A 55,202-nucleotide genomic window follows, 5' to 3' on the forward strand; every position below is an offset into this window, starting at 1 on the left:
GTAGGCCGAGGGAGACCGCGATCCTACAGACCGACCAACCGAGAAAAGGAATCCCCGAGAAACATCAAAGATATTCTCTATAAATGTCCGCTGAAGATGTACGACACACGGATAACGCGACTACGGAACTGGAAGATCGCAAATCCTCAAGGAATTGATGATCAGACCAGCTCTTCCCTTGGATGAAGCACTCGAGCGCGTTTGTACAAGTTGCACAGGGCGAGGCAACACTGCATCTGCACATCTGCTCATGTACGCCACCAGGCTGACCGAACAGATAGCGGACGATCAGGTGTTCTAGCTCGCCAATGTCAGAGATTACTGTAGCTATCTCGTTTTGGATATCCGTGTCGTTTCCCCGCACGCGGCGCTGGCCATTGTCTTGCAAGGTCCTGGTCCTGGCCCTGGCCTTGAATCTCCGCATGGTTTGCCAGCCGGGGATGGGCGGATCTGGCTAAGACTCGTCTACTCCACCCCCACAACAGGCTAAATGGCCGATGGCAACTCCTGCGGGACTGGACCTACACAGCTACAGTTGGTGGACTCATTCTTCTGACCTACAGGGTCATGATTGGATTCGGGTGGTCGCTGGCCTGCCTCTCCTCGGCGGATTGATACAAAACCAGCGTCCATCTCACCGATGCCAAGAGTCTAAAGAGTTGCCATGCAAGCATGTGCCATTCCCCCATTCCCTGAGGACTCTTGTAGGATTGGACCGACCAGCAACCGCTGTCGAGATCAACAGCTCTGCCTGTCTGGCACGCGTCGATATTGCGCTCTAGGACCTCTGGCACATGGCTACCGCCAAGAACCCTAGGCTTTGGGTAGACGCCCGCCATTCCGCTTGGTGGGAAAATTGCCACCCGTCTTGGACAGCTGGGTTATCTCAGAAAGTGAGTAATGTGCGATTGGGTACAGCTGGGGAAGGACAGTACAAGGGACCCTGTGGTCAGCGGCCCGGAGTGTAGGGGATCGAAGCAAATGAGCCTGCTGGACTGCGTTTAGCCCGGCAGAGTGGTCACTGCAAGAATGGGCATCGGGGTGGTTCCATGCGACTTGGCATGCTTTGCGATAGCCTTTAATATCCAACGTCCCTCGTGTTGTTTCTCGCAGCTGTCAATTGGAAGTTGTTTTTCTCTCGGAGACGCACTCGCAGTGAGCGACGTGAAGCTCGTGTGTCCTCGACAATATCGACATTCTATTCTCAAAAGGACTCTCGCCAGCACGAGAGGCTTCAGTCGGCAAGATGCCGTCCGCCACGGTCAAGATCTTGCAAAAGATCGTTCACAATGATTCTATGCACACTGATCCCCCCGAGATCTATGGCTGGAGAGTCTACCTCCTGGCCGCCTCCGCCTGCTTTGGCGCCATGTCCTTTGGCTGGGACTCTTCAGTCATCGGAGGAGTTATTGTGCTCCCCCCATTCGTTCAGGATTATGGTCTAGGCGACCCTAAATCGAAGGCTTCCGCCAACTTGTCTGCCAACATTGTCTCGACTCTCCAGGCTGGTTGCTTCGTTGGTGCTCTCGCGGCTTCTCCACTGACAGACCGCTACGGGCGAAAGTGGTGCCTTGTCGGCGTTGCAATGGTCATTCTCGCTGGTATCATCATGCAATCCGCCGCATCTGGCCATCTGGCTGCCATGTACGTCGGACGGTTCGTCTCGGGCCTCGGAGTAGGAGCCGCCAGTTCCATCAACCCCCTTTACGTCTCCGAGAACGCACCGCGAGCCATCCGTGGACTGCTGACCGGAATGTACCAATTGTTCATCGTGACCGGAGGCATGATTGCCTTCTGGATCAATTACTCGGTTTCGATTCACATGTCCGGCAAGGTCATGTACATCTTCCCCCTTGCTATCCAAGCCCTCCCTGCGCTGTTGCTTGCAGGATGCATGACGCTCTGCAACGAGTCGCCCCGTTGGTTGGCACGTCAGGATCGATGGGAGGAGGCCAAGAATGTCCTCGCCCGCCTCCGCAACTTGTCAACGACTCATCCCTACATTGAGGAAGAGTTCCAGGAGATCGTCGACCAGCTCGAGCACGAGCGCGAGCTCATTGGTGATGCCACTTTCTACAACTTGCAAAAGGAGATGTGGACCATCAAGGGTAACCGTAACCGCGCCCTCATCAGCATCGGCCTCATGATTTGCCAACAGATGACGGGCACCAACGCGATCAATGTGTATGCTCCGACCATCTTCCAGAACCTAGGCATCAGCAAGACGTCGTCCTCGCTGTTCAGCACGGGCGTCTACGGCATTGTCAAGGTCGTGTCCTGTATCTGCTTCTTGCTGTTCATGGCGGACTCGTTTGGACGAAGGCGGTCCCTCCTTCTGTCCTCGATTGCGCAGGGGCTGGCCATGTTCTACATTGGCTTGTATGTCCGGATCAAGCCCCCTATCTCGGGAGACTCTGTGCCGCCTGCCGGTTATGTTGCGCTGGTCTGCATCTTCCTCTTCGCCGCGTAAGATGCCCCTTTCCACAGAACTTGACTCTGCACTCAGAAACGGTTGGCTGACACTCGAGCACAGATTCTTCCAGTTTGGTTGGGGCCCTGCTTGCTGGATCTACGCCAGTGAGATCCCAACAGCCCGCCTGCGATCCATGAACGTCTCGTATGCCGCAGCCACGCAATGGCTATTTAACTTTGTTGTGGCTCGTGCGGTGCCGACTATGCTTGTCACAGTCGGATCTCACGGCTATGGGTGAGTGCCTTGCATCCTGCCTGCTCTCTTTAAACGATGCTCAAGTGCTGACACCTTTCCTTGTAGAACGTATCTCATCTTTGGCAGCTTCTGCTTCTCCATGTTCTTCTTTGTGTGGTTCCTGGTGCCGGAGACCAAGGGCATGTCGCTCGAGGCCATGGACAAGCTCTTTGGCGTGACGGATGCGACTCCTCTGAAGTCGGTCGACGGCGGCCCGGAGGCCATTGGCGACGAGAAGCAGTCGACCGTTCAAGTTGAGAGGCCGGTGCAGCCCGTCCCGATCGGCATGGGCCAGGCCACCACGGTCGAGGCGTCCAACCTGGGCCGGATGACCTAGATCAATAAAAACCTTCCAAAACGGACAGCATAGTAGTTGATTTTAATGGGATGGATTAGGGGCCTGGTCGCCTGGTCGCATAGTGGCTTTCACCAGCCGTGACCGAGAAGCAGTAGATTGGAGCTTTCTCTATTGAAGTGTCTTGCTTGAAGAGATTCTGTAAAGGATTATATAATCAAGAATGACCTGAAGCGTCGCGTGCCAGCAGTATGAGTTGTTGCTCGAAAGGCCATTGGAAGTGGGTTCTGTTTCTGTGACTGTGAGATAGAGATATATAGGGTTGAACCGCTGCGACTGCGATGCGATTGCCTGCCATTATCCAGGCATTCTGCCATGCTCGGACTAGGACTAGAATGCAGAATCCGAGGCTTGTAAACCGACATGATTGACCTACCGGTACTTGTGCAGTCTATGAGAGCGAGGCAATGACACCATCCGGTCTTCTGAAGTACCTTGCATGACATGATACATCTCGGGCCTCACTACTCACCACCCATTCAATGGATGTGAATGAGGTGTCATTGGCTGGAGGTGTCCCTATCCTATCCGACCGACAATATCTCAAGTGAAGCCAATATCTTTATCTTAGAACTCATGATAAGACCTGCGTTTACCCTCTTCATTACACAGCTGTATGATATGATACCGAAAGCACAACGAAGCCCGTACGGCAAGTTGTTTTTTAATGTTGATGAATCCGCAGCGACAACATTCCCTTCTACACTCTGTTTACCTCATGAAAGCCCCCGAGGGACCTGAGCAGCCCCCGAGGGTATGTCTGCTCACTTTCCAGGGTTCACCTTGCTGGCCTTGCACAGGTCAGTCATGCCATGCCATGTAGTACATGTACATGGCCCAATACGCTGATACATGCCGAAAGACGGCGTTTTTCGTACTTTACCTAACAGACAAGACTGTCTTTGCCGACTTACTCGAGGGTGAGCAGGAATGGTGAGTCCTGATTCAGGCACGTCAAGAGCGAGACCTCCTGAAGTGCCGCAAGTACTACTGCGTAGTATGCAGTACCTTGGTAAGGTTTGCTAGCAGCATCTAGGGCGACCCCTCTACGCCCTGTGCAGTAAGGCCCGGGCGCCTAAGGGGGTTTCTAAGAGGGGCCTAAGAGGGGCCTAAGAGGTGCCTAAGAGGGGCCTAAGAGGTGCCTAAGGGGTGCCTAAGGGGTCTTAGGGGTCTTTTGGGGGTCTACCGCACGCCCACGACCATGGCCACGGCGCCGGCAACTTCCACCAACTGCCGCTCGCTCCCTGCCACTCACACACTCACCCCCCTTAACGTTAACTTATACTATGCCCCCAATGAAAGGCCCCCTGACGTTAAGTGAACTCTCGCCTGCCACAAGCATCAACCTCCCTGAGCTCAGCTGTCTGCTCTGCCCTACGCGGCAAACCCCGTCCCCGGCCCTCCTCGTCGTCATCGTCATCGTCCTCGTCCGTCTCCATCCGTCCATCCGCCATCGTCGCCGTCAACAATCACCACGATCCCCGGCTTTAGCCTCCAAGCTGCCCTATTCTCGCGCGCTATTCGACTCTCCGGCGACGCCAGCGTCACCTGCAGCTGTAAGGGCGCGCGCGCTTGTCGCCTGCCGCCTGCCGCCTGCCGCCTGCCGCCTGCCGCCTGCCGCCTGCCGCCTGTCGCCTGCTCTAGCCGCCGATTTGCGATACGAAGTTATCTATCTGTCTATAGACTTATACACACGTCCCAGACCTACCAGACCTACCAGACCTACCTAACAGACCTACCGTACCGGTGAGGTATCTCGATAGCATCGCCGGTGCTCTCAAGTGCTGTGCATTGTCGATCTGCTCCGCGCGCAGGGCAGGGCAGACCGTGGCGACTCACCGTCCCTCCTCCTCCCAGGCGCCATTGGTGCTCTGGCTGCGTGTGAGGGCGTGAGGACATAAGGGGCATAGAGGCGTCAGTGTACATGCATCTGCTGGGGCCTTCTTGTTCAGGCATTCGCCGCCGTTGCCGACGATGTCGCCCCAGTCACCGAAGATGTCCTCCGATCGCCCACTCAAACGATCCAACGATGCGCTCCTCGATTCCCCGAACGGCGACAGCCCCTCGTCCGCTACTTCCAAGGTGAAGCTTCCGAGACTGGATCGCGGGCCAGAGGACTTCTCCTCCGTGGTCAAGAGCAAGCTGCAGTCCTATACCCGCACCGGCCAGGCCTGCGATCGCTGCAAGGTGCGTTGCTGTCGTCTGTCACAGATGTAGAGATATGCTTCCAAAGACCGGGCTTCTTAGCCCCTTCCTCCTTCTGCTTTTCTCCTCACTCACAAAGACCTCCTGTACGGGGCAGCTTTGAAGGACTCCTCTGCTGCGAGAATTCGCACATGTCTCGTTTTGGGCCAATGGACTAACCCTGTCTCTCCTCTGTCCCACAGGTTCGCAAGATACGCTGCGATGCCCTCCCCGAAGGCTGCTCTCACTGCGCCAACCAGAGTCTCGCCTGCTACGTTACCGATCGCGTTACCGGCCGCACCGAGCGCCGCGGCTATTTACAGGAACTCGAGCGCGAGAAGAATGACATGCTGTCGCATATCCGCGACATGGAGAAGCTGCTCGAGAGCAATGGCATCGAGGTGCGCCCCTGGCATTGGTCCGCATTCGGTCCTGCCTACAGCAGCTCTGCCGTCGCCTTTGATGCAATGGGCAATCCGGTCAACGATCCGGCTTCTTCCAAGGACCAATGGAGCCAGGTCGGCTCGTTATGGGTGAAGAACTACCAGCAGAAGCCCCAATCTCTTTCCACGGGTTACTTTCTTCCCGCCGCCTTGGAACCAAGACCAGCAGACAGCCACCTTGGCGTCATGACTGATAGCGCGCCCCTGAGCTCCATCAAGGGGACTCAGCTCTCTATCCTCGGAACCACGATCGACATCACCTCCTTCGATGCGCCGGATATGGACGGGCCTCCTCCTGGCGCTCAGATCACCTCTCCTCTCTTCAACAAGTCCGTCCAAGCCTTCCTCAACTCAACGATGAGAGTCAATCCTCCACTGGATCATGTTGGCCTGCCGTCCCGCGAGGACGCCTTCACATACTCGGAGTGGTATTTCCTCATGATCTACCCCTTCATACCTCTCCTCCATAAACCATCCTACATGAAACTGGTAAGCCATACAGTCTGTTCGCAAGTATTCTCGAAGCGAATCTAATTCGAGTGTGTTATTAGCTAGCAAGCATATATGACGACCCATCCTTCAAACCTTCGACCGCGGAGCTTGTGTTGGTCCACATGGTCTTCGCAACCATATACTTCCAGTACGGAGTGCGCAATCATGAAGATCCGGCCAGGCGAGAGCAGCTCAACGATCTGTCCAACAAGCACTACCATTGGTGCCTGAGCAAATTCTACGACCTGGCTTCTGCCGCGACTCTCACTGCAGTCCAGGCACTCGCCATGATTGCTTGCCATACTCGCTCTTTTCCGAAGCCGGGGTCCGGCACCCTTGTTGCTGTTTTTGTGTTTAATAAAGCCATTGAGATGAATCTGCACCGCTCCAGCAAGCGGGCGAACGAGGCCACAGATCTGGAGAACGAGATGAGGAAGCGCGCATGGTGGGGCATCCTCACCGTCGTCGTCACTCTCCACGGCCGTCTCGGTCGTCCCATGCCCATTGGCCTCGATGAATTCGATGTTGAACTGCCGTTGGCGATTCCTGATGAGGTGCTGACGGAGAACGGCGTAACTGATCCCTCGAGGATCGGCCAGTGTGGCTACCTTGTCGGCCTTGCGGCTTTCAGGATCTTGCCCCTGTACATTGAGATGTGGAGCAGTGTGTACATCGTCCGTCGAAATCCTCGAAGATATGTTGAAACGGTTCAAAGCCTCGAAGAGCAATATCGACTATGGCACGACCAGCTACCTGATGAGCTCAAGGTAGAGAAGTGTAAGCCTGGCAACCAAGTACTGGCGCTTTACACGCAGGCTTTCAGTCTGGAGTTCAGACTGTGCCTGCGACATCCGTCTGTTTGCATGACTTCGGATGCCAAGATATGCGCAGAGAACACGCGTATATGTCAGGAGACAGCAAGGAAACTTCTGAAGGTAGTCGATAGTCTCCTCAGACTCAAGTCTCTTGACACAACATGGTACCAGATGTCGGTGTACGTGGCGGCTATCTTCACAATGCTAGTCGCCGACTGGGAAAGACGATTTACGATAACAACGACCGAGATTATCACTTTGAGGGATGAGATGAACATGTGGATCAATATTCTTGTGGGCATCGAGAGCCTTCTTGGTAGGCATCAGAGCCAACAAAACGACACAAATCCTGAGGGCAATCACAGCTAATATGATCATAGGGTGCGGTCCCCGCCTAAGCAACGAGGTTAGCCTCATCATCCAACGAACCATTACTCTGATTGAGCATGATATGGGCCACAAGAATGGTACTACGTCCACATCACAGCATACGCAGACCCCTATAATGTCGAATCATATCAAACAAGAGGCGTACGACTCGGTTCCATCACATCATCAGCAAGTCACGAGTACGCCAAACGGTATCGAGACGACTCCAATCGATGCTTCTACTGGTACAAGGGTCACACCAGCAGACAACCCAACATTCTACGACCCATCCATCGCCACAGCCACCACCCCTTATCATCACCTTGCTTATGCCGACCAGGGCTCTGTACCAGCTCAGAATGGCAATCCAATGCAGAGCTACGATCCGACAGACTCTACACAATATCTTTATGCTGCTACGGCGGCGGCGGCAGCCGCTGCGGCAGCAACAACGGCTGGGAGCGCTCACCAAGCAGCAAATAATCCATTAGTCGCTTTTGCCAGTCAAGCGACGCAGCACGTCTCGCATCAAGCAGGAGACGAGTGGGCCCGGGCCATGGCGGGACAAAACACTTGGCACGACTGGACAGCCGCGATGGCAGACAGTCAAGACCGGTACAGCGCGAATGCTCTGTTGACACTCGGCAACGGGCAACGGAGCGACGGCCCCGGAGACATGAGCGTCGGGGGCGATGCAGCCGTTGCAGCATCTAATCATGGCGGACAGTGGCCAATGCTGATCTTTCATGACGGCACAGGCTCTGTGAGTGGCGGGTAGAGTCGCGTAGAGGGGAAATGGTGTTCATATCCGTTTTGGCACGCGAAGCTCCTGTTAGGGATGGCTAAACAATATATATCTCACATATCATGATGGATGGTATTGACGACGAAGAGCGTGCATTCTGTACTTTATAAACTACGGCGTTTGGGATATAATATATGCCAGGACGAGATGTGCCATGGCATGGTATTGGGCTTCAGGGGTTGAGGCTCTACTTGTTCTGTGAACGACTCCAAGCATCTTGGCTTGATGAGATAAGTTCTGGGTACCCCCGGCGTTCTGCTTGTGCAACTTCGAAAAGGAGTTTGTTTTCCGGCGCATCAAAATGTATATCAATTTGATCACAAGTTCTGAATTATCTTTATAGACACGATTGGAGCGAAGTCGCCTTGACAGAGCGAGAGAATGTTGAGCTCCCCCTGAAAAGGACAATGCTGTAGCGTACTGCTACAGTACTTGAAGCACCGGGCGGGTAGGCGGTGGGCGGTGGACGGATGCGCCGTGCAGTGCATCTGCCGGTGCTGAACAGCGGGGTTCCGGGTGACTCACTTCGGCTCATCTCTCCACCTTCGGGGGATCTAACGATTGGCGAAGTAACGTCGCCGTAGCTATAGAAGACGGTCTCCCGCCTGCCCGGCATCCCTTAGAAGCGTATAAGTGGACGATATATTTGAATACTAATCAGCTCCCTCGGATTCGACCTGCTTGGGTTTCCTTGCCTGGTAGAAGCTCGGTAGGATTTGCAGAGGAGTCTCACGCACCTCAAGCAACGAAGGCGAGCATACGGCATAGCTTAACTCCTTTCCGTTTCTGTTTATATTTATCCTCACAAGAACTAGATCATATGGTCTTGTAAAAGGGCAACATCTTTTGGTTACTATCACTTTCAACCTAACAAGGACGAAATGATCACGGACAGCCTAGTCAAAGTGTTCCGCTCGGAACGTCTCATCTACCGAGCCTTTCAGAACGACGAGAAGGACAAGGCATTCTGCTATGAGCAGATCACAAGCGACCCCGTGAACTATGCCCTCAGTGACCCAGGGCTCCTCGCGCCTCGCAGCCGCCAGGCGGAGGACGCCATGACGGATGACTTGGCCAAGAGTCTTCTCGCTGTTGTACTCTGCCTCCCAGCAGACGAATCGTCCACGGAGGATCAGTCGTCAACCGATGAGAAAGCCTTTAAAGATCCGCAGAAGGCTGAACCAATCCCGATTGGATTCATGTGTCTCAACTGGGGCGGCTTTGGTCCCAAATATCTGCACCATCACCGCAGCACAGAGCTCGGCATCACCATTGCAGCCCCTTATCAGGGCAAGGGGTATGGATCAGAAGCCTTGAAATGGGTTCTCGACTGGTCGTTTCGGTTCGCAAACATGCACAGTGTAACACTGGGGTGCGTCGAGTATAACACGAGAGGGCAGAAGGTGTACGAGAAAGCTGGCTTTGTGTTGGAGGGACGGTGAGTGACAGAGTGGTTGCTCGGCCTTCACAACATGCTCACTTCCAAAAAAAACCGTGTCTTTGCTACTCGAACATTCGCTCTCGGTCCTTTTGTTGAAGTCTGTTCAGTCACTTGAAGCTAATCAATATGACTTTAGACGGCGACAAGTCCACTTCTATGATCGCAAATGGTGGGATGTGTTGCTTTACTCGGTCCTAGAGAGTGAGTGGGAGCAGAGGCAGGTAGAACAAGATGAGAAGCAGTGATGGAAGAAACCAGGGGACGGTTTGCGTTGCTGATGAGCAGGATTCTTTTCTGTCAAGATTGATGGCAGCATCCTCACTCGCTCACCGGGAGTCTCCCATGGTGTGCTTCTTCGTGCCCTGGTCAGCAACACACGGCTCTCGCTCAACAGGAACGTTTGATCAAATCGAGATCTATTGTGTGTAAGGCACCTTACTACAGAAGGTAGTGAAACTATCCTCATGGCAATATGAGTCGTTAGGTTTGACTGGCGGTGCTTTACGCTCAATTCACCTACAGGAAGGCGGTCCAGGAGGCTCATGCAAGGAATCTTGTTCAATAACGATAGTTACCATAGCTTACTCAACACTAGAATCAAGAACCAACCTCGACAAGGGATGCGACACTCAGGAATCCAGAAAGACTTCGAAAAAGTCTGAGAAGGGAAGGTCACATCGTCCCAGTTCGCATATTGGTTCCGTGGCGATGGGACACCCAAGGCTACTATCGGATCTGGCATCCTTCTCCTCGCTACTCTCGAGCCGCAACAGACCGAAATAAGGCATCACACGCTAGCCCGGTACCATGCTCTCAAGCTAGGTTGTGCTGCAGGTCGGCGTGCCAGGGTTGTTGTAGCGCATCGGGGGCCCCTTCTTCTCCATCCGTCTGTCCCTTCGCCTCCGGATCAGGGTGTGGTCATTACCATCGATCGTCGTGCCTAGCCAGCTGATCAGCAAGGCAAAATCGCAGGAACTCTTCCCTCGAATGCGGATCATTTTGTCATTTGATTCTAGACCAGGTCGCGGACTCCTCCCGATAGGCGAGCAGGTGAAGATCCCTGGCCTCGAGATACGTGCCAGACGAGACAAGAACATCTCAGATCATGATTAAACCCGATGATAGTGTGTATTGCGGACGACTAGATCGATCGATGTATGCCTCACTGACACAAATCACCATAGCTACGATGGGCGACTACGACAAGTTTCCTTGGGTCAGACGTCAGAGGTAATGCTTGGTCAGAGTATACGGCTCAACCACAATCCTTATCGGATCGGATCGTTCTTAACCTTTTTCAAAGCGTATACTAGCTCGCTGATACTAACCTCGTGATTCTTATCTTAGAAGCAGTACTAGATGTGATAAGAAAAGCAGGCGTCAGCTTACTCAAGACGCTATAGGCCTGAATTCAACACAAGATAGGAGCTCCCGGACATTCGCAAAGACCCCGGGGAATTTCCGTCACTTGCAGAAACGCAACGCGACTTCTTCTGTCCCTATCAGAGGGCCGTTCAAGTGCCATAACGGAGAAAAGGGCTTGAGTGTAAAGGATGCATCAGACGGCTCAAATTCACTCCAGATGGTGGTGATTCTGCATGGCATTGTATAGCATTTCATCTAGCCAGTTCAGTCGACTGTATTCACAATATAGTGCTATATGCAACATCCGTGAGATATACCCAGTGTCAATTACGCTCCCCACAACATCCCCGACCTTGGAAATGGGGCCGCCTGCTGGCCAAGGCACCTATTTTTATTATCCAGGCCCTGGTTGCATTGCCATACAGTAAGAGCAGCAGGGGACGTGCCGGTGGCCGAGTTATGTGCCAGTGTGCCTACAGCAGACGACAATGATTCACTGGCTCGACTGGGTTGATGCAGGATAGGTGCGTCGGCGTACCAAATCAGGTCCGCAATCCGAGGAGAGCGAAAGGTCAAGAACCATCCATAATCCATCCATATGCTTGTCTCGGCCGATAGCAGTTGTATGCACCTGCCTTGTCCGGCCAACATTTGGCTTGTCAAGGGCGCAAAACAAACGAACTTTGTCGAATCCATCATCAGGCCTATTCCTTCAATCTCGATTAATTCATCCGAGTCTGGCAAGCCTGACCCCGTATCCTGAAGCTCTAGGCGTGTAGGAAATAGAACTAGCCCATCCAGAATCCAGATGCCTGATTACCCTGGCTTATCGTTACATGCAGCTTCCCTTCTCAGCCTGGTGACAGTGGTAAGTGCGCTGGAGGATGGGGATCCCCAGCGCCACAGCAGCTTGCACGGCTCCACGGCTCGATCACAGCTAGTGGATCCATCGACAGTCGTGAACTGTGTCGCAAGCTGGTAGCCAATGGTCCGGAGAATGAGCACTCCGTTAGTGAGATGCATCCAGGCTCTTTAGCGTGTGTGCTTTGTAGCGTCTCTGGGTTAGGTCTTTCTCTGGTCTGCGGCACGAAACGCAGTAAGCTGCTGTGGCGTGACGCTGATGAGATCTATGACAAGATCCGTTTACAAGATACGCAACTGGGCCAATAGACGCGACCTACGGGGCACTGGCGCCTGATAGGGCGATCTATCTGGTGTACGAGAGAAGGGCCGTGGTTCGTGGCACACTTGAATCAGGAAAAGCACGAGCAGATGGGGCGAGATCGAGCAGTCAAGTCAAGTCGAGAGAGGATGATCTGTCATTCAACTTGCCATTCACCCATACTACGGTAGAAGAACCCATCGGGGTCGTTCCGTTAGAGTCGAGGACAAGCATCGAGGATCTCCGCTGCCCAGACCAGCCGCCTCCCTCGGCCATCCACCCTGCTGTCATGTTTGCGGGGAGCTACCGTTCTGAGCATGTGCAATGAGCCAGGTGGCTGGCGCCAGCCGGCGCGGCAACCTCTCTACAGAAGCTGCTTGGTGGACAGCCCAGTTCGAATTAGAGGCTTCGGGGATGGAGGTGGCCGTTTGGATGGCTTGCCGGGGTGATATGACCTGCCCGATCGATACTAGTGAGCTGAGGCTAGAACACGTCTAGAAGGGGGAGCTCACGCCGTAGAAGTCGAATCAGATCCCACAGAGGCGCACTGAGTGGACTCGTGGCCAATATGCCAAGACCGCCCTTGGATTCTGGGGGGAAGGTCAGTAGAAATAGACCGGACCGTAAGCAATTGGACTGGTAGGCCAGCAGCGGGCCCTATACGGGCGGCGGGACGTGGCTTGACCAAGCTCAGGCCATCCAGAGCAATGGGCGATGCGATTGTATTGTGTTATTGGATCGAGGATAGCGAGCAGATTGGCATCTCACAGCGCCCCGCCGGCCTTCCTCGGCCTCTTTCTGCGCGCCCTACGAGATATCTGGTCTGACATTTGATGGAGATCGCACCAGCATGGTTACTATGATAGTGGGAGACGGCCGGCAACGTCCACCTGGAAAAGGAAGATACAACGAGACAGGTTTGACACGGACATGTACTGTAGACGATGTAGGGCCTCTGCCAGCTAGCAGCCTGCCATCTGCGCCGAGTTCACTGCTGGAGGCTCTTCCTCAGGATCGTAACTAAGAAGACTCACAAGCATTGGATATCTTGCCTGCAAAGAGGCTTTCGCCATCATACATTGAACACTTCAGATCGTCGAAAATGCGCCAATTAGTGCGCCATGTCCGACACCTTTCGTTTCATCCCAGCGCACTGATGAGCGCATTCATGCCGGCGAGACTGAGGCGATATTCACACCGGCAAACAGGCCACCTGAAGACAAGTGCTGAAAGACTTCACCTTAGCTGCAATCCTGAGTCGGGTGGCGCTCTTAGTAGGGTGCGGCACACGCTGTTGCACTAACCAGCGACGGTAAATGCACAACAGCCGGACAGGTGTGTGGGCCAAGACAGACGCCTAAGAACGGCGGACTATCTCGATCGAGCGCTATGCGACTCAAGCGATGGCAGATCGAATCGGTGGTGTGAATGTCTGATTGCTAGTCGGACGTTGTGGGTGCATGTAAAAAAAATGATGATCAACCAAACCAAAGAGACACAACTTGATACTCTTGTATAGCACAACGCAGGCAAGTCAGTCTAGCTGTTGCTGGAGTTGCAAGTTGCAGGTCTGTCTCTCTGCGGCTGCTTTCCGAGTTCCGAGGCCAAGAAGTCTTGGGAGGGCGATCAATGCATCCTCATCGTCGACCTTGCAGCGCCGAGCTGCGCCGAGTCAAGATTCAGGGTGCTGCCGCGCCGGCCCCAGAGAAGCTTCTTCTATCGCAATTCTCCGGGTGGCCTGTCGTGGCTGTCGTGGCTGGCATTGGCAGGTTGGAGGGACGGGGGAAGGCTGGTCACTCTTCAACTCATCTGCACACGAGTCGTAGTTACCGTACGAACCAACTCACTAACCATCCGAGTTCCACGCCAGCGTTGTTCTAGAAAACCGCGGCTGCTTCTCTTTGCAGATAATAGCTCCGCTGGCTCTAGTTGAGTCCTCGGTTCAGTCAAGTCGCGATCTGCCTGGCTGAAGAGCCTCGAGAATGCAACGTCCTTGACCTGCCTAATGCGGTCCAGCCGGTTCCACCTCTTGAATTGAGCTATCGGCGGCGGGATACCATGCAGCAGTAATCAGTAATGACACGGGGTTGAACTGTCCCTGTCCTCCTGTGGCACGCACACGCGAGGCGAGTGGTGACCATCGCACTGATCGCTGCCTTTTCAATGCATTCATTTGCATTTGCCCTTGATTGACCACCCCCCAGCCAACCACAGGCAGTGGAATGGCCCCCAGCTCTGCCGTCTCATTCGACCCTCTCTTATCTCGGATCCTAATCCCTGCTAGTTGCCTGTGCTCCAGAAGAGGCGGGTGGCAAGGGGACCAGCAGGCCACTTGGGAACATGGAATCATGGGTGGATGGACTTGGATGCTGAATATCCGTGCATGCATCTGCGGGTTTGCCCTATAGAGAACCTGAGAACCAAGAGACTCGAGTACATGTCCATGTACGAATGAACAGGGGTAGCCGGCCGGCGACAGGGGGGGACGGTTGCTCCAGGGTGGTACACCATCCCATCAGGTCTACCATCCGTGACGCCTAGTCTAGCCCGCGGCTCGACTCTCCTGGACCGCCTGCATCCTGCCCGTACTCGAGTAGCTTGCACGGAGCATCCGTTGTCAGTCACAGAATGAGTACGGTAGGACAGTCCTTGGGAGAGCTTAAATTGGTGATCGACGGGGGGGTGCCCTCTTGTGGCCTGCCCGTTGCAGTGATGGCTCAGGTCCACCCCCAAGTCCATAAATACCACGCGATTCCCATCGTCCCGTCTGTCTGGCAATCCCCTCTCTTTCCCATCTAGCCCATATCACCATACCCAGAGGTGTCGAATTGCCTGTTCATATTCGTACACCATGGCGGACGTTAGAGAAGCAACCTACCCGCCCGTCCATGCTTTCGCCGAGGGCAACCCCCCGGTTGAGACCATGGGGGATGTCAAGGAGGAAGTCAAGGTCGAGGTTGACGAGGAGGAGGAAGAGCTCGACCTCTACAGACCTCTTCCCATGGACCCCAACCTGCGCAAGGAAGAGCACATTCTGACTTTCCGTGCCATCGCCGTTGGTGTCGTCCTCGGTTCCCTAGTCAATGCCTCGAATCTGTATCTCGGTGAGTTGCCCTGCCCCGGCACCATGCCACACTTTCTAACGTGCAATGCACAGGTCTCAAGACCGGTTTCACCTTCTTGGCTAGCATGTTCGGTGCTATCTTTGGTTACGGTATCGTTGGCTTCATTGCCAAGGCCGCTGGTGACCTCCCCTTCCTCGGCGGTCCATTTGGACCCCAGGAGAACTCCATTGTCCAGGCCGCTGCTACCGGAGCCGGTGGTATCGCTGGTATCTTCGTCGCCGGTATCCCTGCCATGTACCAGCTCGAACTGATGGACGGCCGTTCTCCCAAGGAGGACATTGGCAAGATCTTCACCATCACCATTGTCTGCTCCTTCTTCGGTCTGTTCTTCGTCACACCCCTCCGAAAGTTCTTTGTCATCCAGGTCGCTCGTGAGCTGAAGATGCTTTTCCCGACCCCAACTGCCACTGCCATGACTATCCGCTCTATGCATGCCGGTGCCGCTGGTAGTCTTGAGGCCATGAAGAAGCTGAAGGCTTTGATGATCACCTTCAGCCTGGCTATCTGCCACCGTGTTGGCTCATACTATGCCATCGGCATTCTGTACGACTGGCACTTCTTCACGTGGTTTCACATCTGGTCTGGCTACCACAGCTGGGCACTGAATATTGAGTCTTGGGGCTGGTACATGGAATGGACACCCGCCTTCATTGGCTCCGGCATGCTAATTGGTCTCAACTCGGCCATCTCCATGTTCATCGGTTCCTTCCTTGCCTGGGGTCTGATTGGACCCGTTCTCGTTCACTACGGCGAGTGCATTGGAAAGCAGGCCTCTGATGACCCGCACTGGGACAGCCTGTATAGCTTCATCAGCCTGAAGAACCTCGGTAAAGAGACACCGTCCCCTCGATACTGGCTCCTGTGGCCCGGTGTTATGATCATGGTGTGCTGCTCGATGGCCGAGCTGTTTGTTCAGTACAAGGTTATCTGGATTGGCATGAAGGCTGTTTGGCACCAGAGCTGCGTCGGCATAAACGGCATGCTCCAGAAGCGCGGGAAGAACGTTGACTTCTTCGCCAAGCACGCCATTGTCGACGAGAAGCGCGAGAATATCGTCGAGGACCCCGCACGCCCTGAGGATCAAGTCAAGACATGGGTTTGGATCGTCGGTCTCATTGCCACCATCGTCCTCGCCATCCTCATTTTCCACTTCCAGTGGGATATGCACCCGGGTCTGACTATCCTGTCCTGCATTCTCGGCTTCCTCTTCTCCTTCCTCGCCATCCAGATCGGTGCCGTCACCGACCAGACCCCTCTCACCGCCGCCTCCAAGGCCTCACAGCTCGTCATCGGTGCCGCCACCTCGGGCTCCCACTTCTCTATCAAGCATGCCCAGAAGATCAACTTGGTTGCCGGTGGTCTCGCCTCAGGTGGTGCTGATGTTGCCACTTCTCTGACTGGTGACTTCCGAACTGGCTTCCTTCTAGGAACCCCTCCATTCAAGCAGTGGATTGCTCAGGCTATCGGTACCTTCGTCTCTGTCTGGCTTGCACCAGGCATGTTCGTGCTGTTCACCACTGCATACCCCTGCATTATCGACACCTCGTACGAGCACTGCCCCTTCGCAGTTCCCTCCGTGTCTGCTTGGGCTGCTGTGGCTCAAGCCGTTACCGATCCCGCCGTCCACATCCCTCTGTCTTCGGGTATTTTCGCCATCGTCATGGGTGTTGTCTCCATCATTCAGGTCGTTGTCCGTCACTACTATCTCGTCGGCAGCCGTGAGAAGTACCGTGAGTGGCTTCCCAACTGGGGTGCCATTGCCCTGTCCTTCGTCATTCCCCTCCCTGTCTTCACCAACGCTGCTCTCTTCGGCGCCATCATTGCTGCCGTCTGGCGCAAGTGGAAGCCCAAGAACTGGGAGATTTATGGCTATGCCGTCGCAGCTGGTGCCATCGCTGGAGAGGGTCTGGGTGGTTTCATCGGTGCTATCTTGACCATCGCCGGAGTCGACGGAGGTGTCTATGGCACAAACATCGGATGCCCTGACTTGTCTTGCTAGACGCACTGCATAATGGTGTATGATCAAAAAAATGGTTGAGTTAGTTAGCGGATGTTTCCATAGGTTGTTATCGTGATACCACGGATAGAGTCAAGTAGAGAAGGCATTTGCATATTAATACCAACTATCCACTTTCAAACAATCATTTGTTCTTCCTGATTATGTGACGTGATCTTTCAAAGTAAGACAACTGATCCAGAAGGAACGCCAGGACCAAAGTCGACTCAAAATCTCGAAGGAAGCTAAAATCTCACTTGTAGACGTTACTGATGACAGGATATTCCTATGTCATCCCGCAATGTATGTCACATAGCTGGATGAATCTTGGTGCCCATGACTACCCTTAGAAATTGTTGCGATTCAGTCAATCAGCCGTCTGGAAGGCTCTTGTCAATTCCCGCGCGATATCACATCCACAGAAGCAGCAGTGACAACTCCTCCGGAGTTTCACTGCCATAGACTAAATATGATCTATCTACATATATCAGTATAAAAGCTCTTCAAACCCAGGACATTCGTTCTGTATTGGATTTTTGATTGTATAGTGAAAAGCTAAGTTCAATTACCATTTGAGGCCAAGAGCAGTTGCCATGACTTCTTTGAAGGTGTATCATGTAACTATATGATGATTGCGCCCTTGTAACATGAGAGACATATTTGCAGACTATACTACAACTGTATTAAACAGAACTGTGTTATGTTGATCGAAAAATTAGCGCTTCTGAGGTAACATCCGAAGAATCTATGGGGTATTTGAATAACCTCGACCTTTGTCGACTCACTGTTCATCAATCAACGTATCTTGTACTGCAATATGTGAGATTGGCAGACCATTCACAGTGACCGACGGTAAGCGCTGTAATGAATCATTGGCAATGTGGCACAATCACAAACACTGCACTACTAGTAAACAGTCACGATATACGCTTGGAACTAATCATTGTCAGAAATGAGGTGATAGAGTCTTATGGCGTCAGGCCCAGTTTGTCAAGGAGCAATGTTAATATAGCATCTTACGTTGAATTGAAGGTCATGTTCCTGTTGATCACGATCAAGGGAAGTGCTGGCTCCTTCAAAAGTAAGGAGCATATGATATGAAATGTATTCTCTTAACTAAATATCTCAGTCTATAACAGCGCATAGGTATTCTACATAGTGAATAATAACCACACAACAGAGTACGCTTACCTACAATGGTAGTGGGACCATGTATCAGTTACAGGTAAATCTTGGTTTGGAACAGGAGCAATCACGATTCGCCTCTAGTGTTACCCGTTCTGCGAATCAGTCAGTGAGATGCTGTCTCCTCCTTGTCGTGTTTGCTGATTAGACTGATTCGACAGCTTCACGTGCATGTCAATAAAAGGGAATTCGTAGATCGTCCCGCCATTCCGGAAGCGACATCCTCGATGTCGAAAATGCCACAGATGCTTTGTTTTACATCAACCAACACCTGAAAGGCATCTGCTTCGTACTGTTTACGCAGTGGAAGGCTGGGATGTGAAGCAAGCCTCCGGGTTGAAAGCCACCGAGAAAAGAGCCGGATCAATCATCATTGAGGGTGAATGCAGGGGTGAATACAGAGAATCACCCGTCGGGTTTAAGCCAACAGTTAGCTTGAGAATCGACGGACACTATATGGCCGCTACCAAGGAACTCCACCGGCAGTTCGTTCCCCATCACCCGCTTGATATCAGAGCTAGAACGACCCAACACTCATGTCGAGTCTCCTAGTTGATGAAACGATGAATGTCAGAGTTCCAAGTCGCGCGTATCTACTGGGCAGGGCTATGCATCATGACTTCTAAGGGCAAGGCATGTATCCCAAAAGCTTATGGTACAGCCTTGGTTGAGAATGTATCGATAGGGTACAGCCATTGCCATGTTCTCCTCGAAGACTCACATCTTCGCAACGAGGGCACCGGAAGCAAGTGCATTTTATCCTAGCTTATTCCCCTCGAGATACTTAGTGATCCTCTAAGTGTACCCACTTCCCCAACATCCCCCACAATCACCCCGTCTGAATTGAAGTCTTGTTTCCCCAAATCGCCAATCTTCCACCAATAAACTTACGCTGTAGGTTGGTTGGATGCTCTCCAACCTGCCCTGGGCCCCATGCATTGCGATTCTTGACGCAGCTTCTAACGGTAATGGCGGACCGGCGGCCCAGCTCTTGAAGAGCTCCAGGAAGGTGAGTTGGGGAAGTCTCGATTAATAAGAGTTGTGCAATGTCCGGTAATATGAGGAGAATGATCTGCTTTGTCTTCATTGTCTTCACCCACCCTCACTGGGACTCAATTCTCGACGACTCTAGCAGCAGGATTACCCTCAGCGTGAGGTACCCCTCGTCGTCATGGACATCACTCAAAGCCACGAGGTCCGCGAGGACCATGCAGACGAGAAGGTTGACCGCGCCGATTACACAAATCTAACTCATGCCAGCCTTCATGACAAGGTCCTCAATGAGGAAGCCAGACAGGCAACCGCTACAGAACATAGTCTTAGCTTCGTTCAAGCGATCAAAACTTACAAGAAAGCAGCTTTATGGTCTATTTGTGAGTCTCGCTGATCGCAATTAGCTACCGTTGTTCTCAGGTGTTATGTGACGCTGACAATGGCTGCTGAGAAGTGATCTCTACAACTGTTATCATGGAAGGCTACGATGTCACCCTGTTGGGCTCCTTTATGGGATATCCGGCATTTCGCAAGAAGTATGGCGTTTGGCATAACGACGAATCCGGCTATCAGATCTCTTTCTCATGGCAAGCGGGCCTAAACGATATCTCTGCTGTTGGCAACATCATTGGCGCTTTACTTAATGGCTATTTGACTGCCAAGTATGGTCATCGTAAGGTCATTATGGGCTGCATGACTCTCCTGACTGCGTTCATCTTCATCGTCTTCTTTGCACCTAACATTGAGGTGCTGCTTGTTGGCGAGTTCTTCTGCAACATACCATGGGGAGTGTTTGCAACCACAGGACCGGCATATGCTGCCGAAGTTGCGCCTCTCGCTTTACGAGGATATCTCACCGCATACGTCAACTTATGCTGGGCAATCGGTCAGCTCATTTCTGCAGGTGTGTTGAAAGGTCTGGTGAACAATGAAACGCAATGGGGCTATCGTATTCCCTTCGCGGTCCAGTGGGTGTGGCCTGTGCCTCTCTTCATCGCTGCACTGCTAGCCCCTGAATCTCCTTGGTTCCTCGTTCGCACTGGAAAGTTGGAGTCAGCAAAGAAGTCTCTCATGCGGCTCTCTGATGCAAACCAAAATGTCGACTACGACGCTACGATAGCTCTCATGGTCCACACCGACAAGCTTGAGAAGGAAGAGCGCGCAGGTGTTACCTACTGGGATGCTTTCCGCGGTACCAATCTACGTCGAACAGAAATTGCTTGCATGGCCTTCTTGTCGCAGATTACAGACGGCGGAGCTCTTTGCTACAGCGGCACATTCTTCTTCGAGCAAACAGGTATCTCCGCCAATGCTTCCTACGCCATTGGACTCGCCGGCACGGGTATTGCCTTCTTGGGCACAATCATCTCTTGGTTCTACCTTACTAGATGGGGTCGTCGAACAATCTGGCTCTATGGATTCTATGTGCTGGTAGCTGTTCTGTTCACCATTGGCATTCTGGCTTGCGTGCCTCATCAAACCAAGGCTCTGGCCTGGGCGCAGTCATGCCTTTGCTTGGTGTGGCTTGGAGCCTACTCCATGTCTGTTGGTCCAATTGTATACACAATCGTATCTGAGATCGGCTCAACACGTCTGAGAACCCAAACAGTTGTGCTGGGTCGTAGTACATACTATGTTGGCAACATCATTGGTGGCGTTCTTCAGCCAAAATTCATGTCGCCCACGGCTTGGAATGCACAAGGAAAGACGGTATGTGAATGGTCATCATGAGTCTCATGCCATGTTTACTGACAACTTACATGATAGGCCTTCTTCTGGGGAAGTTTGTCCTTCTTGACAACTATCTGGGGCTACTTCCGCCTTCCAGAGACCAAGGACCGCACGTTTGGCGAAATGGACATCATGTTCCAGAGGGGCATTCCTGCGAGAAAGTTCGCCTCCTATAACATCAATGCTGATGACGACTATTTGACTCGTTAGATGATCAAGGGGTTGTATCTGTATAGGAAACCACAAGCTCATGTGGCAGTGGCAGTCAGATCAGGGTGGTACCACTTGAGCAATATTTGCGAATATGGGCTTGTACCCAGCAACTCTAGATAGAGTAGACAACCCCACAGCAGTATTGCGGTGCCACGTAGTCAAATACAATATTGCTATATATGTACATCCGTATGTTTAAGTCTGTTGGCGGCACCTGCCTTCAAAGTGAGGTGCCTGGGTAGATCGCATCGCAAATGACACGGTAGAATGGCCCGAGCATTTCGACTCGGTAGCACAGCAAACAGAGTGTAAGGTACGTAGTAGTGACAATCTACTCTAGTTACAGCAAAAGGCTACATAGCACGGTCATGCAAGAGATAAAGATTGTCAGCCATAAGATCATCTGTTGATCTCACGACAACTCTGTTGACTCTAGCTGACGAGTCATTCGTGGGCTGCGTATGCGGTCCCTCGAGGCACATCCTGGTTGTTATCATATTAGCATGACTAAAGACCACGATTTAAGGCGTATGCATACCTTCTTATACCATGTGTTGGGCTAGTAGAGTAGTTGACCACCGCAGCTCCCAGCCTGCGGCACATAAGCCACCCAATGTGTCCACTGTCACCACACGCAGGCATAAAAGCCAAAATCTGGCCCTGTATCCAGACGCCGCAATGTCGCTGCCGTCATTGGTCTACCGAGCAGGGACCCTAGCCATTCAAGCAGTCTCAAAACACGCTCATAGCTCCAAACCATCCACATCTCCATCAGCGGCCATCTCCTCCTCTTCTTCCTCGTCGAGATTTGGCCAGTCTACAATAAACTCGGGCGAGCTATCGGTACTCTCGTTTTCGTCTTGGATGAGAAAGGCGACAATGGTGCCGCTCTTGATGCCCTTGCTCACTGGGGTTTCCGTGCCGCGGATATTGAGGTCTTTCCAGCCTTCGGTGTAGTCGTGTGGATTCACCAGCAGCGCATAGGAGATGTGCACATCCTGGCCGGAGGTCGGGACAGGAGTTTTACCTCTTGGCACCGCAACTAAGCCGTCGGGGTATCGCTCTCGGAGGACCTCTAGGAGCTCCGTGGTGATGGCAGACCAGGGCGCCAACGGGTCTACGAAGAGGAAGACGGTGTGAACGCCATATTTCAGCCGAATTGACAGATCCGATTCGTTGGCCTGCATTGCCCACTTGTTAGTAGAGCTGCGTGAGAAACGGGATGTAGATATCATGAAGAGCCATCAAGAAATTTGGTTTGAAAGGGAGTGATTGCCATGACGCAACGCGACGCGACGCGACGCATCACACCACACAAAACTCAAGAGGAAGGAGTCCATACCATGATGATCGACAGCGTTGCCTCAAAGTTTCAGTGTGAAGAGCCGCAATATTTAGAGATACTGGAGGGGGTCGAAGAAAGGGCGTACTTCAGATGGATAATCGTGGAGGGGTCTGGAGGGGGGATTGATTCTAGGCGGCGATTCGCAGGAGCTTGGGCCACTCAGGGCCAAAATTTCGCGAGGCATCAAATAAGCTCCTTGATCACATACAAGCACTCAACCCCGGCCAACCAGCAATGCATCATCGTTGTCCAGGTCACTACAACCATCTCCATTAGGCCCAGCGCTTTGAACATCATTCCAGTCCTGGAATTGTACTGAAAGACAACTGCATCCCATCCGTGACGTATTCATCCCCGTCCTCGAACCAGCAACATGTCGTCGTCGTCCCGAACATACGATGAGCTCGTGAAGCTCCACGAGAACGCGCCCGACCGTGCTGCCATGGAACAGCAGCTGCAACAGCTCCGCCAGAACTCTCGTCTATCGATCCCGACCTTTGTCCGCATCCCTGCAGCTTCCGCCGTCTCGTTTTCAATCGGAATGGGCCTGGGTCTTGCACAGGGCAGCAAGATGGCCGGCCTCCAGTTCCGCGCCGAGCACGCCCACAAGCTGCCTACGACCACCACGGGATGGTATCTCTATCACAAGAGCAAAAACTACCACGTTGCATATGGCGGCATCAAGGAGGGCTTGAAGATGGGCACAAGAGTCTGCGTGTGGACTACGGCCATGTTCACTATCGAGAACATGTTCGACGTCTACCGGGGCTCAATGGACTTCGTCAACACTGTCCTGGCCTGCGTGACAGTTGCAGGCGGCTTCAGTCTCTGGAGTATGCCTTTGTCTATTCCTACCTGGATCTGATAGATGCCGTCGTGCATGGCCCTTTGCTGACAATCTATCGTTGATGTAGATCGATTCCCCATGGTGATGGCGGCGCGAACCACCAAGACTGCACTCCTCGCCGGCTTGGTCTACGGAGGCCTGCAAGATATCGCTGGATTGGCACGCGGCCGCCGGATTGGATATATCGACTATCTTCAACGCCAGTTCCGGGCAGAGCAGACAACATAGTTGAACATGAGGCGATCCTCTCACCCCGTTTGGCAAATCCGCCTACGATGTTATGTGCTGGAGGCTTTGCGCTTTGCCCCCTATGGAACCGAGCTCGGCATAGGTGCAAGACCGTCGCAAGCGACTGCCTTCTTAAGAGCCGGCAGTCGGCGTGCCTATTTACGATGGAGGTCGACAACCTTGACCTGCTATCTGCCGCCGAATAGTGCGTGTCTTGGCTAGCACGGGGCTGCAAGTCCGCTGGTATGATTCTTTTCCTTCCCCGTTTGGCAAGTCTCCGACGACAGCACTAGGTGATGACTGATAGCATTGCTTAGGTAGAGTCTGGAATCAGTAAGCCTGAGATACCTGACATCTATGTATGCCCCCGCCCTTCGGCACACACGAGCGCGAAGCCGGCGAAATCTCTCCTTTCACGGTTGAGAATGGGGCCAATTGTTCGGGGTCCATGGTGCAGTGCGAGTGCGGTACTGCACTCCGTGGCTATCTCACCAGTCGATGTTGAACCCCGCTTCATTGAGTCTCCACGGGTGGACCTGCCTCCCCTCAACCTGTTAGACTAGAGGTCGAGAGGCCCTTTCAACAGAGGTTAGTGCTTTTTTGTACTTGAGACGACAGCTTGCCGTCCTGCGCCGGCGCTGAGCCCGCCTGGCCCGCCCAGTCTAATTCGCCAATGCGTCGGTTACACGCGGCACGACTCCCTCCCACGTGATCCCTGATAAGCAACTGGTATGCTTTCATCATCGATTCGATGCAACCGGCCGCCCGGGAGAGGGTCAATGAGATAGCTCGATAGCATATCAGGTGGCTCTCCAATGGCGTCCCGGTGCCGGTGCCAGGTACACCCAGGGACCTCATCTGATGTCGCGAAGTGGGAGGTGCGATATTCGGAGATAAAGAGATAGAATGCTGTCAGGATTCACTATGGCTTTGTCTAGATGTATTTTATATTAGGCGTCTAGACGTCCAAAACCAACCGATTCATTATTACTCTCCCAATCCAATTATCCACGTCATTTTGTCTTTCGGCCATTCATCCCCAGACTGCCATGGTATCAGTGGCACCGCCGGTCTTACGGGCCACCAGGGCGGCGGCACTGCTCTACGAGCCAAGAACGCTGGCGGTTCGTCATGCCAACCTGGAAGTCACTTCACAACATGCTCCAGGGAAGCAGCAACTGAGACAAGCTGTGAGAATGGCTTCCACGGCCAACCGGTCACTTCACTCTTCCACAAGCAGGACTTCTCCTCCAGCCGAGCACATTGTCCTCGATCCTCAATCCAACGTGCTGCCCTCGAGGCCGCAACCGCCAAATATGGCAGGACGGTCTCCCTTGGCAGTTCTGCCCTTGATGACGGTGTTGCGATCACTGGCAGTCACAACCATATCATCATCGCCAATTCTCTTACCACCCTCCCTCGCCATAATGTCTACTCTCGCGCACACCACGAATCCGTTCTTGGACCCGGATAAGAACCCTATTCTTCGCTTTCTGATAAAACAGTCGTTTTACGCCCAATTCTGTGCCGGAGAGAACCCACATGAAGTGCGCCAGACAATTGACGGATTGAAGAAGATTGGCTTCAGCGGCGTCATTCTGGGTTATGCAAAAGAAGTCGTGCTTACCGACGAGCAAACCAAAGACTTGGCATCATGCGGAGAAGGCGCCGCAGCGGAGGAATGTATCCGTACGGAGATTGTCCCGTGGGCAGCGGGCACGATGGAGACTGTCCGCCTAGCATCACCTGGGGATTTTGTTGCACTCAAGTATGGTTCCCAGTTTGCATTTCATTGCTATATTCTTGTTTGATCTATGGGCTAACATATGAGCTAGATTTACTGGCGCTGGCCGTCAAGCGCTCTACAACTTATCCCAGCGTGACCCGCCATCCCCGGCGCTCGCAGATGCGATTGACGGTATTTGCAAGCTTGCCGCGGAGCGAGGGATTCGCTTGCTCTTTGATGCCGAACAACAGGCTGTCCAATGGGGCATTGATGACTGGACCCTGGAATATATGCGCAAATACAACCGAGCAGGACCATCTGGTGGTCCAAACAAGGCCATCATTTATGGCACGTATCAAGCGTATCTGAAATCCACTCCTGCCACCCTATCGAGCCATCTCCATGCAGCACAGAAGGAGGGATTTGCGCTAGGTGTGAAGCTCGTGCGTGGCGCATATCTCGGATCAGATCCACGACACCTCATTCACGACACGAAAGCCGACACAGACGCCGCATATGATGGATTGGCCGAAGCACTATTGCGTCGACAATGGAGCGGACCGTTATCGAGCTTTGCCCCTTCGGACGACTCGTTCCCAGGCGTTGATATGGTTCTCGCTTCGCACAATGCCGAGACGGTTCGCAAGGCACGCGGCATCCTCGATGCGGGTGAACGGGGGACCGAGGTTGCGTTCGCCCAGCTACAGGGCATGGCGGACGAGGTGAGCTGTGAGCTGCTTTGTGCTGTCAAGGCGAAGGATGGCGAGCAAACTGCTAGCATTGGAGAGGCAGCTGCAGAGCCGTCGAATGAGTTCAAGCCTCGTGCTTATAAATATCTTGTATGGGGATCCACTGGAGAGTGCATGAAGTATCTCCTTAGACGAGCGCATGAGAACCGAGATGCCGTGCAGAGAACCAAGAGCGGCAGGGATGCGATGAGAGCAGAGGTCTGGAGAAGATTTAGAGGGGCGTTCGGCATGGCTTAGAGGAGGTCGACTGATAGAGCCTAGATCCAGAGTAGCATGCCCTAATGACTGTATGAATCATGGATGATCATGAATTCAGACTCCTAGAATTGGCAAGAATCTCCTGCACAGTGACTGCGGTGTATTGACATGCTTTGATATCAACCCCGACACTCCTCTCTTGCTGTTGATATAAAGACGAACTTGTCGTTCAGACCCCACGCAAAGCCATGGCGCCGAGGACTAGCATCTCGGCTTCTTTGGTCTTTAGAACCTCGTCATGTAGCCCATTCAACGAAGGAGCTCCGTTCAATTTGTAGTACTTGCGAACTTTAGCCCAGTCGGTCGATCCTGAAATCTCGTCATCCGTGAACGGCACCAAAGAACCCGTAACGTTGTCTTGCAGGTGCTTCCAGATATGCTCAGCGGAGGGGGGCTCAGGTCTGGCATCCGTTGGGAAGACGACCTTGACGATGATAACGCTCGTGGTCTCGGCTGTGATTCCATATCGACGGTAGGCTTCGGCTATCTGGTTTCTCTGTCAGCCGCCTCCTAGCCTTTGGCTCGTTGAAGACGCAGCATCTGCCTACATTATTACTCGCACTGAGCGAGGTGACGATCTCGGAATGAACGTTTGGGGTCCTCAGAGTCCCATCGAGCAAAATGCTTAGAGCCTTGTATATGACGGCCAGGACTTGTAGCCGTGACACCACAGACGACGCGTCGATGAATGCATACTCGAAGTCGGGATTCCGTGCGAGCAGCTGTGACTGCAGGAATGCGGCATTGGAGACGGACTTGAAGAAGGCAACGTGGACCTTGTGCGAAGGCGGAACATGCTCTAGAGTGATCGTCTCGAGCGACATGGTGCTAGGAGATGCTGTCTCAAGTCTCGTAGGCCCAAGATTGTTACCACCGGCAATCGATCACTTTGCTTCGTCTGTGTAATGGAGCTGATTTTCTTTGACTTGTAGGCAACGAGGGGCAATGAAATGCGGCTGCCAGCTGGTGCGGGGTGCCTTGCAGGCTCTGGCAGATGGTTCCAGCTGGCGGGAGCAATCACTGAGGTCAAGGTGATGTTTGGTGCTGCCCTTCGACCTGGGCATCATGGCATAGGTATATCCAGATTGTAACACCCTCATAACGGCATCAATCAACTGCTCGTCGTCTATCAAGTCTCAACAAAACACTGGCAAAAGATGGCTTCTATCTATTGCTTATTGTACTGTATGTGCACTAATTGATTCAGACAACTCCAGAAAGGCTGTGTGCCTCCATACCGTGATGCACTAGCTCCAGAATGTTCATTGTAAACACAAGCGTGGAATTGGGAACATCAAGACCAGCCAATGCGGCCTTGAATAAGGCTTCTTGACTTTATCTCTCAGGGGGGAACCGAAACAAAGTGATGCATTCAGTATCTCAACCCTTCTACTTGGGACTGCGAAAATTGATGCATTGGCATTCTCTACCAGGCGAACAGCTGTCAAAGTGCAAGAGTTGCAGCACGGAGACTAGGCCCATGGCCGGTCCATGACAGTCTAGAAGCAGGTTGACGAGTGCAAGGGATCGTCAACCTCAAGGCAGTCAAGGCGCGATGTTGCCGATGCATTGCCATCGAGTGTAAGAAATCCTGGCGGGCAAGGATCTTTTCCTTGACGGGGGGTCATCGACCTAGAAACAGCCACTGCTCCGCAAAAGCCTGCCTACAATCAGCGCGTTACAGAATGAGGACGACGTTCATGGGAGTTGGCAAAGTCATATAGGACAAGGGTTTCTGGACTGGAACAACAAAAGAAAGCATACAGCACGCCCCTTTTCGAAACCCATGGTTATTTTTACAGAGAGACCTCGAGAAAGAAAGAAATAGCATCTCGGTTACATGGTAAGCAAGCCACGGCAATCATGGGTATGGGGGTATGGGTATGGGTATGCTACGGTACTGGGACCAGCCCAGGAACTTCGAACGCACTTGGCAGCCACACAGGACTTCGAGCATGCCCTAAAGAGAAGGCCGTTAGACGGGAGAGGGCACTGACATTGGGCTAGGAACAAAAGGTGGTATTTCCCGAGACTTCTCCCGAAAAGTCTCCCGCATTCCGTTCATTCTCTCTCGCTTCTTGACAGACGGGTCCGGGGCGGATCTGGGTACACTTCTTGAGGGGGTGCCACAGTGTCACTGGCACTTGACAACTGACTGTGCGTCGAAAACAAGCTTGAGCCAAGTCGCCCAGTGGTGACGACTCTGTTCCCGCCCGAATCTTGGTGGGGGATCATCGATCGTCTTTCCTTGTCCGTAAACAAAGTTATCCGCATCTCCAGAGTGGAATTGAGTTATCGATTGATCTTCCCGTAGGCCTGTGCCTGTCTCTGTCTTGCAGCAGGATGAGCCCTCGTGGGGAGCTGACCTTGCTGACTTACAGGATGGAACCCCCTTTTCCTGTCCACCCTCTCGCAATCCCCCAACCTCGCGGCCCTCTTTCACTTTGCCGGACCAACAGAACCATTGTGCCAGAGAGGAATCAGCAAGGGTCGAGACAGGGACCTGAAGGATCGCTGAAATTCAGGACTACTCAGGAAAGGGCAGTCTTACTAGGCGGTGGGGTTCAACGGGGGATTTTGTTCGGTGCAAATCGACGCGTTGCAATCAATATCGATGCCTGCGACGCTACTCTTGTTCCGGCAGGCTTTCCCCGGCTCTAGTGCTAGGATCCGGGCTCAAAGGACTGTGTGGTCTTATTTCCCATCACTAAGAATTCATCGAGTCTTGGACTGTAGCTCCTGTAAAACTCATTCCTTCTGACAGTCTCGATGCTTCGGGAGCAATGCATCGGCTAGGACGATGGCAAGTTGCTAACTTGCAGTTTAGAAACTTCACCTGGAGCAGGATCCCCTGGTCCCCGATCGTGCACCTTTGCAGCCTTCTTTCTTTCTTTCTTTCCTGCCTAGACCTACTTCTATATTGTGATCAATCATCCTCCCAAGTTTAGGCCATGAGCAGTGGCTATCCTGCTATCAGACGACATGGTCGGGGCGGCATGTTGATCCTCATGGAAAGCGGCATGATAGAGTCAACTAGACTACTGTAGAAAGTGTTGATCCACGGCCAGGCATCGAAGATCATTGCAAATCGCAATCGAATCTATACTATGTAGTAGTGTACACGCGGCGAGCCACAGAAGTTCGACAGCCTTCTTCGTGGGGCTGTCACTCTGCCCCAGGTGAGACCGTAGCCACAAACTCTAGCTACTCTAAATCCAGGCGGAGTATGCCGGAACGACTAAGAAGAAACTAGCAGTCTTGTCAAATGTCAGAAGTACCAACCCTATTTCATTAGGGGCGGGGGCGTAGGCTTATTGGGGAATAGCAGGCATGCCTAGTGATGCATTGCACTTTGAAACTCCAACGCTGATATGAGAAGCCAGCTGAGTAGAACAGACAGTTTGTAGACTATGATACGAGAGTCGAGACAGGCGTGCTGCAGATATTTTCTGTCTGGCTCTTCGCTACTATTGGGTCTTCTTGGTCTGGAATGAGCCGATGCTTGTTATGCAACGACTTCGCCTCGGGCTCTTCCACGCTCCATCAAATCTTCCGCATCATCCCGTTTCAGCAACGGTTTTATCAACCAATTGCCGGTGTCTGGGGCAGCCACAACGCAGGCCCGGTACAAGCGATATGACCTTGTGGCGTTGATAAGTTTCCTGCTGGGCCGTGAGAGTCCCCTGCGCAGCTCAGACCTCCTCCGTTCATACTTTTCGACTAGCAGCGCGTCCGGCCCGGGATCTGCATCCTCATATATAGTGCGCTGCACTTGTCGATCCCAGGGTGACAGCCACAAGAGCCTGGTCTGTGCAAGCGAGATGCTACTCTGCATTAACTCGGCCTCACTAGACTGGTTTCCTCATGGTGGCTTACTGCATAGTGCCTCTCCTGCGCAAGCAACTCGCAGGTTTTGCACCTGGTCCCTGGATCTGGTAGCGAGCGGGAGAAAGAGCTACGAAATGGTGCGAACAAATAACGGCCTTGGCAGCTGGCTTGACATGGGCTTGTAATTCCTCTTGTCCCATCTCAGCAGGACTTCCTTGCCGTGGTCGTAACCGTTTCATTCTTCTCCTGCGGCCCGCCCTGTCAGTGCTATCTCCCACTCTCCCTGAACCTCGATACTCTTGACCTTTGACGATGCCGTCGAAACCTTGAGAGGAAAAGTCCCGCCCCTGCACCACTGCAGGCCCCGGACATCCCTGGCCCTCTTCCTACAGTAGACGACGCCGCTTCGGCCAGGCCACTGAATGGACGCGGAGTAATACGGTACTTGGATGCTATCTGTGGCTCTGAGCAAGCATACATATTCTACGATCCTCCCCAGACTGTGATCGTCGTTCTCCTCTCCGTTTTGGACCTCATCATAGCACCACAGGTGGAACTGCTTGCTTGTCCTCCCTACGATGCGGCAACTCTCCGATCTCCAAGGATTCGTCAAGATGGACTTCGAGAAGCGTTCCTTCACCGTCACCGGCACGCCGCCGCCTGACGCTGAATCACTACGCCGATTCTCCTATGGGATGACTACTGTCATTCTGTTTCTCAGCACCACATCTCTGTTTATGCGTGTTGCGGCGCGATGGAAACAATATAAAGGACTGAAGTTGGACGACTACTTGATCCTTGTCGGCTACTTCATTGCTCTAATGCCAGCTATTTGCATTTACATCCGTAAGTCGAGTGTTTCTGATAACATGCAAGGAAAGCGGTGTTAATATCCTCTAGTCTTGCAGTTTGGACTGGGTTACCACATGACCAATCTAGATCAGCGTACCAAGACCATATTTCTCAAGGCAAGTCCCATGTCAACCTCGTTCTGAGAGCTATGACTAATCTCGTCTCGTTTTATAGACGGACTTCGCTCTGCAGAGAGCAAACCAGCCGGCTTTGGCCTGCATCAAGATCTCCATATTGGTCTTTTACATGCGCATTTTCACCACAAAGATCTTCAAGATCGCAGCATGGGCGAACATCATCTTCACGCTGCTCTGGGCTATCATTGGATGGTGTATTAACCTCACCGTTTGCCATCCCGTCTCGTTCTTCTACGATCGAACTACCCCTGGTGGATACTGTGGAAGCCAGCAGATCAGTGGCGCCGTCAATGGTGGGCTGGGTGTTTTAGGCGATGTGTTGATCCTCGGTCTCCCAGTCTTGATGATTCGCAAGCTTCAGCTTAATACCCGAAAGAAGATTGCTGTTGGTGCTATCTTCATGCTTGGTGGTTTGTAAGTTGACTCTTGCACTGTTGTCTTATAGCCGTACTAACAAGATTACAGTGTCTGCGTCGCCAGTGCGGTCCGCATCGTCGTTGTCTCCCAAGCCGAACCCAAGGATGTCACATATGCTCAGGCCAGTGCAGCAACTTGGACTGCCATCGAAATGCAAGTCGCCATCTTGAGTGCCAACCTGCCGACTCTGGCTCCATTGTTCGAGAACTTCTTCCGAAACAGGACTGGTAAATCAAACTACGGCCCAAGCAGTGGATCAAACGGCAACCCGAAGTCAAGTCGGCACCAGGGTGGGCTAGTGTATCCTCAACGATCGAAGAGCGTCACTCATGATGGGTTTGAACGCATTAGCGATGATCTTGATGGCCGGTCAAAGGGTGATTCCCTCCGAGATCTCGAACTTGGCGATCGTACCATCCTGGTGAAGACCGAGTTCTCTACAGTTGAGACTAAGACAGTCCCCGAACCAGACCGCTTTGAAATGCAAGATATGAAGATTAGCGGGTGGAAGCAGAAGTACCACAACTAAAGGAAGGCCTGGTGCCCGCTACGGAAAAGAGTATTTACGATCAACGCTTTCCCTTGGATATCTTCGGAGTCAATGAACATTCAGATTATTTTTGTGTGGCATCACGTATCTGTATAGAAAAATGTACATTGGCATGACTGAATGTATGATTCCGTTCAGAGAGCCTCGTCTCGGCCAGCGAATCAATGAAAAGTTTTCTATCAACACTGGACATCGATATGAGAGCGTCTACTTAGCATCCAATAACCCGCAGCGAGATTGGCTCTTCTGTGGGCCACGGCACGGCCATTGTGCTCGGATTACTGGCTTAATATGGCCTGGGCAGGCTGAGACTATGACCAGGGGTCGGGGTCGGGGTTCAGGGGATAGATCCTCTAGTGGTAAGTTTCTAGACTGGTCTAGGTGCTGACCTGCATTCAATTTTGCTCCAGGAAATCACTTGACGACCACAGAAAGAAGACAGGGAAGAAGATGCGCGTTTGATTGTTTCTGGTCGAACCAGCCACGGACATCGTATAGTTCGGTGAGTATTTGTAGAGAATGGCCGTGCTGTGATAGAATGGGTCAATACCAAGCTTGCCAAGATACAAGATTGAAGCTTTCATACTTGGCGATGCTTATTTAGACTTGACACCCCCTGTCTCAGCAGTTTTCAAGCCGAGTGTTAGGAGATGACGATTTTTTAAGCGTTACATCGCTACGATTTTCCACAATCAATTATCATGGCAGACATAGTCCTTGATGCATGATATAATGACTAAGCTTTACCATCAAGTCACCCGGTAACTCAAACCAGAACAAATCAGGTGGCCAGTCAAGGTATTATCAATACACCTTATTTCTAATATTTTCCCATCTTGTACATGCATTTCTCCTGATTTTATTGGTAAAGAGTGATTCTGAAGTGAGACCCACAATCAAATTTCTAAAAAGAGAAAGGCACAAGAGAACTTGACAGGCGTTCTGTGGACGGAAGTGCACAGTAAATGTCCCCATACCTCATGTATTAGAAGTTCCACCTTTAAAATTATTGCCAACCCTCGATAAAATATCACCGAATATTCGATTGATCTTGTCTTTCAGCCTCAAGAAGCTCTTTCGTCGCAAAGCTCAACTCGTGAATGATACTACAGGAAAATATACAGTGGATAGTTATTTCACCGGCCTACTGGTATCTTGGCAGCCAGTGATAACCCAGCCTTCATCTCTTTTCAGGAGCGTAAAAATGTTCACGCCTTTGCTTGCTGGCACATCATTGTATGTAACCGTGAATGGCGTCCAAACAATCGCCAAATCACCACAACTCCGAAGTTCTACATCGTATATCTTCTCCTCAACTACGATATCAGCTGGCACGCCTTCCACAACTCCTTTGAGATATTCAATCAACTCTGGCCATGTCCGCTGTATTGGCCTGTTTTGTCTGGAGTTGGTAATGCCTGATCCGGGAAATAGCATCAAGAGCATACTGTCCCATTCCCTGTTCTTCAGATGTGCAAAAAAGACTTCGATTGGCTTCATAACATCTGGTAATAAGTCGGAGGATACAGGAGGAAGCACTGAATTTCGTTGAAATTGTGTATCGGCAATTCCAACGATTTGCCAGCCCTCCGCCGTATTCATCAGCGAGACAGCATTAATACCACGGCTGACTTCGTTGGAGTCAACGATGACTCGATAACCTGCCCAGACAGCGGCAAGGTTATCATAAAGCCACACATCAGGGCCGGGCTCAAAGAAGGCCTCTTCGAAGTCTTTTGCTCCAGATTCCAAGAGCTTGCCGACTTTTCCTTCCACTCTGGTCATTGTTTTCTCGATGGTGTTGACCCAAAGCTCGTCTGGGTGCGACAGGACGCAGAATGAATCTGACAGCACAATCTGACGAGCCTCTGGAAATGGCGGCTGTTTGTGAGAAAGCGAAGTCATGAATGACTTGACAGCAGCAACGGCTGCGCTCTTTTCGTTGTTCAGATCTTGCTGCATGGTGCTTGTTCACGATAGTTGTGGAAGGGACGTTGATGTCCCGCAGGTGTCTAAATGTAGAATCTGACAATTAAATATACCGATGGCAAGTGGGATCTTCTTTAACTTAAATCATTTGTACATCCTCTATTGCTTATACATTTTTAAGTCAGCAAGGATAGGGTTCTTCAATATGAATGGCTTGCACTGCTTCTGAGTAAGATTTCCAATGCTGGGTATCTTTCGACATTTAGCGCTTATATGTTTTCTCTTTTATACTAGAAGAGCTGCGTGTATGTGGAATCTTCTTTTAACAGTTTCAGTAAGATCACTGTGGGTTCAATTCTACTTGGCGTGTGGGTCTGTATACAATATGGCATTGTTCAGACAACAAGTGAATCTATATCCGGCAAGACGATTGAAATGCAGTAGGCTATCCGATATGGCCACGCGAAAGGAAGCCTTTGACGCCTCGCGACGGAACCGAGGGACCGACCTAGTAAAGCCACTTGAAGCCGATCTTGGGATTGACAATGCTAGATTAGACTCAACAACGAGGGGCGCTCGGCACATATCCTTTCGAATGCATTTCCAATTACAGAAGTGCCAATTCAATCCTTGCGCACCTGATTCTTTCCCTATACCTCGATTCAGGAGGCGGAACGTGATGAGCTTGTCTCACAATCAACTCGGGACTGATCAGGGCCCTTGTCGCTACGGATTTTCGCGCAGTCGTCTGGTAAGGCGTAATTGATTGCTGGGGGTGGGGCTCTGAAGGGCGCATTGGCAACGTCATAACTGTATCAGTAGGAATTACAGTGGATCCACGCCAAGTCAGGCACATGCTGGTGCATTTACAAGGACGTCTTCTAATTAGGTAGAACGTTGAACATCTTCCAGTATAAGAGAGCCTCGCGCAGAAAGGGAAACACAGGATCTTTTCTCAACGTCTTGACACCCTTGAGAACCGATTCTACTCTGATCGAGCTATCTTACACCTTCTTTGTAAGAGTCTAAGAAAGTGTTGTCGTTCTAACAACTACTTAGTTGAGTGGGAGAGCCATCTCCCCAGGCTGCACTTACACCCCAACAGCACTCTGTCTGCCAATCTGTGAAGCTATTCATGAGACAAGAGAAACATATAGAGAGCACAACCTCAGGTTTGGTGCAAAGATGGAAGTGTCAAAGCTGTTTCGGGCCTATATTGACAACTTGAATCAACGAGATTGGGCAGGCATCGAGGGGCAGTTAAGCGATGGCGTCTTGTTGAACGGGCGCAGCTTGACAAGAGAAGAGTATCTGTCGTCTCTTCGAGAGGCAGCCGGCACACCCAAGAGCACCAAATGGATCGTTGATGTTTTAATGTGTGGTGATGAGGCAGGAAGCGTTGCAGCTAGGATCATTGCAAAGCCTGGCGGAGACACTGGTGGCAGCTCTCCTGAATCCTCAACATACGCCAAACATCTATTTTGCTGGTTTACAGAGTCGAAACTCAAGGAGATTAGGGAAATCTACGATGTCGATGCCATGGCAAACCATCAGACCGAGGTTTTGAAAGCTCCTACCTGGAGCGGCAAGCCACCCTCTGAGCCAGTCGACCTCAAAGGCTTCTATCAAACCTACATTGACTGTATCAACGCCCAAACGATGGCGTCGGATCTGGACAAGTTCTGTCAACCGGTTGTGACGCATAATGGAATCCGCATGACGATTGAAGAGTACAGGCTACTCATAGAGACAAGCCAGGAGGCCATCTCGGGACTGACCTTTAATATCCACACCACCATCGTCAACGACAAGACACAGCAGCTGGCGGCGAGAATCGAGTTTACCGGGACACCTGCTCGCGAATGGGCAGGAGCAAGGCCCAACGGCAGACCGGTTGAATTCTCTGAGCATGTGTTCTACTGGCTAGACGATGGCAAGATCAAGGAAGTGGTCAGTTTGGTAGACTTGAAGACATATCGCGAGCAGCTACAAACGTAGATGACATCGTATCGGCACCTCGACGAAGGGGCGGCAAGGAGTGTATCGACCTCCTGACCGACTCGGTCGCCAATGTGTTGAGATAGAATTGAATTCTCTAGAAGCCGCAGAGTCCGTATCGCTACCGGCAGCCCATATTTGTTATATGTAATCTATCATCTTACATCAACCAACCGACCATTCGGAGATTTGATACAACAGGAACGGGGAGTCTTTCGTGATGGCGGACTAGCAGAGGCGCCTAAGCGCATGCATTTTTAGTGGATGGTGGCGCTAGCCAGCCAAACTCATAGCAGCTACAACCACCTAAATGGTCTAGACGCGTGCCGCGTCACAGGTCACACAGTCGGAATTTTTCAAGATCTGCATTGTCGAGATCTGCTTTTCTGGCCCCCTTTTTTGGTCCCTTCAAATCCGCGACTTTTCGGATCATCACCTTCGCCGTCTTCTGTCTGCTCTGGGGTTGGGTCGGATTAAATTGCTGCTGACGTCTTTCTTTTCTCTTTCCCTTTCTCTTCGTTTATTGCCTTTCCTCCAGATAGCACGCGAGGCGACGCGAGGTTACCGTACTCACCTTTGCTCTGGACGGCGATCCCCTCGCCCACATGCCGTCACCGCCGCCGCCACCGTCACCATCTTCATGTTTCCGCCTCTCGTCCTCCTCCTGCGCAATGCCTTACGGCTGCTTGTGCCGCTCTCGATAGCCCTGACTGCTTACCTTTATCTCTACCCTGTCTTCCAGACGTGCGCATTTCCACTCCCGCAGAGCAGTGGTCTTGCTTCTAGTCCGGATTCCAATGGCCTGAGCGCATACCTCGAGACCTTGCGCCTTCACTGGCAATTGCCTTTCACGCAGGGCCCCGAAAACGACGATATCGACGGCCAATCCCGAGAACGGCCCCGGGTGGCACCCTTCCGACTGCTGGCTCTCGGCGACCCCCAGCTCGAGGGCGATACTTCTATACCCAGGGCCGGCTTTCCACATCTGGCCAGTTGCGCTTCGCGTCTCGCCTTTCGGACAAAGCACAACTCTCTCCGCGACCGGGTTCGCCAGTCTCTGCACGATCTCGTCGACTTCTATTTCGAAGACATCCCCACTAGCATCGAGTCATTGCGCAAGCGCATCGATCTTATCGGCAATGACTTCTATCTCGCACACATCTACCGAACCCTTCACTGGTGGAGCGTGCCGACGCATGTGACTGTGCTGGGGGACCTGCTCGGGAGCCAATGGGTGAATACAAAGGAGTTTGAGCGTCGGGGTGCCCGTTACTGGAATCGCGTCTTCCGAGGCGGGGAGCGCGTTCCGGATGATGTGGCACTACCCCCGGCAGACGAGTATGATGTGGCCGGCTATCTCGGACTGTCATTGCAGAATGAGACCTGGGCAAGGCGTGTGATCAATGTCGCGGGTAATCACGATATTGGGTATGCGGGCGACATCAACAACGAGCGCCTCTCCCGGTTCGAGCGGGTTTTTGGCAAAGCCAACTACGAACTTCGCTTCGAGATACCCGTCGCATCGTTCTCTCCAGAAGTACAAGCGACTCTTTTTGAAGATGACACGCATACTGAGTCCGATCGCCTCATCCCCGAACTTCGAATCATTGTCCTCAATGACATGAACCTCGACACGCCAGCTGCCAGTGGGGAACTTCAGGACCAGACATACAAGTTCGTCAACGATATCATCAATACGGCAAGCGCGGTTGAGTTCAAAGGCCACTTTACCGTTGTGTTGACTCACGTACCACTGTACAAGCCAGAGGGAATCTGCGTGGACTCGCCATTCTTCGCATTTCATGACTCTGACGGCACTTTGAAGGAGCAGAATCAGCTCAGCGCTGCTGCAAGCAGAGGGTTTCTCGAGGGCATTTTCGGTCTGAATGGAGATACAATGGCACCCGGCAATGGCAGGGGAAGACGGGGAGTGATCTTGAATGGCCATGATCATGAAGGCTGCGATACCTACCATTACATCAATCAGACCCATGGGCAGAGCGTCGCCGACAGGGAGTGGCAGACCGTGCGCTGGCAAGACGCCGTCGATGGCATTGTTGACCGCCCTGGGCTGCCTGGCCTCCGTGAGATCACTCTACGCAGCATGATGGGCGATTTCGGCGGAAACGCTGGCCTGATGAGTGCCTGGTTCGATGAAGAAAGTTGGGAGTGGCGTTTCGACTTCGCTACCTGCCCCTTAGGACGCCAACATCTATGGTGGGCTGTTCACATATTTGACCTCATCGTGCTTGGTGCGGTCTTGATATACGGCATTCTCAAGACCTTGATAGCGACAGGGTTGATTGTGGAACAGCGAACAATTCAAATAGCGACGGCTCCTTCGAGAAAGGAGGTCACGGAACGTGCAGGTGAAAGCACCAACGGGGTGGCAAAAGAAGGGATCAAGGCATAACGGCGTCATTTCCTCCATTTTGTATACATATACCCAAAGTCATATAGAGCGCTCCAGCATTTTTGGGCAGTAATAATGGATATCATCAGCAAAGATCAATCACGTAGCGTCCACTACTGGGCTGTGAAATAACTGCTAACTTGTCCATTCTGTGTCTTGTTATCTGCGGCACGAGTAACCCGGGCCATGAAGCCAATGTGCGCTGTCAATTGAACCGTTTAAAGCGCATCGTGACCACGGCTTTTCTCTGACCACGAGCATTCGACCGGTCGCTTGACTAACAGCTGTTGATTCAATGTGTCTAAAGGAGCTGGCAGTGTGATTCCAGTGGGTCCGCATCCATCTTCTGCGCTTGCCGAACCAGAGTCATCTACTCCATATTACATTGCTCACAGACTGGATTGGTTTCACACTGGAATATCCTGGTTAGATAGAAGGCAGTCAGCTATACAGGCTCCTGATTTATTGTCTGGACGCCAAATCCAAGGAACAAGGATCGACGCACTGTTCAAAGTCTGATTCATCGTACTGGCTGCAGTCACAGTAATGTGGGCAGCTCGATGGCATTGTTCTCTTCTCTTCCAGCGATCTGACTCTTCGAATCGGTGATGTAGGCATGGAGATGGCTAAAGCCACGAAGACCGGGAGTATTGTGTGGAGGATGTGCATGGTGGTGATCTGAGTAGGTGCTCGATCTTGGAGCTTGAATCATTTGTGATTGATAGAATTTAGAAGACTCATTAGAGCGGCATGAGTCTTATATATATATCACCTTGAACAAGAGGCTTGAGAGATCTTTTTGTGGTGATCTGATGGCATTCAAACCAGAAGGACGATAGAGTCCCCCAAAGCAGTACAAGTCGTTGATGTTACCCCTATCTAGTGTTTGACAGCTCTCAACGTTTCTGTCAATTGTGACGATGCGTATGACAAGCAAACAGATTCAATACTCTCATTACCCGTGTCCGCCGGACTTTGAGGCGATTCGTCCAGATAGTTCAACCGAGTCTTCCAATGCCGTTTTGATTCCAAGCCATTCGGTTCAACCTAGGCTATAAGCGAAGGATTGCCCACTTAGGCACCCAATTCAGCATTTGCTTCGGTATAGGGACATCAGTAGTGTGACCTTGGAGAACATAGAACAAGACTTTCATGATTGGCATGGAGATTACTCTAACAATCTAGAATACCTCCAGCACTGTATCCAAAGTTCGTTTGTCCGACACACCAACCTCTATATACTACATGGCCGTACCAGGGGGTTGATATTCTATGACATTATGTATTGGAACATTTATACAGCCTCCCAGCTGAACCTGCCTCCGTACTCCCATGCAAATGCGGCAACGACCAAGTGGAGAGTGGCAGCACGGCACGCCCCGCGCAAGTAGCGAGTCTGCGCCCACTTGTATATGAAACACAATGAAACAGAATTAGTACATGTGAGAGAACAGCCTCATCAAATCCCTCGTCGTGGAGAGTCACTCTTAAGGCTTCTTCTCTTCGGGCTTGTTGCCGTCTTGAGAGCTCACAAACCAACCGGTGAACGAGCTCTTCATGCTGGCCATGGCCTCTTGCTGGGCCTTCTCCTGCATAGCGGCTTCTTCCTTCAGCCACTTCTCTCCGTTCTCCCGGATTTCCTTCTCCAACAGCTCATAGTTTCTTTGGCCTCTCTCCCGCGCAATGTCCTGAAGCATCTTTCCTTGAGCGAAAGCCTCGCTAGGGTTCTGCTCGCCATCGGGCATGGCCATGACACTCATGGAGTTTGGTTTAAGACCTAACAGGCTGCCCAAAGCAGCAATACCACTTTGGCCCTTGTGTGGGTGTTTCTTCTTTTCCGCCTCAAGCTGCTTGTTGAACTCGGCTCGTGCGATGGCTTCACGACGCGCAAATTCGGTAGGAATGTGTTTGCCGTTGAAGGACTTGAGGACCTTCCGCACGTCGCCATACTGCATTGTGTGGATGTACTCGAGGAAGGGAATGAGGCCCACTAGCTCTTTATCCTTGGCATCGCCAGTCCACTTTGGCAGGATGATGGCATTCTCCGGTTGGGCACGAACGTGCTCAGCGCTCGTATCGATGATGATTACTTTTGAGAGGTCACGATTGAGGTAGGACAAGTCCTGTATTGCAAGAAAGTTGTCAGTGATTTGGTTGATTGGGGCCCTGAGGGCGGAACGGAGGATGCATCAGAAAGGGAGCGGCATTACCTTTACAATTTCACCATCCTTGTACTTGGTTGCTTCTCGGTATAGTGGCCAGACAATAAAGCGGAAAGGGTCGAGTTTGCGCACGAGAGGCTCTGCAATGGCGAATGGCACGGTAGTAAACAGGACCAACTCGTAGTACTGGCTTAGGTAGTGCAAGAAGTAATCGACACCGGGCCGCTTTGCGACCCTCCACCCGTGCTCGCGCGACCATTCGCTATGCACGAGCAAATCCTCGAGGCTGATGCACAGAGTGTAGGGTCGCTCGAACATCGGGTCGGGGTCGGGAAGCAGCTTCTCAAATGCCGGCTCGTGATAGTAGGTCAGGACCTCCTTCGTCCGCGTTGAGGCGCGGTTCCACCAGAGGCCAAGCCCCCAGCCATTGGGCACATCCGGGTGTTGCTTCTCTTCCTCCTCGTCCCAGTCCCTACCTAGGTAGACGGTGCTGCCGGCCAGTACGGCTGCCATACCACCAAACATCCAATTGGCCCATTTCTGACGACGGCGCTCAGAGGAGGAAATGTAGGCCGAAGCAGGCAGTTCTCCCCGCCCACGACCACCTCCAGGGGCGGCGGCAGCACCCTCATCCTCGACGGCAGTGAGCGACGATCGGTTTGTCGCCCCGGTGGTCTCATACTCCAGCGTGGATGGGATGCCCTGAGTAAGATCGGGAAGCTGCGACAGCGGGATCTGAGTTTCTTGTTGGGTATCGGTGGCCGATGACGAGGTCTGGCTCTGTTCTTTCGGCGGTTCTGACGCCCCCGCGGCTGATGAGCGAGCAGATGCAGCTTGTTGTGAATCGGAGGAGGATTGTGGGTTGAGCCTTGGAGCCGACGGCGAGGGTCTCGAGGAGGAAGCGCTGTCGCGAGGGCTTGAGAATCTTTGGGCTGTGTTTGGTTTGTTGTCCTTGGCCATGCCACGAGTCCATACTGCCGCTGGCGCCGCTCTTCGTGCACCAAAAGCCGATGCTGAACGAGCAAGAGCTGCAGCCCGCGCCGAAGCCACAAAGGATCTTGATAGCATCGTGAAGTCTGAGATGAGGTGTAGATGTCGAAGCTGGACTGCCCACGCTTCTTCTCCCCGGCACAGGCGAAGGAGACCAAGCTGACCCAAACAAATTACTGGTCAAATTAGCCGCAGTCTTGTTTGCTTCTGTGGCGCTTGTCCTTTGAAGCCTCCTTGGAGCGTATCTTGGCTGGATCTTTCCGAATTCCAGTTGCAGCAGCAAGCGGGTAGAGTTAGCAAAGCTGTCTCCTGTCCGGCTTCCATCAGTCGAATGATTCCGTCACCAAAAAATTGCTTTCCTACTGCATGGTCCGTGCTTCTAATCCCGGGGCAGCTTCCAAAAGGTACCTAGGTACACTTCGGATACGGGAGTTGGATAATGCCAGCTGTCGGAAAAGGCTGGCAGATGGTTAAAGCTGGCATGAGCGCTGATTGGGCATTATTGCTAAGCGGGGAAGAGGAGAGGGGCAGCTCACGTGCCCCTCTTTTTGCCGTCACTGCCGCTGTGGTCAATCGCCAATGTGTGCTGCTACTTTTCTCTCCGATTTCCAACACACCTTCTCCCCGAGATTTGCCCCTCCTGTATCTTGATTTCTCATCTCTTTACACCATCTCTCCAAGAGAACCTCCGTACTCGACAGCCCTCCAGTAACTGTTCTCTTCTAGCCCGAACGAAGTCAGTACACTGCAACCGATCCGATCCATTACCAGCCATCACCGCCCGTTCCTCGACCACACACCGGTATCTATGCGAAGCGTCTGTCTCAAACCCTCAGCTCAATCGCATATCATGGCCGCTGCGCATGCTGCATTCTAGAGGGTGGTCCTCCATCCGTTGACCTGCCACTCTGTAGTAAGGTAGTGCTCACGATGGGACCACCCTCTGAGTCCTGCCCCCCCGAGTGTTCTCGAAACCGTCTTCAGTCTTCCGAACAGGCGCATCGCCTAACCATATACATTCGGCCAACGGCACTGATCCCATCAGAGGAAGGCCACGTACCTTGCGATTCCTGACGACTGCAAGTTTTCGTCAAACATCCCCCCTTCGGCTACGATCCCCCGTCTTTGTGTCTCCGAGGCCTACGAACTGCAACAAATAGGACAGGGCGGTACATACACGGACACACGATCCACACCGTAACAGGACATACCCAACTACTCAAGCAACCAAGCATGCCGCGTCGTCCGGCAGTCAAGGCCTCTCGCGCCATCGGCGCTGCCTCTGCCCCGACGCCTATACAATCCACATTCACCACTCCGCTGAGCTCAGCCTATCCTTCCGCCTACCCGTCAGAGAATGAATGGGATACTGATGATATTACTTCAAGTATCCCCATCGGCGCCTTGACTCTTGATGTCCCTCTCTCCAACAAGAAACCACCCCGACCGAAAGTCAAGCCGTTTCCGTTTCTAGCCCTCCCTTCCGAGTTACGAATCAAAATCTACGGATATCACTTCGCTGGCGTGGGACCCATTGTTGATCTTGAACCGGAGAATTATTCGAGGATTCATAAAAAGCTTGCAATTCTGCGAACCTGTCGGACCATCTACGCCGAGGCTTCTCATTTCTTCTTCAGCACCTATACTTTCCGCCTCTTTCCCACGCATGGCCGGTTTTTCAAAACCAAGAAGCCATTAATTGCGCGTCTGAAGCCTCACCAACGGACTTGTATCACTTCTCTTGAACTACGGCTTGGTCCGGGGTGGAACAAGCCAGCTAGGAGTTGGGTTGTGAACACTGCACTAGGCCTTCAGGACTGTGTCAATGTTCGCCGCTTGGTCGTGTTTGTTGAATGTGACCCCAGCGACGGCATATTTAAGGGTTTCCGCCGATCTGATGGCTTTTACGAGAATTTCTCCCGCAACTTGCTCACCAATGTTCTCCAAGACATGCCTTTCTTGAATTCGATCGAGTTTGATGCATGGACAAGCGTCAAGAAGTCGGGTGATATGATGCGGGGACTTCTTGATATTACAGTCGCGAACAGGCTAAAGATTCGGTGGGGACCAGAGCGTGGTTGGTCGGATATGGATGATGAGCAAAACGAGGTTATGACTACAACAACTGCTGCTATAATGGAAGGCAGCGGAACTGGAGTATTGGTTCTGGCGTAAAGGGTCTGATTTTAGGCTTTCATTTGTATTCAATGCCACTGTGACCTCTCATCGAAGCTCACAGGGCCTAGTTGTGGCCCGTACTATTGTAGCCTTGTCATTGATCTCCTGCTTAGGCACTGAGCAAAATCACTGTCACTAATCGGGAACTCACTATCAGTCATTGTCCGCAGACGTGAAGATCTCAGTCTGGCTGTGCATATAGTCCACTCCTACCTCTACACCTTACAGGTCGGAAGGAGCTGGATATCATCATGTACGAAGAAGGTTCAACATGAAGCCATGCTAATAGATATCCTAGTCCTTAGGAGACTGGAAGCATACGGATGTAAGTCAGCCTGCTTCGGGCAAAGATACGGTATGCTACGGCGACCTCGAGAAGCGATCAAGTGTTTTTGTGTTTCGGTAGCAATGTGTCAACACCGTGCAACACACAAAACTTGAAGAGATAACGGTGCCTAGTATTGAGAGAAAAGTGTTTTAATTCACATTGAATAAGATGGCTCAAATTGTAGCCTCCTTGGATGCTTCATCAAGCAAACGTCTATGCGCGTCGGCTGCCTGTTTCGCGAAGCTAGCCATGTCATCACCGTATTTCTCCTCAAACTTGCCATCAAATACTTCGATGCTGAACCAACCCCGGAAACCTGTTGCCAAGACAGCTTGTACAAACTCAACGATTGGAAGGTAACCACCATCGTATGGCAACGGCCGATAATCATGACTCCACTGGCCGCGTGGCCGTAGTCCAGACTCATCAGGTTGCGCATTGAGTGGTGGTGATACGCGGTATGCGTCACTTATTTGCAAGAAGAATATCTTCTCAGGTGGGACAGTCTTGGCCAGCTCCCTAAGGCTGATACGATAGCTCATCGTGAGATCGTTTTCTGGGATGTTGGCAGTCTCAATCCTCCCAGACTCAGTAGTTGGATCTCCCCATTCTCCTCCAGCAGATTGAAAGGTGTCCAAGCACAGCCCAATATTCGGACGGTCCGCCATCTTGACTATAGTCCAGACGTCTTTCCAAGTTGGAGCATGAGTAGCCCAGCACCAATTCTCATAGGCAATACGATAGCCTCTTGCTGCGAGGAGGTCCGCGAGTTCGGCAAGGTCGTCAGCGAGTTGTGAGGCGGATGAAGTGATATCCGGAGAGTCTGATGATCCAACCTGGAGCATATCGGTGCCAACGGCAGACATAATGTCCATCCATCCCTTGGCTCTGTCAAAAGCTTCTTGACGTTTCTTGCTGCCGAGTGGCCAACCTTCAAAGTTGGAAAAGGGTTGCAAGACTAAGATCTTAAGCTGGTGTGCCTCACACAACTTCTGAACGTGAGTACCGGCTTCGCACAAAGATACGTAATCGTCCTCGGCAATGTCCCTGCCAAAGTGTTGACTAGCATAAGATAGCAAATCAGGGAAGGAAAGTTCGATGCCATTGAAATCTGCTTGCGAAATGGCTTCTATTTTCTGATGGAGTGTGTGTCTTGGAAGGCCGATGGAACACGACGCAAAGGAGACAGGAACCGAGATACTACCAGACATCGTGATGCAACTGCTTTCAGATTCACAAATCAGCTCCGGGTCAAAGGACTGTCTGGGGCTCACTTTCCAACAAATGCGAGCCTCCTCAATTAGTTGAGATGTGCAGAGCCTTAGCTTTGTTCTCTTTCGCATCCACGTCGGAAATCGTCACTGAACCGCAACCCTGTATGAAAGAAGGTATCACCCACGGTAATGTTTGCTTGTCATGCGTTCAGGTTACACCACTAGTTGAATCTATAGGTTGTGAATATCTAGTAGACGTGGAATCGAGAAGCGAGACGTGCCATCTGATCCATGATGTCACCGTGATCTGTCCAACCCCACATCTATTTTCTTTGCAACATACCCAACGAAACTCGTGGATCATGGTGGCTGAAGTTATTCTCGGCTCTTGACTTGATTTATCATGCCGGGTCCTGTGAAACCTAGGCCTTGCGAAGCAAATGCCCTTGGCCAGTTCCCAATTCCCCAATATACGACTTAAAGGGATCTACCGGTTCATGCTGCCAAGCTCTCATGGCGTCAACTTCTGAGAATAAAAGAACTACTAAAGGGGTGAAAATCGTTATGTAAATCCAAACATCGCTAGCTCAATGAACATGGCGTTGAAAGCTGGCCTATCTTCGATGTGGCTAGGACGACTAACGATAGAACTTTGTTCTGGGAGTGTACCTACTGGGAACATTTGTGTATTATTAATCTACTTCTCTATGATTACGCGACTTATGCTAACTCAGCCTCAATGATACTCTCCACTGACTGTACTGGTCTCCAAATCTTGATGATTTGCAGTCCAGCACTCGCAACTAGTTCATGCCATTCACTTACGGACCTCTCAGCGGCTGCCAAGCATGCCATCATGGTCATGTCAGAGACAGTCACACGTGCCAGGGGCTTCTCCTCAGTAACTAAGCTCTCATGGATCAGTAGTCTGGAGTACCCCCTTTCCATAGCACCCGCAATGTTTTTCAGAATCTGAGTTGCTACAGTGTTAGGCCAGTCATGCAGCACATTATGCATGAAGTAAACTCGGGCACCGACGACAGTCTGCGGTGTGAAGAAGTCATATGGCTGGACAGAAATGGCTTGGTCAGATTCTACACCCTTCAATATATCAGGCAGATCCTGCAGAACTAGACTGCCTGCTGGTATTTCAGGGTGACGTGCAAGGAACTTCTTAAGGTCGTGGCCCTTGCCTCCGCCGACGTCGACGACAAGAGGGCGTTCAGGCTTTGCAGCTGCCACAACGGTATCGGTCGGATAGACTTCTGGCCACGGAGTCAAGTTGTATTTCGAATGGCACTCCATGGCGTCGTTGAAATCAGACGTCAATAGAGGGTTGGTGCCAACATACTGAAACATATTGGCATCCTTGCCCCTCCAGAATTGGAAATTGCAATCATTGACGTCTGTTGGGTTCTTGAAGCCCGTCTCCTTCAGGAAGAACGGGAGGGTTCGGAACATGGGATTGTTGAGCTCGTGATAGAAGCCGCCATACATTCCTGGAAACGAGGAGTCTTCGGCCAATGCTTTGGCCCAGGGGGTGCGGGCATACGTGTCCGCAGCTGTCTCTGTTACTAGAAGCTGTCCAGCAATGCATCTCATCATACGTCCTGCCAGAGTACTGATGTTAGAGTACAGAGCTTTGCGCGGGAAGGACAATTGACATACTGATGAGCAATACATCGGCGCCTGTCAGGTGGGCAAGCTCAGAACACGTTATTGGCTCACCACCAGCCTCTGCCCATTTCTTAAAGACGCCTGCATCGATGAGTGTCTTGATGGCGGCGTTTGTTGCACCATTTGCCCAATTGTGATCCCAGGCAAGGTCCCATGGTGACTGCACCTTTCTCAATGTCTCTAAGAGACCATCTCTGGCACGAATACGCTCAGCCTCGTTCGCAAAAGTGTTGGCCTCGATGCCTCGAAGATTGGCCAACAGTTGATCTGCAGATGCCATTGTTTCGGTTGTGGTGGCGATGACAAGGAGAAACAGAGCTCAATACCCAAAATGCCATTCAAATGGAGGGGAATCAACCTTGTACTGGGCCTAGGATATATGTCGGGACAAACGTGCCCTCATTGCGGAGCTCTTCACCAAATGCAGACGATGCTTGTTCATAACCCCTGCTCAAAAACTGGGTCCGATGAGTGCACCTCAGGGGCACCACCAGGGGTCTCGAACGCCAGTCGATATTTGGAAATTTATGAACTGACCATGTTGCCCGACTTGTCCGTAAAACGCCGCAATTGCTTGACAATATTGATCAGCCTGAAAGCTAAGACCAGGTGCCCAAAGGCTCCTTCTGATCGTCACTGCAAAGAGATAACGCTACTGTACAGCTTTGGAAGCCACTGATCATGTCGCCACACCTGTCTTTGCTAGAGCCATGAGCACAATTTCAAAACATTCTCAAAGACTGGGAGCAGGTCCAGCATGCTGGCTTTTGTCGCCGAGACTCTCTGAGGAAACCGATACCTCAACAGTCCGATGGATATGGTTGCGACCAAATTGGTTTCCCTTTGGCGGCGTCACCAGAGGAATGGCATCGATGCTTGGCCGCGCTCCACTCGAATGCTCTGGGTCATCCAGTTTGTGGCCCTTGAAGTTGTCCCAGTTCTTGCTCATTCCCCTCGAATCATCATGACTGTTGTCGCCCAGCTGATTTCGCGACCTCTGTCCACTTCCATACGTGTCGTTGATCTTTCCTCTCGCTGCGTGGAATAATGGCCCAAGTGCTGGTAGAGATGCACAAACTAGAAGAATGCACCCCTCTGCCATGCCCAGTATATCAAGATAGGGGACCGGATCTATACAGACTTTAGTTAAGTAGTCATATGTGTACGAGGTGGGAACTTACATGTCGGGTCTACTGCTAAAATGGCAAAGACTTGTCCAAATATTGCCAACTTATAGATGGAGACGACACAAGCTAGCACTCCGAGACCAAGAGCTATCGAGACTGCAATCCGTGACTTGAGTGGCATGTTCAAACGCATGATCAAAGGGATCGGGTAGAGAGCAAAGAAGATATCGAGAAATGCCGAGTACGCTGAGGTGAAGTATCCGAGGTCGGCCAGCACGCTGACATCCGCGCATTTGCCGTCAATGGTCTTATTCCATCCAAACTCTACCGGCTTGCATTGCACGAACCACCAAACCGAAGTTGCGAGAATGCAGGCTTGCGAGCTGAGTGCTAGCCCCCAGAAAACAATCGTCGTTTTAGTGCCATAATTCAAAATCCGCTTGAGTGTTGCAATGAAGGCAAACTTGGGCAAAGAGAATGACCAAATTAGGACCGCGCTGATGATGACATTATACTTCAGAGCCTCGGTGGCCTTTGCTGGATCAATCGTTGCGTAGTGTCTGCCGAGCCCATAGCTTGAGCCTATGGTGACCAGAATACAGGTGACGAGGAAGACTACAAGACAACCGACGGTGATGTAGTCATCAAGGCCTAGCCCAACCCCGACTTTGGCCCTGAGAAAGAAAGCACGACAGAAGATGCGGAGTCCAATGATGACTGCACCAAGTGACATGTTAGCAAGCATGTGGTGTTGAACTCTGGGATTGTATGTTACCTGTCAGAACAGCAAACATCGCCCAACATGATCTATCAGCAATGATGCCATAGTCCTCTTCTTCCCACAGAGCCATAATGAACTATGTGATATTCTTCATCGAAGTCAACTCCTGTGTCAATGGAAAAATCCCGCTCTGAGTGGTGGGAACAAACAAGTTCTTTAACATTTGAATTGGCATACAGGCCAACGCTCAGAGCAAGTCAGGGCTTGCCAAGCCAGTACCTGCGCACAACTACCGATCGGCATGCCACGGGCTTCAAAAGGACGCCAGGGACGGCCCTTGCGGTCCTTGCCGGAAGTACGGTTGTGGAGCCTGCCCCTGCCCACCTGTCTGCATGATTCCTAAACGGTTGGATCATCGTTTGTCATGTTACACTGAATGGAGACAGAAGGATTTCTTCAAGAACGGTCAGACCATTCGGTGATCATGCCCGAAGTTGCTCCGCTTCATTGAGCGATAACGTTGATACAGTATGTTTGAACAAGATGAGCAAAGGCTTCAAGGCATAACCCGCAGAGTATCAATCAATTGGACAATTCGCCACGTTGAATCCCAAGGAAACCTCTATAAATCATGGCGAATGGCCAACATTGATCGGCACCCCCTCGTAACGTGAAGAAAGTTGTCATGAATGGGGTGAGCACCATACGTGGGTCGTCTAAACGCTCCACTACAGAGGGGGAAGGATCAGGGGCAAACCGGAGTAATTTCTGAATGTGGATGTTGGTGGAGCATTGATCCGTGGGGGCTTTACGCAAGACCTTGTCGAACTCTGTGCCTCATCATTCTAAACGTGATGCATTTTTCAGAAAAGGGCCTGCTGGTCTATATCTTGTACATCTTCTCACAAGGCGACGGTATTTAGCTAAATCACCTCAACGCAGCATAAGATGAACGTGGTGAGGATAACCCTTTCGTTTATGTCTATCGAAGCGATCTTATACCATTGTATTGACGACACGTTAAAGACATTTGACCCCGAAAGGTGGGAATCTACATTGCTTTGAACAAAAACCCCCCCTTTTGTTCCATGACTGTTTCAATCACTTGAACTGTACTATTTTCCATGTTTTCTCTGTTTTCTGTTGCTGCCTGCCCTCCCGAGTGAATATCTTTGAAATAGGCTCGGCTTTTATACACCTCAAGTGTCTGCAAGGTGTTGACGTCTGAGGTGTCTTGAAAGACACTATAAATGAGTGTTCCATTTTCAGATTGACTAGACGACAGCTCATGCTTCCAGAATGGCAACGAAGTGGCGTTCAAGCTAGGTTTATATTCTATCTCTCGGCTGATGACATACGGGTCTGACGACTCGGCAGTCTCCGGCCTTTGAAAGACAAAACCGTCGATATAACCCAAGGTCTGAATACTTGGGGTATTTGAATAAAGATCTACAGAATTGATCCAGTCAAACATGTCTTTCACTTCTTGTGTAGACATATGGGCGTCGAACGCAGCCTGGTCCGCATATCTCGTATGTGTTAGCAACAGAATCAATGGCCTGAGGTGAAAGATCTCTCACTCCTCGATCGAATACATTGATGTGTCATTGAAGTCATCTTGTGGGATCAGAAGAGCGTATTTCAGTACACCAGGCTCAGCCTCGAATGCGTGTTTGGACACGGTTGTCATTGCGTCTATTAGCTTCCCAAGTTTTAGCCGACGTCTATTCTTTCTTTCATGGTATCTTACTTGATCTCTGCTCTCTTGATTGGCGGTCGGAAGATGAGTGATTAAGACTACATTAGGAGCCGCCGACACGTATCTGATCAGGTAAAGACTGACAGCGAGTCCTTGATACCACATATTGATTAGAATTTCGTTGCTCTTCGGCTTTTAGAACCATCAGTAGACAGTCGCGTCTTCCCAGGTTGTGGCTTTGCGAAACATCGAGCCTGTGTTCTGGGGCAGACGGCGGGGAAACGTCTTGACGGCTAAACAGCTGGGTCCTGCATGTATGGATGGTACACTTGCTGGATGTTGACTCCTGGCTAATTTGCGGTTTCTAACGATTGGCCAGCAAATTGACGAGTCTGCCTAGTGTAACAGTCCTCATCAAAGGAGCATTTTGTCGTGTGACATAGCAGTATGGTGGCAATTGCGATGAGGATCTCGAGGGATGTCCCACATGGGTACACAGAAGTGATATATTGTCATTGGAGAAACCTGAAAAGCCTTCGAAGAAGCTATATCATATTTGTCTGCTAGATTGATGCTGAGACCGAGATAATGAGATAATCACACAATAGCCATCACCTCAGACAAGTTCAGCATGGTAGGCATTGGCATCCTTGCGCCCATCAACTCCAGTCTTCTGAGCCTCATCCAGGGCTTTCTCTGTCTCTTCTTGATCTGTTTTGTCGGCTTGATACCCAAGCTTACCCTCAAAAATCTCCCGGATCTCCTCAAGGGTATGACCTTTGGTTTCCGGGAAGAGAAACCAGATGATGACGAGAAGAACAGCCAACAGACAACAGAATACAATATAGTATTTCCAGCCAATCTTCTTCATTGCGATCGGGTTGACCTGATTCCCCAAAATGAGGCCGACAAACGATGAAATGTATGTTATGGACAAACCACGCCCACGAAGAGTGTAAGGGAAGATCTCAACGGGGTAGGCCTGCAATAGCGGCGTCCAAGCAATATCATAGAAGAAGTAATAGATGAAGATGAAAGCCACGACGGCCCGGCCAGTATCTTCATTCTTTGTATGGACAAAACTGGAGGTCAAGCCCGTCCAGACCACGTAACTTGCCAGCATACCAGCTGTAGACGCTAAGAAGAGTGTTCGGCGACCAAGTCGATCGACCATCATGGCCCCTGCAAAGGTTGCTGCAAGCCAGTTGAAGATTTGAAGAAGCCCATTGATCAAGGTCTGGTCTTTGGCCTTGATTATACCAATCGAGTTGAGCACGAGGGTGAGATAATAGCTGACGACGCCAACTCCATTCCATTGTCCAAACCAACCAGTGATTACTGCAATTAGTGTTCGTTTGCGATTGGCTTTGGTTCTGAAGAGTTCCAGCCAGGAAATTCCAGAAAGCACCTCTGCTTCTTCGGTGACGGCAAGTTCGATCTCATTAACTTCGAAAAGTACAAGTGGTGAGTCATAATCACCACCTGCATGGTACTGGGCAAGGATCTGGCGAGCCTCTTCTTTACGACCACGAGATATGAGCCATCTGGAGATGTTATTAAATTAGTTCGTACTGTAGAAGTATGAGATGATTTGGACGAACCTCGGCGATTCAGGTAGGAAGTAAAGACCTAAGAGTTGAATGGCGGGAACAGCACCCTGAAGCAAAGAGGGAATCCTCCAGCTCCAAGTCGACTCAATCTTGAATGTACCGTAAGTACACCAAGCAGCAAGTATGGCACCAAAGTACTGATCAATTAGTAATAGTTCAAACCCTTGTTGCGACAGTGACAGCTTACGAAGAACGTATTGTATAAGGCAGTAAGCTTGCCTCGGTGGGTGGGATATGCAAGCTCAGTGATGAGAATAGGACTCGGCTGGCTCAAGAAGCTAGTAAAGAAGCCAAGAAAGGCTCTTGCAATGACAAAACTGTGTAGATTCTTCGACAGCCCTTGCAAAATCGCAAATGCGACGCAGCTGATGAAGCCGATCAGGAGAGGAAGTTTTCGGCCATAACGATCACAGATATATGTAACAAGAAATAAGGCAATCACTTTGCCAAGTGGGTAGACAGAGTTAAGCAGGCCAAGGAGGGCTCCTTCAGGGTTGTCGAAATATTGGCGCCATTGTGGTAAGGTTTGGAGGCCGTTCATCATTGAGCCTGGTGAAGGTGATTAGTATATCTTATCTCAGGAAGCCTTTTCGCAAACGATCGAACTGAACATACCATCGTAGCCCACGGATGAAGCTGAGAATAAAGGAACCAACAGGGCGAGGTTGAGCTTGATCAGATGTGGTGTTACGTACCATCCCTTTGCATTACTCGGAAGAACCTAGTTGTTATCATCAGACTCTCTTCGTAACCTCATAAGGACGGGAGTGATGGCCCAGGATGACCTACCGAAGCAAGCCCTGCACCGACGGCCAACTCGGCCTCCTTCTTCCTTCCAAAAATGCCCATTTTGTGCTGGGAACGTCTCTAGGCTTCAAAGTGTTCTTGGATCGAAATTTAAGGAGAATGAAATAGACTCGATGGAACTGTCAAGACTATCCCGAAAGAGTTGCGACTCAAGAACCATGTTGGCCTTCCAGCTGGAGAATCCTGTCCGTTTTATCCGCTCAAAAGTTGCCCTGTTTACAAATCTATTGGCAACAAGTTTACCCCATGGGGGCGTGTGTCCTCGTGGGCAGTGAAGGGTTCAGCACGTTGCTTGGCAGTGGGGAAGCCCTACTATGCGCCCCCAAGCTCGAGCTTTTCTGACCCATTTGCGGGGAGTGTCGGTAGGTGGCTCGACTGGCTCAGATCGCCTGGAGGACTCTTCCCGCCACTCCCCGGCGCCGTCCCGGTGTGAAATGATTGGGTCTTTGAGCCTACAACAACTAGGGGAGTCTGATTGAGATTAGGGCGACTGTTGGGTTATAATACACAACTCAGTGATCCAGGACAGTAATGACTGTCCGACTTATAACACTTCCGTATAACATTTCCGCAATCCATTTGTACAGACGCCACCTGCAAAGTGTCGCGAAGTCGCGGAGTTGTCTAAACCTCTAATCTAAGTCTATCACCATGGGCAGTATTGACACCAGTAGCGGGACAATGTCCAACGGGAACAGTCAGCTCGACAATACAATTGGAGAGAGTGATCGGGCTGAGACTCGCATTCACGAACGACCAGTCCTTCGTGTTGGCATCATCGGCTGCGGTGAGATTGCTCAGGTTGTTCACATCCCGACTCTCAACTTTCTGTCACGACGCTTCCAGGTGACATATCTCTGCGACATCTCACAGCAATCCCTCGAACATTGTGCGAAGAAGGTAGCGGGAGCAGCCCCTACAATCACCACGAATGCCGAAGAGCTTTGCTCTTCACCTAATGTGGACGTCGTCCTCATTGCAAATGCCGATGCGTACCACGTTGCACATGGGATTATCGCACTCAAGCATAACAAGTACTGCCTGATCGAGAAGCCTGTGGCTTTGTGTTTTCGAGACCTTGACCTCCTGGTCGAGGCAGAAAAGCAATCCAAAGGCAAGGTGTTTGTGGGAACAATGCGACGGTTTGCAACCGCCTTCTTGGACGCTGTGGAAGAGGTAGGAGGATTCGAGAAGATTCAATACGCTCGTGTGCGAGACATCATTGGGCCAAATGCGGTGTTTGTGGATCAGTCAGGAACCTTTCCTGAGAAGTTCACCGACTTCAGTGAAGCAGATGGTCAAGATCGCCTGAACCGCGAAACAGACATCTTTGAACAGGCTCTGAGGAATGAGTTTGATGTACCAGTCACTCCTGAATCCAAACGTATGCTCCGGGTACTTGGCGGGTCCGCACATATCCCCATCCGAGATTGAGAGGCTACCACTGATATGACATATAGCCTCGGAACACACGACTTGTCTGCGATGCGCGAGATTATCGGCATCCCGCGCTCAGTTGCCGGAGCTGTTCTAACTTTCCCTGGCATTTTTGGAGTACTATTCCAATATGACGGGTTCCCTGTCACTTACGAATCGGGTCTGAACAATGTTCCACAGTTCGACGCTCATATAGAAGTATATTCGCCTGATAAGATCGTCCGTGTTGATTATGACACACCATATGTCAAGGGTCTACCAGTTACGATGACTGTCCGGGAGAAAATAGACGATGGAGGGTTTCAAGAACGGAAGATAAGGAAGACCTATAAAGATGCATACACCCTGGAGCTCATTGAGTTTTATGATTGCGCTGTTGATGGTAAATCGCCAAAGACTAGTGTGGCTGATGCGAGGAATGACCTAGAACTGTTCAAAATGATTCTGCGAGCGGGTTCTGATACATATAGAAACAAGCCCAACGCCGGATAGAAGACAATAGAATAGAATGAATGTTAATTGAATACTCTTCTTGTACCAAAGATATCCGATACGCGAGCACCATGTAAAGAAGGATCCTAGAACGTAACTACG

The 55,202-nt window shown here is 51.5% G+C and overlaps 14 protein-coding genes across 14 annotated transcripts; 9 read left to right on the forward strand and 5 right to left on the reverse strand.

The window, feature by feature from the left end:
• Positions 1-1,246: 1,246 nt before the first annotated feature.
• Positions 1,247-3,044, forward strand: UCRPA7_8632 (putative mfs quinate transporter protein; the record flags this gene model as incomplete). The annotated part of the gene is made up of 3 exons (XM_007921144.1): positions 1,247-2,466; positions 2,534-2,707; positions 2,774-3,044. 3 exons carry the CDS (start codon positions 1,247-1,249, stop codon positions 3,042-3,044), a joined length of 1,665 nt encoding a protein of 554 aa, XP_007919335.1.
• Positions 3,045-5,057: 2,013 nt separating this feature from the next.
• UCRPA7_8633 (putative transcription factor protein) lies at positions 5,058-7,394 on the forward strand (the record flags this gene model as incomplete). Its single annotated transcript, XM_007921145.1, has 4 exons — positions 5,058-5,249; positions 5,507-6,178; positions 6,241-7,290; positions 7,377-7,394. The coding sequence occupies 4 exons, from the start codon at positions 5,058-5,060 to the stop codon at positions 7,392-7,394; spliced, it is 1,932 nt and encodes a 643-aa protein (XP_007919336.1).
• Positions 7,395-9,051: 1,657 nt separating this feature from the next.
• On the forward strand, positions 9,052-9,856 carry UCRPA7_8634 (putative gnat family protein; the record flags this gene model as incomplete). Its single annotated transcript, XM_007921146.1, has 2 exons — positions 9,052-9,608; positions 9,748-9,856. 2 exons carry the CDS (start codon positions 9,052-9,054, stop codon positions 9,854-9,856), a joined length of 666 nt encoding a protein of 221 aa, XP_007919337.1.
• Positions 9,857-14,989: 5,133 nt separating this feature from the next.
• On the forward strand, positions 14,990-17,262 carry UCRPA7_8635 (putative oligopeptide transporter protein; the record flags this gene model as incomplete). Its single annotated transcript, XM_007921147.1, has 2 exons — positions 14,990-15,242; positions 15,296-17,262. 2 exons carry the CDS (start codon positions 14,990-14,992, stop codon positions 17,260-17,262), a joined length of 2,220 nt encoding a protein of 739 aa, XP_007919338.1.
• Positions 17,263-22,124: 4,862 nt separating this feature from the next.
• UCRPA7_8637 (hypothetical protein) lies at positions 22,125-22,568 on the reverse strand (the record flags this gene model as incomplete). The annotated part of the gene is made up of 1 exon (XM_007921148.1): positions 22,125-22,568. The coding sequence occupies one exon, from the start codon at positions 22,566-22,568 to the stop codon at positions 22,125-22,127; it is 444 nt and encodes a 147-aa protein (XP_007919339.1).
• A 531-nt stretch (positions 22,569-23,099) lies between these two features.
• Positions 23,100-23,591, forward strand: UCRPA7_8638 (hypothetical protein; the record flags this gene model as incomplete). The annotated part of the gene is made up of 1 exon (XM_007921149.1): positions 23,100-23,591. The coding sequence occupies one exon, from the start codon at positions 23,100-23,102 to the stop codon at positions 23,589-23,591; it is 492 nt and encodes a 163-aa protein (XP_007919340.1).
• A 1,637-nt stretch (positions 23,592-25,228) lies between these two features.
• UCRPA7_8639 (putative proline oxidase protein) lies at positions 25,229-26,513 on the forward strand (the record flags this gene model as incomplete). Its single annotated transcript, XM_007921150.1, has 2 exons — positions 25,229-25,569; positions 25,637-26,513. The coding sequence occupies 2 exons, from the start codon at positions 25,229-25,231 to the stop codon at positions 26,511-26,513; spliced, it is 1,218 nt and encodes a 405-aa protein (XP_007919341.1).
• A 190-nt stretch (positions 26,514-26,703) lies between these two features.
• On the reverse strand, positions 26,704-27,358 carry UCRPA7_8640 (putative kinase binding protein cgi-121 protein; the record flags this gene model as incomplete). The annotated part of the gene is made up of 2 exons (XM_007921151.1): positions 26,704-27,021; positions 27,083-27,358. 2 exons carry the CDS (start codon positions 27,356-27,358, stop codon positions 26,704-26,706), a joined length of 594 nt encoding a protein of 197 aa, XP_007919342.1.
• A 3,618-nt stretch (positions 27,359-30,976) lies between these two features.
• On the forward strand, positions 30,977-32,297 carry UCRPA7_8641 (putative integral membrane protein; the record flags this gene model as incomplete). Its single annotated transcript, XM_007921152.1, has 3 exons — positions 30,977-31,208; positions 31,411-31,765; positions 31,817-32,297. The coding sequence occupies 3 exons, from the start codon at positions 30,977-30,979 to the stop codon at positions 32,295-32,297; spliced, it is 1,068 nt and encodes a 355-aa protein (XP_007919343.1).
• Positions 32,298-35,906: 3,609 nt separating this feature from the next.
• Positions 35,907-38,658, forward strand: UCRPA7_8642 (putative polarized growth protein; the record flags this gene model as incomplete). Its single annotated transcript, XM_007921153.1, has 2 exons — positions 35,907-36,197; positions 36,784-38,658. 2 exons carry the CDS (start codon positions 35,907-35,909, stop codon positions 38,656-38,658), a joined length of 2,166 nt encoding a protein of 721 aa, XP_007919344.1.
• A 1,487-nt stretch (positions 38,659-40,145) lies between these two features.
• On the reverse strand, positions 40,146-41,793 carry UCRPA7_8643 (putative mitochondrial import inner membrane translocase subunit tim-50 protein; the record flags this gene model as incomplete). Its single annotated transcript, XM_007921154.1, has 3 exons — positions 40,146-40,781; positions 40,869-41,540; positions 41,623-41,793. The coding sequence occupies 3 exons, from the start codon at positions 41,791-41,793 to the stop codon at positions 40,146-40,148; spliced, it is 1,479 nt and encodes a 492-aa protein (XP_007919345.1).
• Positions 41,794-46,250: 4,457 nt separating this feature from the next.
• On the reverse strand, positions 46,251-47,487 carry UCRPA7_8644 (putative sterigmatocystin 8-o-methyltransferase protein; the record flags this gene model as incomplete). The annotated part of the gene is made up of 2 exons (XM_007921155.1): positions 46,251-47,098; positions 47,199-47,487. The coding sequence occupies 2 exons, from the start codon at positions 47,485-47,487 to the stop codon at positions 46,251-46,253; spliced, it is 1,137 nt and encodes a 378-aa protein (XP_007919346.1).
• Positions 47,488-51,370: 3,883 nt separating this feature from the next.
• UCRPA7_8645 (putative lactose permease protein) lies at positions 51,371-53,213 on the reverse strand (the record flags this gene model as incomplete). Its single annotated transcript, XM_007921156.1, has 4 exons — positions 51,371-52,298; positions 52,356-52,383; positions 52,980-53,085; positions 53,154-53,213. 4 exons carry the CDS (start codon positions 53,211-53,213, stop codon positions 51,371-51,373), a joined length of 1,122 nt encoding a protein of 373 aa, XP_007919347.1.
• A 639-nt stretch (positions 53,214-53,852) lies between these two features.
• On the forward strand, positions 53,853-54,605 carry UCRPA7_8646 (putative myo-inositol 2-dehydrogenase protein; the record flags this gene model as incomplete). Its single annotated transcript, XM_007921157.1, has 1 exon — positions 53,853-54,605. One exon carries the CDS (start codon positions 53,853-53,855, stop codon positions 54,603-54,605), a length of 753 nt encoding a protein of 250 aa, XP_007919348.1.
• Positions 54,606-55,202: the final 597 nt, after the last annotated feature.

This window comes from Phaeoacremonium minimum (assembly GCF_000392275.1).
Source record: "Phaeoacremonium minimum UCRPA7 unplaced genomic scaffold PA7_03_scaffold_601, whole genome shotgun sequence".
Taxonomy (NCBI): Eukaryota; Fungi; Ascomycota; class Sordariomycetes; order Togniniales; family Togniniaceae; genus Phaeoacremonium; species Phaeoacremonium minimum.